Source organism: Myotis yumanensis, unplaced genomic scaffold (assembly GCF_028538775.1).
Source record: "Myotis yumanensis isolate MYYU_CA2020_CCGP unplaced genomic scaffold, mMyoYum1.0.hap1 SCAF_11, whole genome shotgun sequence".
Classification (NCBI taxonomy): domain Eukaryota; kingdom Metazoa; phylum Chordata; class Mammalia; order Chiroptera; family Vespertilionidae; genus Myotis; species Myotis yumanensis.
Genome location: NW_027223762.1, coordinates 56,820,204 through 56,890,621, shown reverse-complemented (window position 1 = coordinate 56,890,621; position 70,418 = coordinate 56,820,204). Strand labels below are relative to the sequence as shown.

Here is a 70,418-nt window from a genome sequence, read left to right as displayed (position 1 = left end):
GTGCTCAAGCAGGAGGCACATTCGCGTGCAGCCTCAGGTCCACACGGGGCACTCAGACCTGGTCCCAAAGCTTCACCGCGGCCCGGCCTCCTGACATCCCAGAGCCGGCACAATCCCCCCACAAATCCAGAGAGCAGCCGAGCCCCCAGAGGTCCGACCGAAGCCACCGGAGCGGGGAGCTGGGCTGGGTTTTGATTTCTTTTTTAACTTAATCCAGCCGCCCCCACAGCCAGCCCTTCCTGGTATGACAACTAACTTTTTTCTTTTGTCTGAACTTCAGTGCTGACAGAGTGGGCCACATGGAGATCCTGTGCAATGGCCACCAGCTCCTGGAGTGTGCCCAGCTGTGCACCTGCTCAGGGGAGGGGGAAGCTGCTGACAGCGAGTGGGGAAGGTGCGGCTCCTGGGCCCTGGTTCCCCGCTGCCTCCTGTGCCCAGGCCTGAACTGGCCGGTGAGCTGGCTCCACCTTTGTGCCCTCATTTCAGGGCCTCGGCTCCAAGGTGGCCAGTGGCAGTGGCCCCCGGGGTTCCGGCATAACAAGGCCCCGAGTGAAAGGTTCCTGCTCCCTTCCCATTAGGACCTTCGCAGGGTGCGTACAGACAATTGGGTGCTTTGTTCTTGAAAAATTTGGTGTCCAGGCATTACCCTGTTCCATCTTCACTGGCCTAGACCTTTGTTATTTCTTTGGCTTTAGATAATGATCAGCATCGGGGAGTAACGATTAGCTGGGGCTCCTTTTAAGGAGAAAAGCCTTTCAGAGTAACCTATTAGTTAATAATCGTATCTCACCACTAAAACCAGTTACATTTTGCTTAAAAAGCCGAAAGAAAACTGAACCAGAAGTTCAGCCTCTTACAATGGTGGGTTTTAAAGCAAGTGGACATTTGGCCTTGAGTTCTCTGCTGTACTTTCTACCAGCCCTTAAAGGAAACTGAAGTTTTAGACAGAGTAGCCCATTTTTCTCACCGGAGTGTTGCTCCCTGAACTCCTGGGCACAGCTGGCGGCTCCGTCAGCACCCAGCACGCCCGGAACAGCAGCTCTGGGCGGCACAGGGAGAAGAAACAAATGCACGTGGACGTGTGGTCAGCTCACACTAGACATCCACAGGAGGACGCTTTTCCGTCTGTGTTCAGTCTGTGTTCAGAGAACCACAGCCCAGCTGTGGGTTGCAGATCAAAAAAGACCCTATTCAGTGTGGTGAAAATAATACTTAGCAAAATGTTGAATCAGGTCCTACTTCCTGCCCAGAACCCAAATAATGGAGCCACGTGATGAGACAGTCTCTACAGGACCTGGAGGGAGGCTGCTTAGCCCAGCAGCAGCCGGGCCTCTGCTCCACCTCCCACAGGGCACGCGGGATTGCCTGTAAGAGTAACAGCGTCAAAAACCAAAAACTCGTTCAGGAAGGCAGAAGACAAATACAGATCATGTCCCAGCAATCCTGATATCCCCGGGATGTTTGATCACTTTATGCCCGTAGCTGTTACTCTTTTGCTCAAACATTGCCTCGATGTCCTGTGTCCTGACCTGTTGATTTTTCCTGAGTGCTGTTTCTGTTGCAGCAGCAGGTGACGGGTGCCTCAGCCCCTGGGTAGCCCCCGCCCCCCATGCCTCTAAGACTATGTTCCCGTTCATGGGACACCCAGGTTCTCAGTGCAGCCCAAGGCCTGTTGGCACGTTGGCTGATAAGAGGCCACAGGAGCGGACCCAGCACTAGTCACCTGGCCGGCCTCAGAGAAAGGAACCCGCCCTCTCCTTCCTGAATAGGAGCTCCTCAGGGACCCGGCTGCACCCAGGAAGCCTTGGGAGCCTGTTGATGGCAAGTGACCTTGGCTTTTCGGCTGTATCTGCTCAAATCTAAAACCACCACGAAGGCTGGTTTCAGTGTCGGTGCAGTCAGTCATGTGGTGGCATCTTTGGGTGGGTGGGGGGCTCCAAGTCACGCCAGTAGGTCTGAGTAGACACAGCCGCTGGCACAGTGGCGTATCCTTAGGAACCGTGGCTGGGAGTAAGAGCACACAGGCCCCAGAGCCAGGACGCTACTTGGCTGCCTCAAATTTAGAAGATGGGTTACATTCATTTACTATTTTGAACTAAGTGCAGAACACAAATGCAGTCACTGCTTTGTGGCAAAAAGGCTTGGGGTGGAAGAAACAGGCTGGCGCGGGGGGGGGGGGGCGGGTGAGTTTAAGGGAGAGTTCAGAGCTGGGAAGACGGTGCTGGGACGTGAGCCTTCTCCGCAAATCCTCAGCTCATGAATGCACACCCCATACCTGTACCCATGAGGCTTCGTGTCGGTACCTGTGCCCGTCGCTTCCTGCAAAGGCTGCGGTGGCTGTTTTCACACCGCAGGAAATGTTTCTTTTTAATGGACACTCAGATTTCCCAGCCTTCTATTCCCCTTTTCTCAAACCACCTGGAGTGAGGCAGCCTAACAGATGGTCAGGTGCGGGAATCAAAGGCACAGGATGTTGAAAATACTCCCTGGGAAGTATCGGGAAGGGAGGTCAGGTTTCTCAGTCCCTTCCCCTCATCCACTACCCACAGACTTTTGCTTTCCTTTGTAAGGAACTGGAGAAAGATCTCCGGCTCCCACTCCCTTCTCATCCGCCCCAGTTGGCCCGTCTGACTTGGCTAAAAGCAAGTGGGGCGGTTGTGCGGTTGGCTGTGTCCTCCAGGCTGAGAGGGAGAGGCTGGTGCGAGTGTAAGCGCAGGCGCCATCCCATCGGGGTGGGGACAGACATCTCCTCTTGGTGGCCCTTGGTCAGGAGGCCAGGAGTTTTCCTGAAATGACATCACAGTGGAGTGGCCACACAGGGAACACAACTGAGACAAATATTTAAATCTTCTATTGAAAGCCCCCCCACCCCCAAACTGGGGTATTTTCAGTTCTGTGGGACCCCTGGCTCATCGCCAGGAGACAGCAGGACCAACTAGATTCAGTGATGGCGAACCTTTTGAGCTCGGCATGTCAGCATTTTGGAAAACCCTAACTTAACTCTGGTGCCGTGTCACATATAGAAATTTTTTGATATTTGCAACCATAGTAAAACAAAGGCTTATATTTTTGATATTTATTTTATATATTTAAATGCCATTTAACAAAGAAAAATCAACAAAAAAAATGAGTTCGTGTGTCATCTCTGACACGCGTGTCATAGGTTCGCCATCACTTACTAGAACATGCATGTATATTCTCTCCCCTGTGCTGGAGACGCTCTGAGAGAGACGGGGTAGGGTCAGAACAGACAGATCTCTGCCCTTAGGAGTGGGGCTCTGTCTTCCTTCCCCTCCCCTTCTTCCCCGGCCCATGCTGCTCTCAATGGCACAAAATACACTGTTGGACCTAAAATTGCAGGCCATGCAAGTGAGGCTAAGAAAACACAAGTGCGACTTGGTTTCTTCAGTTTGGCCAGTAAAAGAGACCCCAGATCACCACCCCTGCGGTCTGGTTTCCGAGCAGCAGCCACCTGGCTGGCCCGCAGGCTGGCCACACAGTGCAGCTTTGTGAGTCTGGGGAGTGCGCCAGAGTCACTGCTTCCTTCCGTCCAGCGTAACCACCTCAGGGGAGGCCCCTGCTCTCCTGAGCCCCAGCCTCTGAGTTCCTAGGGCAGCGGCTCTGTCCTGAGGCCTGTTGTCCACCAGAGTCCTCCAGGGTGCGCAGTGAGACTGCGCCGGTGGGATTTGTTCCTAAGAGGAGCCGGTTACACAAAAAAACTTCAGGTGATGGAATGCTCCTGGACCTAAGTGGACAGGGCTGACCCCCACCACAAGGTGGGTTTTATCATGATTCCATGATTCCAATGAACTACTGAACTTGAAACAGAAATGATCCCTAGTCCACCCATTTAGATAGAAATTAATATTCTAGCTAGAAATACTTTTTATAAAACAAAATGTGTTTGTAGTTGCTGTTCTTTTTTCTGGTGCTAGTCGCCCTTTTCCTTTGGAGAGAAGTACAGATTCCCCTGCTTGAAGGAAGCAATCCTGAGATTCCGAGTCCCCCAGGGGTAGCGTCTGCAGAGCTGTGCGCCGTGCCACACCCAGGACCTCCACGCGGATCCAGTGTGGACACTGCTGCGGCGTCGCCACGGGCTCCTCATGGGGCTCTTGTACAACCACACTTTCCCTTCCCCTCTCCCCTTTACCCGTTAGCAGTCACTTACCTGTTCTCCATTGCGATAATGCTGTCATTCAGGAATGTTGTATGCTGATAAAGGGGCTTGCATAACATGCATCCTTTAGGGACTGGCTTTTCCTACTCAGCCTCGTTTTCTGGAGATTTACCCAAGATGCTGCATGTGTGAACGGTCTGTTTCTTTTTCATTGCTGAGTAGTATTCCATGGTGTACATGTTCCACAGTCTGTGTAACCCGTTCACTCATTGAGAGACATCTGGTTTTCTTCAGTTTCTTATTAGGAATAAAGCTATTATGAAGATGGGTTTTAATTGATATGCAGATAGGTTTTAATTTCTCTGGAGTAAATGCCCAGTAATACCATTGCTGGGTTTATGGTGGGTGCATGTTGATCTTTTTTAAAAAATTGGCAAACTATTTTTCCAAGTGGTGTGTAATTTTCACTTCACCAGCACTGTGGAGTGGTCTTCACATCCTCACCCGCATTTGGTGGTGTCACTGTTTTTCTATTTTAGCCACTCTGACTGGTAGGTAGTCATATTTCATTATGGCTTTAATTTGCCTTTCCCCAATGGCCAATGATGTTGAATATTATTTTCTATGTGTTTATGTACCATCTGTATGTCCTCTTTGGTAAAATGTCTGCTCACGTCTTTCTGTCCATGTTTTAATTGGATTGTTTGTTGTTGTCGTTGTTTTTAAAACATTGAATTTTTGGAGTTCTGTATATATTCTAGATACTAGTGCTGTGTCAGATACATAGTTTGCAAATATTTCCCCCCCAGGCTGTAGTTTGTCCTTTAATCCTCTTAACATAGTCTTTTTGCAGAGTAAAAGTTCTGAATTTTGATGACGTCCAGCTCATCAATTCAATTTCCTTGAATATGTGGAGGATATTTTATATCAAAATTGGAAGCATTTCAACAGTCCTGAGTGCTGTCATTTTTCCTTTTCTGACTTCTGGAATTCCAACTGCATGTATGTGAGGCTGCTGGGCCTAATGGTCTCTTCATATTTTTTTTCTTTTTTCTCTCTGCTCCACTTAGAATAATCTCTATTGCTCTGTTTTCTAGCTTCGTGATCTTTATTCTACAATGTTCTACCTGCTATTAAATCCATCAGTGAGTTTTTATCTCAATTCCATTTTTTAGTTCTAGAATTTTTCTTGTCTTTTTTAGAGGTTACATTTATCTCATAAAATATCCCAAGATATTGTGCTTTCTCTAGATTTGGGGTGACAGCATGTAACTTTTATAGTACTCAAGACATTGTGTATAACATTTTTCTCTTTTCTTTTCTTTTTCCCCTCTCTTTTGTCTTGGGGTTAGGGAGAGGGGCTGAATGTTAAGATTCCCCCTCAAGTCAAAGTCAGCAGGGGCTGTTTTATTTTATATAATTTAATATATTGTATTGATTTTTTACAGAGAAGAAGGGAGAGGGAGAGAGAGTTAGAAACATCGATGAGAGAAAAACATCGATCAGCTGCCTCTTGCACACTTTCCCTACTGGGTATGTGCCTGCAACCAAGGTACATGCCCTTGACCTGAATTGAACCTGGGACCCTTGAGTTGCAGGCCGACACCCTAGCCACTGTGCCAAACCGGTTTAGGGCAGGAGCTGTTTTAATTAGACTGAGTTCATGGAGTTAGACTGGTTGCACTCCCACTCCCATTCTGCATTTTTGGTCCTCTCAACACTTTTCTGTTTGTTTTTTTTTTCTTTTATTGATTTTTAGAGAGGAAAGGAGAGGGAGGGAGAGAAACATCGATGTGAGATCAAACATTGATCAGCTCCTCCTGCACACCCCCCACCGGGGATCAAACACACAACTCGGGCATGTGCCCTAACTGGGAATCCAACCAGCAACCCATAGGTGCTGGGACGACACAATCAACTGAGCTGCCCTGGCCAGGGCTCCTCTCAGCACTGGAGCTGGGAGGATGTTGGACTAGAGTCTCAGAAATCTTTGACTTAGCTTTGGGTTCAACTTCTGGTTGTCACCAAGGGAGCAAAGTTCTCCTGAATCTTTCTACATCCCAACTAGAAGTAGAAGCTCTCCCAAACTGCTTTGGAAATTAAAAGTTCCAGGACCCACTGGCACAGAATTTCTCCATAATAATATTGTACTCCTATTGTGTATTTAGTTCAGGTTGTTCCTAAAGCTTCTGCTTCTTGAAAATAAATTTTGACTAAAAATTACCCCTTGTTGGTTATGTTCTAATTTTTTCGAGTCTATAGCGAGAAGGCTGAACTATGGGTTGATGAAAATGCCCTATTCTTTTATATGAAAGGGTGTGAAGCTAATAGTGAAGCTTTGTTACAACCACCTAATTTCATATTCTTTCTCGTTTCATGTAAATGTCTTTGTCTTTAGAAAATGCTACCAAGGGCGGCCTTGTGGTTACTTTAATTCCATTGCCAATACCTTCATATGGTTTCCTGTATTCTAAAGGGAAGGCTATGTGCTCTCGTCTTCTTTTTAAACTTTTCCTCTTATGAATCAGTAGCAGTTGAATAAATGTCAGAAGTTCTTATTAAGTGGTTAGCGTGGATGCCTGTGTCAGCATTCTTGTCTTAGGCGATGGCGATTAAGCATACTTTGTAATGGAAAATGCCAGGCTTTTAAAGAAATTATTGTCATTACTAACCGAAGAGCACACAGTAATACTAATATTTATAAATACATTTTAGAGAGAAGGAAGGTTTCATGTCTTGGAAGTCACATCAGCAGGGTTCAAGTTCCCACTCCTCTACTGAAGTGGGCATTTTTAGTAATACTTAGCAGATGACAGAATTGTGGGCTTTTTCTTTGAAAACCACTACAATGGGAAGAACTTTTTTTTTTTTTTTAATTCTCAACCAAGGATGTTTTTTTCCATTGATTTCTACAAAGAGTGGAAGGGATGGAAGCGGGCGAGGGGTTAGAGAGAGACACAGCGATTGGTTGACTCTCATACACACCCCTGCTGGAGCTAGGGAAGTTGCAACCGAGGTACACGCCCTTGACTGGGGATTGAACCCAGAACCCTTCAGTCCACAGGCTGACACTCTAGTCACTGAACCAAACTGGCCAAGAAGAACATTTTGGAGGTAAATTTGTTTCTCTTCAAATAAACTCTCTAGTTGGGCTACATAAAGGTGTTTTCTTAAAAAACATGTGTTTTTATTGATTTCAGAGAGAGGAAGGGAGAGGGAGAGATAGAATCATTGATCGGGGGCCTCCTGCACGCCCCCTAAAGAGGATTGAGCCCACAATCTGAGCATGTACCATGACCAGGAATCAAACCGTGACCTCCTGGTTCATAGGTTGTGCTCAACCACTGAGCCACACCGGCCGGGCCATGAAGGTGGTTTTGTTGTTGTTTGGTAACGAAGGAAATGTCTTCATTCTAACATTTCAGATTATGGTAAATATTTCTATCAGCTGATAAACAGAGCAATTAAGAGAACATATCAAACTGGAGTCTTGGTTAACAGAACCATGGATTTCATTGCGGGTTAATGAAACCTGACTGTAGGAGCCATCCCAATGGATGTGTTCTTGGGACCAGCAAGCTACGGACTGGCCCTGCCTTGAGGAGCTGGCCGGTGTCAGTAAAACCAGGAGCAGAGCTCCCTCTCCAGTGGTGATGGGTAAAGGAGAGAGTAGACTGACAGCACAGAGTGTTCACTGTACCTCATGGGAGTGCTTCCCGTGTCTTCTTAATGTCGACCACTAGCCAGGCATTTGCGCTCAGGTGGCACACTAGCTGTTACAGGCCTACCACTCACCCATGTGAAAGAGTGTGTGTGGTCAGTTCGTCAGGAGAGGCGACGGGTGTGATGGAGAGAAGACAAGGCGGCCTCCATGCGCTCGGGGAGTTTGGAAGTTCAGGCTTCAGGAGAAGAGGTAGCAGCTGCAGGTAACTACTTGATCCTGGTGGTTGTCCTTGATTACAGTTTGACAGTCAGCACGCTGCTCTTTGGAAGGGAGGGACATTGTTTGGTGACTTGGGTGTAGCCTGGAGGAGCAGGCCATGCAGGAGCGTTCACCTACCTCCTGAGGGGGTTCTGCAGGCCTTCCCTCCCCGGGAGAGCCTTCCCTCCCCGGGAGAGCCTGCTGCCTCTGGAACACCCTCCAGGCTGATCGTCCCTTGCAGGGGTAGTTTCTGGAGATGATGCCTCAGCCTTCTCGGGAGGAGCATCCAGACCACCAGGCCAGCTTTTCCGCATCCTGGCAGCTAGCTCTGAAGCTAGTGTCCTTGGCACCTTCCTCCAAGGGTGACATCCTAGCAGTCCCCTGGCCCCGTTACTGCCCTGGTCCCCTGGGAGAATGTGTGCTGTGCAGACCCATGTTCTCCACAGCAGGCGCGCACGGACAGCCACTCTGGCGTAGGGAGAGCACCAGGGTCCAGGTTTGCTCGTGTCAGAGCCGCTTCCTCAGTGCGACACCCACACCCTCCAGGGATGGGAACTGTGAGTGAGGCATAAAGGAGGTGGAGGCGGGGGAGGTGAAGGCAGGGTAGGTGGAGGCACGGTAGGTCGGCTGGGCTGTGGGAGCAGGAAGCTCTGGATTAAAGCCCCAGTTGGTCCAGTTATGAGGTATGTAACTTGGAGCAAAGTCCTAAATTCTTTCAGCTTTGGCTTCATCTGTAAAATGGGGTGAACCTGACAGAGCTGTGGTGAGGACTGAGTGAGGCAGTTAACATGAAGACCTCCTCTGTCACGTGGCACACAGTACGTGTGCAGCCAATGGCAGTGCCAGGCAGCAGGGAGCAGAGCACAGGAAGCCTGGGTGACATCTGCAAAGGGCTGTGTGTGACTGCATGACACTGGATCAAGACGCTGGAGGTGCAGGGTGGCCAGTCCAGGCAGCCCAGTGCTGCCTCTCTACCTGGTTGCCTTTCCACGCCCAGCCACCTGGGATGGGTGTGGAGCGCGGACCGACACTGTGGGAGAGATGGATCCTCGGCCAAGGCTGGGGCCCAATCTATGAAATGTCCACTGGGGACTAGGGCTGGCCAGCACGTGCATGGAGGAACGTGGGGGGAAATAGGCAGGAAAGAGGAGGCCAGAGGCGCCTGGCAGTTCTGCTACCTGCCACAGCAGCAGTGGTGGCCACGCATGACAGCCACAAGGAGCATGACACCTCATCTCACCAGATGCTTTCATCTTATTCCCCATCACAACCTTTTAGATTAAAAATGATTTGTTGGTTGTATTGAGGTCCCCCTTCTTTTGAAGTTTCTGTTCAATATCTTATTAATCCAAATCAAGTCATTTGGAAAGGAGTGGGCAGAAAAGTGCACGACTCGCCCACCCACACCAAACTAGCCCTTAGAAAGTAAAGGTTGGCTGCAGAAACTCCTTCTGAAAATTAGGTGTAATGGAGATCGCATGGGAAGTTTATTTGTGGTTTGGTTTGGTAAAGCTGCTATTTCCGTGCCTGACCAGCTACGGTGACTGGTACTAAGCAGGGCACACTCGCTGAGCACCTTTAAGACACACCGATTCTGTCATTTCACACACGAGGAAACGGGCCGGAAAGTCCTGGCCACAGTCCCAGGAGTAGGACATGGAAGTGCCTAGTCTACACCCTGGCTGCCCTGAGAGCTTCAGTGAGTTTATATGGCAGCTTCCATATAAACATTTTCCTCTCGTCTCCCACAGGATGTGCTAACCTGTTATAGTAGCTCTACTACTAGAGGTACTGGATCTGAGAGCACCTGTGTGGTAGGAGGCAGTAAGAAATGTAAGAATAGCCCGGCTGGTGTGGCTCAGTGGTTGAGCATCAACCTATGAACCAGGAGGTCATGGTTCCATTCCAGGTCAAGGCACATGCCTGGGTTGTGAGCTTGATCCCCAGTGTGGGTCAGAATTGATTTTTCTCTTTCTCTCCCTCTCCCTTCCTCTCTGAAATCAATAATAAAAATATTTTTTTAATAGAAATGTAAGGACAGGCATTATTCTTTTATTTTAACCAGTCCTGACCTCCTGAAAGCTGTGCGCCAAAATCTCTCTTTAAAAGCAACATTGTACAGTGGGTCCAGCACCCTGTGGTCAGGCAGGTGGTCCTTTCCCCAAGGACAGCATAGATATGGGAGGCCATCCTGGCACCATGGGTGAAGGTGATGGCTGTGTCCTCCTGGCAGCCAAAGCCAAGGGGTCTCAGGTACAGGGGCAGCCACTCTGCCATTGCTGCTCCTTGGAGGACAGGGCAGGAGCCGGAGAGGTGACAAGCAGTCCTCACACCAAGAATGAGGAAGGCATGACAGTAATGTGAGAATTAGTGCCTTTAAAGCAGCCATCATAGAAGCGCTTCAGTGAGCAAATATGAACACACTTGGGACAAAAATAGAAAGTCTCAGCAAAGACATCGAAACTATAAAAAAGCCAAATGGAAATCTTCAAAAAAAATAAAATATATATATATATATATATATATATATATATACACACACACACACACACACACACACAAACACATACACACACACATACATACATATACACACACACACTATATATATACATACATTTATATTAATATAAAATAGTCATATATAGATATATAGATAAGAACTAGGAGTTCAAGAAAAACAAAGGTGATAGGAAAGCAAATGGAATTAATGTCTAGCTAGTATCTACTCTGGGACAAGGTCAGTAGTGCTAAATGTTTTATTGTTATGATTATCATATAACAAACATGTCATTACATATTTATTGTTTAATTTAATTCTTACAAAATCCTATGAGAGAGAGAATACCTCCTTCCTACAGATGAAGGAAGTGGGCTCAGCAAAGTCCACGACCTGTCCATATTCTCTAGGGAACACTGACGATTTTAGGATGGCTTTAGGAAGGCAGTAAATCTAACCAGACACCGAGAGCTTGAGAGAGACCTCATTCAGTTAGGGTGAGTCAAGTGAGAAAGAATGGCAAATGTGGTGACGCAGTGAGACACGAAGAGTGTCGCCTGACGGCAAGATGTATGTCCTTGGTCCCGATGGAAAGTGCAGCTGTGTGTGAGTGGTGGACGAGGAACCAGTGACAGACACTCAGTCAATCAAGCGCTATGGAAGGACCAAGTTCAAGACAATGATTTTGCTTTGACACTAGAAGTAAATGGAAGAGATTGTGGGCTTTGGGGAAGAATGAGCAGATCGAAACAAGACTGGAGGAAGGTAATCTGGTGAGGAAAGATTCTAAAGAGCCTGGCGAAGATCTGAGTAAGCGGCTACGGAGGAGCGTGGAGGGGTGTCTCACACCAGGTTCTGCTATAAAAACAGAGCAGAGAAACCAGGGGTGCCTTTTCCATGGATGATAAACACACTCAACAAAGGTAGATCAACCTTTCTCTTGATGACATGTTAACCTGAGGGACGTAGGCTGGTAGTCCTCTTCTTTAATACTTTCAACCACCTCCTGGAGAAGGTGGTAATCTCGCACACAATCAATAAGTTTGTTTCAGGCACATAAAAGGGGTCAGATCATCAAATGAGAAATATTGGTACTTATTCCCAGCTTGTCATATTCAGGCTGCCACCACATCACAAGTGGAGTCTTCCAACTCAGTTGAGGGCATATGTGCTGATGTACCTTCTCTAAGGAGGGCACTCTTCAAAGCCGTTTCAATGACAAGTACCTTTGCACCAGAGCATATCCAACTGGATAGAAGTGGGAAGCCACACATCCATGTATGTGCTGGATTCCACATCCTGTCACACTCAGCCCCCCAGTTTCTGTGTTAATGGACAGATTCACATCAGAACTTAGTGCTTATGAGTTTCTTGGAAACCTTCAAAGCCTTGATGATGGTCTTTTAGGGAACATGAGTTGACAACCCTTTGTTTTGCTTCCTTAGGCAGCTGACAGAGTGGCCTTCACATAATTACTTCACTCCACCCTCCCAACCATCTCTGAGGCCAGACTTCTTACCCACATTCTACAGATGAACCCCTTTTGGCCACCCTTGCTAAAGAAATCTCTGGGAGTAGGGAACCGCTGCAGCTCCAGTGAAGTAAGGGGACAGAGAGAGGTGAGTCCTCTCCATCACACCAGCTGACTCTGGTTGGGCCTGAGCAGGCCCCGTCCGTTCCTCTCCACTAATGGCGCAGGAGGACCCAAGTGTTTGTAAGACTTAATCCCTGGTGGCAAATTATTTTCTGCCTTCTTTCCCATCCTTGACATTTTGTTTTTACTCAGAGCTTTTGTTGGAGGTTAAAGCCTCTCACAGAGATGGTTGTAAGGCAAGCCCTGGGGATTAGGGAAGTGGGGTGAGGGGTGGCCTTCAGGGGGTCTTCCAGTCCACCATTGAAATTCTCTCCCAGGCATCCACCATCCAGACACTCACTGGCTTTATAAACTACTTCTCTCAGGACTGAAATGCTCTCCCACAGTCAAGCCTGTCAGTCAGCTACACTCCACTATCAACCACTAGTTGTGTAATCATACAATTGTCCTCACATAATTAAGTGGCAGAAGTGCAGCTGATGCTGGTCCTACTGAATGAATGCCAATTTGTCCACTGAGTGCCAATTTGAATTTTAAGGAAGGTATCGGGTTCAGTGACTGATTGCTGTGTAGATACCGCCCTAAAGCTCAGTGGCATAAAGCGACAGTTGTTCATTTCTTGGAGTTCTGTGGATAGGCAACGGGGCGGTTCTAGTCTTAGGTCAGATCACTCTGTTGTTACCGAACAAGGGTCCACTGCCGATGCACATACAGCATAACACCAGCTTTGGAGAGAAAAAGGGAGCTTTATTTGGGAGCTGAGACAGGAGACAAGGCTCAGATGTCGCTCCTGTTCCAGGACTCAGGGTGGGGGTTCAAGAGGTAGCAGTTGAGGGTTTACAAGTGTTACCTGTGAGTGGTGTTCACAAGTGTTGCTTGTGAGTGGTGTATCCAAGGTTGAAACGTTGGTTCCAGATCTTGTTAGAAACAGAGCAGGACCAGGTTCCGCAGTTAACACTATGGCTGTGGTCATGTTAGTTCAATAGAACTAAGGGGTCCAAGATGATGACTTCCTGCACATACTGGCAGTAGGCGTGGCGGTTGGCGAGGCCCTTCGGTCCTCCTCCACATGGCCTTTCAATCTTCCCAAAGGCTGACCGGGCTCCTGCCCAGTCAGTGGCCTCAGGGTTCTAGGAGAGCAAGGTGACTGTTGCAAGACTGCTGAAGGCCCAACCACAGGAATTCACACCACGTCACTTTCTCTGCATTGGTCAAGGCAAGTCCCAGGCAGCTGGTGCAAGGGATGGAGAGACTATCTCAGTGCCTAGGCAAGAAAGAGGTGGTTGAGGGACATTTCAAGTTGGGGTAAGGGACTTTACATGAACAGAGGTGGGGTCACGGAAAGAGGAAGGAAAACCTTGTAGTCAGAGTCTTAAGAACAGCTGGGTGTTGCTGCAAGTGCACTGGGCACCTCACCTTAAGCACCATGGGAAAATAGGGTTTGCTTAGGAGGCTGCAAAGCTCAGTCCTTGCCCATCCGGGGCCATCCTACTCTCCCGAGCAGAACAAGGAAAATGCAGGGAGAGCCAAAAGGAGAAGGAAAAGAAATAACCTACTGCAACTTGGTGTGGGTGGGAAGCCAAAACGATGTTCTAAATCTCCTCCCGAAAATCCACACAGGAACATACCCACACGCTGCCCTGTGTGGGCCGAGTGTTTCCGCTCTCTTCAAAGCAGATATTCTCGAATTCCACTCACTGGGAAGTTCCAGTGGCTCTTAGGTTTTCTCTCTGTTTTTAGAACAATACTGCCTCCGCTTTGGGTCTGTCCTTTTAAAAATGTTCTGCAAGAACTTACAACTTGTTCATGTCCTTTTACTTTGAAAAGCCATCTCTTCACTGATGCTTCTTCAAAAGCTATTCACCATAGTTTTCTGTATAGAGATGGTGGGCTTGGGGTGCTCTGCCCAGCGTAACTGGGTCACATACTGGCAGGATGGGGGGGGGGCCTACAACATGCACCATTTTTATACTTACATGGAAGCGTATGTTTGGTAAGAAAACTAAACTTTCATAGTACAGTGGGGCCTTGACTTACGAGTGTCCCGACTAACGAGTTTTTTGAGATATGAGCCGTCTCTCGGCAGATTTTTTGCTTTGAGTTGTGAGCTAAAATTCGGGTTATGAGCCAGTTTCAGATACCCCACCGCTAGTTGGCGCAGCAAACGTCACAGTGAACGCCACAACATCAGCCCAGCATCACGTGTCTCACTTGTTCACAATTGATTTGACATACGAGTAATTTGAGTTACGAGCTCCGTCATGGAACGAATTAAACTTGTAAGTCAAGGCTCCACTGTACTTTGGTTAGTCCTAAAGGGCTCCATGGTAATAAAATATGCTGTACCTGTATAATCATCCACGCTACATTACCTACCTAAGTTTATTTCTTATTAAGATATTTGTAAAAAGTCCCACAGGGAGCACCAGGAAGCCTCCAGGGCCCTGCATGGTTCCTAATGCAGGCGAGGACCCCAGTGCATACTCCGTAAGTGAAAGGATGATGATGATCCTCCTCTCAGGCAGAGGTGGGAGAATACCTGGGATCACTGTGAAAGGCATTATAATAGGAACAATGCCTGATCCTTCCATCTAGACCAGCGGTTCTCAACCTGTGGGTCGCGACCCCTGAAAATACATCCTGCCTATCAGATATTTACATTACGATTCATAACAGTAGCAAAATTACAGTTATGAAGTAGCAATGAAAATAATTTTATGGTTGGGTGTCACCACAACATGAGGAACTGTATTAAAGGGTTGCGGCATTAGGAAGGTTGAGAACCATTGCTCTAGACCCTAAAGAGTCTGAGCAGTCAACCTCTGGTCTTTCCCATCACACAGCTTCCTCTTCAGTGTCATTGGAGGGGTGACTCCCTGAACTGGTGCGAGTGAGGCAACCCTCTTCTGCACCAGCCATCAATTCCTTCTTTTTAAATTTAGTCTATTTTATTATTGAATTTTCCCCGTTGTTAAGTATATGGGAAAAAAATTGGTTGAGTTTTCTAATGCAAACCCAAAGGAAAAATGACCTTGAATATTGGTATCACAATATGTAGGAGGTACAGGGACTACCCATCTCATGGTTTTGAACTTTGTGGTTAAAGACTTTGAGAGCTGACAGATTACTCAGGGATTTGTCAAGAGTATTAATTACAAACTTTGAAATCTTGGTCAGCGAAAGTTCATCACGGTGCCTCTCGCAAATATGATCAAAGTCTTTTCAGTACTGATTTGATGGTGCTTAACCACAGTGCATAAAGAATGAAGGTTTTCATTAGAAATTACTGATGTAATAGAGCACATTTGAAAGGAGGAGGTACTGTATTGTGGGACTATGAAAATTCATGCTCGTCCCCCATGCCACCCTCACCCCAGTTTTGGACCGCCCACTCCCCTTCTCTGAACACTTGGAATTGCGTTTGGGACTGCTGCCAAGGAACTGTGGTCCAACAGCCTCAGTGTCGCTCCAGGGATGACCACTCCCAGGAGGGCAAAGGTGTGGCTGGTTAGGTGATGTGTTTAAAACCATAAAAGTAAACCATGAAAACCTGGGGTGAACTGTAATTTGGTGAAAGAAATTCACAGCTGACTGAAAACGGGAAAAAGAGAGAATAGTGTGTAGCTGGTTAATGGAAAGGGAAGCCATTGTTTACTGTTAGAAAAGCAATCTATTATTTTTGGTAGCTTTGGGGGGCGGGGAGGAAGGGGGTGCGATAAAAATGCACTGGCATCTAAACCCTGGAAAATGAAACAAAATACACCCACTGCAGCGTCTCCAAAATCACTGGACTGCATCTCCCCCTCCCTTCCGCTGGGATGTCTTATCCTGCATTCCAGTGGTTGTAGAAGATGCGGGAAGGTGGGGAGGCCTTGGAGGATTCCTTGGCGCTAACTGCAGGAGGTGGATTTCCAGCAGCTGCCAGGGGAAGACGCACAGTTGCCAATGCCCCCCCCCCCCCCCCCCGCCGGCAGTCAACCACTGCTTGGCATTTTAGGAGCTGTGGCCTGCTGCCACCCTAGGGGTGGGAGTGGACATAGGGGGAGACACGGGAGGTGGAGGTGGGGGTCGGGGAGGGACGTGCTGCTGGGGAGAACCCAGCTGGCCTCTGAAGTTCAATGGCTCTTAAGTTCTACCAGTTCACTTGCCTGTGAACGCCAGAGGGTGGCACTCCAGGCACTATGGAGGGGACCCGAGGGAGGAGGAGGCTGCAGGAGTGGGCAGAGGGGGGAGGGGGAGTAAATTCTCAGTCTCTGGTCTGGAGCTCCCAGCTGATTTGGAGCCCACCCCCACCCTTTTAAGGAATAAGTGGGCTTCTGCCAGACTAGGTGTCACCGAGTTAAGAATTCCTAAGATGAAAAAGGCTTTGAGGGTTATTCAAAATCGAAGGTATTTACCCTCCTGGTCCCAGGAAATCCGGCTGCTGGGGGTGGGCGTCCAGCCACTGTGAGTGAGCCGGCATCTGACCTGATCCTTTGTGTCCTGTTTTGCAGTTGCTGGACTTGTGTGACCCCGTGAAGGATGATGCCCTGAGGGTGATCTCTGCCTTTACCATTCCGCACACCTATCTGCATCGCAATCGCTGGAATCGCCAACCCCCGGGCCACCTGGGCCTTCTACCCTGCGCTGCAGCAGCCCCAGGCCCAGGAAAGGGCGCGCTCTAGGGGGCCCACACCCAGAGCCAGTTTGTAGCGGATGCAGGGGCAGGATGGTGGTTCGCTTGCATTTGCCACCCACACTGCTTCTCTGACTCTCTGAGCTGGAGCAGAGGCCGGGCCACGGAGCCCAGTCCCGGCAAGGCTGGCGAGACTCACCGGGCTGTCTGAAAGGGGGTGCACGCAGTGCTGTGCCCTCTCCCTGTTACCCGACCACCCATGCCACCTCTCCAGCTTCGGGGGAACCCCCACGGCTGGTGCAACCCAAGGTCTCCCGCTGGCAGCGGTGCCTAAGATTCCCAGTGATTTTGATAAACTGTGGTGCTGAGTAGGAAAAAAGTCAAAGCGTGGAAATCAAACACCCGAGGGCAGAAGTTCAGCTCAGCGAGCAAAGCCGCTCCAGTGAGTCAGAGCCTCCCGGGCTCCGCGAGGAAATGTGCGGCTGACGGGAGCTTGCGCTGGGGGGCTCCGAGCAGCGGCTCAGCGGTCCTCCCAGGCCCGCGGCACCCGGCGGCAGGACAGCGCACGGAAAACGTTTTCACCAAAGGCAACTGTACTATGTTCTCTAGAAGCGCAGATACCACGTTTAATAAAGAAATGAAGCGACGCGAAGGCTATCTTGCGGCTTGCGAAGGGTGGGGTGGCCGAGCGGGCAATGCACCGCAGTAAGTAGGTTTCGGAATTTGGAGAGACCACCCTGGCAACTCCCATGTGCCTGGCGAGGGCCTGATTCCCCGGGTCTCAGGTCCCCGCGGCCCTTTCTGTTCCAGTCATCCTCCGTCCTCCCCCTCCACGAGTCGTGGAGCAGGCACCGCTCCGCCCGTATCTGCAAGGGCGCCATCCGTGCCGAACACCCTTCTCTGGCTGCCCCTCCTCTGGCCGGTTTCGGTTTCAGGAGGACCACTGGATGCTGCGGGAAGGGCAGCGGGAAGAGCTCCAGGCCACCGGCGGGCGCGCCTGGGGCCCTCGCCCAAACTCCCCAAGCACAGCCTGGGTGAACTAAACAGCCGCCTTCTGGCCGACCTCCAGGCTGTGCGCCAGATAAAAGCACCTAATAGGTTGCTTTCCTCCTCCCTTTGTTTTTTAAAGTGTTCATCGGGTTGCTAGAGCTGCACCGTGCGTTTTGTGTTTGTTTGTTTTTATTTTCCCGGCCCCTACCTGCCTTGTCCAGGCCCGGAGCACCAAGGAGCGGGGCGGGTTGGGGTTCCTGGCGGGCGTAGTCGGTGCTATGACTGGTTCCCCGAGCCACGCCAAGCGGTTCCCGCGCAAAGCTCGCCCGCGGCTGCTACCTGCAATCCTGAGCGGACGCTCCAAATCGCGGTCAGGATATACCTCCGGCCTCTGCGTCCACCTGGCCACGTCCACGCCTGTCCTTACCCTTCTGCAGGGAAACCTACCCCACTCCCCTGCATCTTCTGGGCACTCACTCGCCTAGGGCTCGCCGGAGGATGCACTGAGACTTTCATCTGGGGCTGTGCTGACACGGTGCCCTTCTGTATCTGCTCACAAACAAAAACTGACCCAAGAGGCCAGAGAGCGAGACAATACCGAGGACCCTCCCTTTACCATCCGGGGGTGCTGGTTGCAGCGGCCCCTAAATTGAGTTTCTTTAATCCGTCTAGCCTGGGCTCCCCCGTGGCGAGAGCTATTTCTTCTCTGGACCGACCTTACACCAAATCGCGAGTCTCAAAGCCTGGGGAGCTCAGGGAGGGGCGCGCAGGACGTGCTCCGGGAGGACAGATGGGGGTGCGGACCCCAAGAAACACGGGAGGCGCGCGGGAAGGAGAGGGGTGGGACCTCGGATTCCAAGAAGGAAGGAGAGAAGGCGCTCAGGCAGAAAGGCTGGAGGTACTGCGCTCCCCATGCAGGCTGGAACCCCGCGGCCGCCTACACCGACCGGCCTCAGCAAGCCGAGGGACAGTTCTCTGAGCCCAAAAGTCCTTGAGGATCCCAACTGGACGGAGGCACCACCCTCTCTCTCACCTGGAGACCGCAGCTCTTTTTGGTCCTTTTTATTATTTTTCTTAAAAGGATTTTTTTAAAGTTACTTTTTCATTTCCTTATTTTACCTGCTCGGTGCACGCTCGCTTCCCGTCTCGCAACTGCGCTGCAGAAAGAGGCTTTGGGGATCGCTCGGCGCTCTGTTCTGGTTTCTGCCCACTAATGGCTCCACCACTTAGCCGAGGTCTGGCCCGGGAGAAAGGCTGGGTAGCCCAGCAGGTGGCATGAACAGGGCGCCCCAGAGGAAGATGAGCAGCCGGTATATCGGGTCCGGCCCGAGGACCTGACTCTTGGGACTGGGGATTGAGTAGAGGCGCCCTTGTCCACCATGGCCCCGCGCGTTCTAGGGTCCAACCCGTCCTCGCGCCCGCCCCAGAGCGGCTAAGAGAAACTCCAGCAGCGAGTCCAGGGCTCTGGGCCGCCTCTTGAGACTCCGCGGGCGGCAGCCAGCGGTCCGGCGGGCTCGCTGTGCCAGGAGCGCCCCCTCTGTTCCACGCGCACAGCGCGGCCGCCACCGGGCGGGAGAGAGTCGAAGAAGCACTTGGGGTGGGGGAAGGGTGGACTCACGGCGGCCCGCAGCCTGAGTCACTCGGCAAACACTCTCCCGGCTGGGGCTGCGCGGGCGGCGCGCGCAGCGGGAACCGGCCAGCGGCCCCGCCTTTACCTGCCTCGGCTAGCGCCCCCGGGTACGCCGCGCCAAGGGACGGCGACCGCAGCGCCAGGGGGTGGGACGGGACAGGGCGAGCGGGGCGGGCCTTGGCGGGGGCGGGGCCCACAGTGATTGGGCGCGGGTGCAAGGCCGCGAGAGGGGAGCTGGGCTGCACAAACGCGCAGGTTTCACTTCGCTCCGCGCCGCCTCCAGGTCTTGAGCTCCTCTGGCCGCTCCTATCCGTATCGCCGCTACCGCCGCCGCCGGGTCCTCTCAGACGTCTGGCGCGCCCTGCCCACTGAGGCCAGCATTGCCTGGGGCTGTTCGGTTCACCCCGTCCCCGCCGCCACAACCTCAGCGCCTTCCCCTGGCCCGCGCGCCCCCAATGTCTGACTCTGACTCTCGGACTGAGAAACGCAAGGTAAATACCTCCGGATTCCCGGGCGGGGGCGGGACGCGTGGTTGACGGGCGCCGGAGCCACACGTTCCACCTCCTACCCGCTTCCCGCGCACGTGTTGGCCGAGACACACGCCCAGTCCCGCCTGTAGCCGGGCGGGAAGTGGCGATCCGAACGGGTCGGGTCCTCTCCCAAGGCAGGTCCACTTTGAGGAGATGACGTCCTCCAAAGTCTGCTAGTGCTTAGTGGAACTATGGACCTGACCGTGATGCGGCGCGCGGGGTGGTGCAGCGTCTTGGGCCGCTGGAGAAGCAGCGCGCGTTCCCCGCGCCGTCCCGGGAACCGAGGCCGCTGCGCCGTGTGACCTGAGCGCCCGGCAGGGAAGTCGCGGGCCGAGCGGTAGGAGCTGGTCCTTGGTGCGCGGCTCGATGCCGGGGATTTGCAGAGCTGTGCTGGGGACTAATTGACGAGATTCGGCTTTTCTTGTGCACATCAGGCCGAGGGTTCGGGGCAGCCGCTGCGTTCACGCTCTCGGACGCACTCGGGTCCCTGTCCCGTCTGCGATCGCTCTGCAGACCTGCCAGGCTCCCGAGCCAAGGACAGCGAAAGACCAAGGCCTCCTCCTCCACCACCACCGGGGCCACACGGTGGACGAGCGCGGGCAGCAAACCTGCTCCGTCCGTGGGGCCGGTCGGGTAGTCTTAGCGACTCGGGCGTGCCCGAGCGCAGCCCGACTCCTCGCGGTGCTGCTAGAGGTGCCCTGCCCTCGGGCTGGCCATTAGGATTTGGTGCTTGACCACGGCGCACCGGGTGGAAGAGGGAGGAAGTTGGAAAGGATGAGTGCAGCGGAGGGGGAGGGGGCGGACCTGAGCGGGGGCGGGGGGAGGCGGCGGCCAGCGGCGAGGACCGGAGTCAGAGGACTGCCTGCGGCTCTTGCTTTGTCTCCTAGGACCTAGGTGGCCGGCTCCTCTGGACGGCGGGAGCCGCTGAGGCGCGCGCGGCGTTGGAACGGGCAGAGAGGGTAGGCCGGGTAGCCGGTCCGCAGGGGTCCAGAGTCCTGGGAGCCATCGTCCCCGCCGCGGCCCGCGCCGCGCGCGGAGGCGAATTTGTCAACAATCGCTTGGCCGCTGGCGGCCTAGCCGGTGGCACCGCCCCTACCGGGGCTGGCGATTGGCTGGGGCCCGGAGCGTGCGCGCGCGGGCCAATGGGGGCGCGGGCACCGGCGCCAGCGGCGCGGGGAGGCGGCAGAGCCGGCGGCGGCGGGCGCAGTGCGCGAGGGGAGGAGCGGCCGAGGGGAGGATGTTCCCGGCGGCGGCGGCCGGGGCGGTGCGGGACAGAGGCACGGCGCGTGGAACCCTGGGCGGCCCAGCGGATCGCGGCAGTGGGCACGCGGCCAGCTGCGGGCTCTGCGCCGCCCCGCGGCCTCTGAGCGCGGGTCCCTGGCTTTGTCTGGTGCGCCGCCTTCGCGGTGACGGTCTGGGGGCTCCGGGTCGGCGAAGGGTGCGTGCACGACGCCGCGGGGCCCGGGCCCGGACGCGACGCTCGGCAGGGAAGGGTCGGACGTGAGTTTGAGCTTGCTCGTGGGGAGAGGGAGGATCTAAGGGTGAAGGAGCCCCGCGCCCCGGGTCGCCTAGCGTGCGGGGTTACTGTTAACTTGTCGGGGCGCCCGGGGCCAGCTTCGGGGACCCCCTGTTTGGAGGTGCTCACCTAACAGTGCGGGTGGACTTGCAGAAAGTTTTGCCCGGTGGGTGCGTTGCGCTGCCCCCGCGGGAAGGACCTCGGGCGGGCGGGCGGGAGCGGAGCGGGCCGAGCGGCTCAGAGTTACAAACTCTATTGTGACGCACTTACTACGACGGACGGCCCTTGCCAAAGCTCCCCAGACTTGCTGCCCTCAGCACTTTCGGCAGAACAATGGGGCCGGAGCGGGGAGCTCGGCCAGCCGGCTGCAGTTGCTGCCTCTGCGCGCACTCCTGTGCCCCAAGCGCAGGGTCCAGTCCTGGGAACCAAGGAATCAAGAGTCCCCGGGAGGTTCTGGCTTAGTCCAGAGGGCTCTGAGCAGAGCCCTGTGAATAGGCTTCAGACCCGCTGCCTCCCCCAAAGCTTGAATCTGTGTTCCAGCACCAGCCCGCATAGACGTTGTCAGTGTGTTTTGTTTGGTGGCAGGAAGTTGAGTGCCCCCAACACAAATAATAATGCCTTTGTTATTTTACGTGTGTTTTTATTCTTATCTGGAAGATGGGCAGAGAGATATACTTACTATTGAAGTATTTCTTAATTTCTAAGGAGTACATGAAAATTAGCTAACTTAGTTATTTTGTTGTGATGATTTTGCTTAAGGTAATCTCAGTTTTTATTTTACTTGCAGAAAAAAAGACCAAATGGCCAAGCAACCTTCTGATGTAAGTTCTGAGTGTGACAGAGAAGGTGGACAATTACAGCCCACGGAGAGGCCTCCTCAGCTCAGGCCCGGGGCCCCCAGCTCCGTACAGATAGAGCCACAAGGTAATCCTGAAGGCGAAGGGGACCGCTGCCCCCACGGCAGCCCTCAGGGCCCGCTGGCCCCACCGGCCAGCCCTGGGCCTTTTGCTACCAGATCCCCGCTTTTCATCTTTGTGAGAAGATCCTCCCTGCTGTCTCGATCCTCCAGTGGGTATTTCTCTTTTGACACAGACAGGAGCCCAGCACCCATGAGTTGTGACAAATCAACACAAACCCCGAGTCCTCCTTGCCAGGCCTTCAACCATTATCTCAATGCAATGGGTAAGCAGTTCTGGGGAAGGGCAGTGGACTTGTGGCTGTTTGACTATCTACTGAGAGGCTGAGTGTGGCGTTTACAGCCCATTTTAGAATCACTGGTTTATTCCATATCTTGATAGGAGTGGAGGAGGTGTCAGGACATCATACCAACGTTTAAAAAAATACCACCAAGTTTGGTGGCAGCAAGAGATTGAGGTCCAAGCATCAGCTTATTGGGCGGCAAAGCTGGAGTCCTTTGCTGCTGTCACCGTGTGACATGGCAAGTTCTCGTCACTAAGATTTACTTGGAAAGGACTGAAGTCAGTTACAGCAGGGAGCGTAACATAGCCAGAAGTGTGAAGAGATAGAACAAACTGACCTATAGTCAGTGCCAGCACAGAACCATGAACGTGGTGTTTTCTGTTCACATTCTTCTTTGGGTTTATTTTGTTGGTTCAGTTTTAACGTGGTCCTGATGAGATTCAATTATGGGTTTTTACTTCCGGGATGAAAGGCAGTTTTAGGGTCTGAACCAGGACTGGCAGTCAGTGCTGAGAAACACCTGGCAGTACCAGCGGCGAGGAAGCTGACCTGGTGGGATTAGGGTAAACTGGAGAGGCCCCCCTCCCCCAACTTGTGGCCCTGGGGGGTCTCAGTTGGTAGGCTTTCTGGTAAGATAATGCAAGAACGCAGATTTGATGTCAGATGTCCTGATGTTTAGACATTGGCAGCTATAAGCTTGATTAGACCCTTCACCCTTGGCCTGTGACTTTGAGTCCAGGCAGCAAGGGCATGGTGAGGGTGTGGGTGCAAATCACTGTCCCCTACTGATGGGAAAGGCTCATTTCTTCATCAGGGTCCACCTGGTTCTTCTTTACCTCTGCTCCAGATTAGTTCTTCCTGCTTTGACCAGATACGAGCAGGTTGGCAGCGTTACCGATTAAGAAATTGAGTATTGATTCTATTGAAACATAAGTGACACAAAGTCACCGGAGGAGATTCTTAACTGCTAGAGGACAGTGACAAACCTGGATTTGCAAATTCTGTAGGTGTTGGTCTTCATAACCTTCAGGGAGGTGAGAACTGTGCAGGTCTGTCCCCATGTCACAGAGAAGAAGACGCTCTAGGCTTAGAGGGTTGGTCACTTGTCAGAGGATGTGCACGCTGGGGGCGTGGCAGGCACAAACGACAAAAAACAGCCGCAGCTACATTTGCCTGCATGTCTCGTGCTAATGCTGAGTGATACAGTCGGCCCTCTGTATCCACGGGTTTCATATGCAGGGAGGAGTCACCAACTGTAGATGGAAAGTATTTGGGGGGCTGAGTCGAGAGAAAAACTTAGCAGGTTCCAAAAAGCAAAACTCGAATTTGCCGTGTGTGCCGAACGTGGCTCCGGATCTGTGTGCATGAAGCGATGCACAGGCACACCTCGCTGTCACCTGCACTCGAATACTGGAGCGTCCGTGGGTTTTGGTGTCCACAGGAGTCCTGGGACCAACCCCCAGGGCACCACGCGACCACGGTGCCTTTTTAGGACCCCTACTCAGGAGAAGGAGCCAGACATTTGATTACTGCTGTTCCTTTCGTTATTGCTGTTGGTACGGCTCCTGAACTCATTTCAACCTTAGAAGTTCTTGGTGCTTGCAAATGTGTTTCTGCCCATGAAAATAATCCTGAGTACATGAACCCACAGCTTTCTTGCTCACTAAGTGAATACACGGGGCTCAGTGGAGTGTGTGTTTAACAACCTATACGGTAAGGAGCCTCCAGAAGCTGTTACAGTGTTTCACTGCAGACCAAACCAGTCTCTGCAGGTGGTGGCTTAATGCGCAGGAATAGTTTCTTCTCCCTGTTAACCAGGTATGGGCCAGTTAGTGTACTTTTTAGTGTTAAGGGTGACATGATGGCTTTTTTGGTGACATATTCTTTAGCAAGCTAATTATAAGGTATTCGCACCGTTACTTGAGGTGACAGATGGAGGGCCTTAGAGATCACAATCTCAGTTATTAAGCAAAGTTGTGGTTATACCTGGAAATACAGTGATGGATCCTGAGGTGTAATTTCATAGTAACGACACTTCAGTAGATTGGTGTGGTAACAGAATACATGGGATTAAATGATGAGTTATAAAGATTTTGTCTGAAGTTAACATACCAAAGTAAGTTTTCAGGATTAGTTTTTGGAGATTACTTGAGGAGGGGCTGAGCGGGGGTGGGGGGCTCTGGGGGCTGGTGGGAGAAGAGGACAGTTAGATAGGAGGGTCCGTTCCATGGAATCACATCTTTGTGGTCCAGAACGTTTTCCTGGATGTTGGTGAAATAGTTCGGTTCCTGAAGGCCACTGACATTTGCTGAGTTGGTAGACTTGGTTCTTTTCTTTAGGGCCATATTCACTGTTCCTTACTCAACCACATCCATTAAGATTGTCAATGAAGCTTTTGATAATGTATTGCAAAATGCGTTTTTCACAAAGACGTCTTTGTGGTCGTTTTCCACCAGCGGGGCACGAATGTGAGGTTATGGGAGGGTTCTCCTTAGCCAGGGGCACCCATGTCCGTAGATGGTTTTTGCTCAGAGACACGGGGTGGAGAACAGTGTATATTAGTGTTGTTCCTGCATCTTGTTCTACTGAGAAAGTGCCTTCTGTGTGGGACCACAGCAGCTAGAAACACCTTCATGTTTTCCTCCACATCTCGGAGTCATTTTCTGACGCTACGTTCAAAGAATATCTGTGGGAGATCACTTTTCACTTGACCAAGTTTTAGTCTCCTTTCACCCCGGGAGGATGAAGTGCCAGATGCTCTCTCAGGGAAGAATGATGATTTTAATCAAAGCCGCTGACGGCTGCTGGTGGCTGAGTGCCTTTCCTGTTGTGCACACTTTCACCAGATGTGCCTCACACGCATCGTGCACTAAATGCTGTACAGAGTCACGCTTTGAAGGTGTAGTCAGTACTGTTGAAAGTACGAGTTGAGAAAGGTGAGGATAAGGGTGAAAGCTAGTGATTCACTCCCACGAGTCACTTGGGTAAATGACTTCACATGCACACTCCTCCCCGGCACATTGGAGCTGTGTTCTCTGTGTCCTTCATGGTTCTGCCCACGCCCCTCTCTCAGTGTGTGAGCTCTGAGGAGGGGAGGCATGATGTTCTGCAGATCCTGAGGGCCTGGCAGGGGGAGACAGAGGCTCAGGAGACGTTCAGAGGCCTTCAGGCTTTGCCTATGGCCGCCAAAGAGCTGCCGGAGAACAGTCATCTGTCCAAGGAAAAGACCCTCCAGGTACTAGCAGTGACAGGGAAGGTCTAGCTCAGCACAAGCTTGGCAGGGAGCCCAGGTGGGCATTGAACCTTCAGGCGGGACTAGTCCACGTCAGATGTACTGTCAGTGTCAGTTCACATGGGAATTTCAGGCTTATACATGAACGAGAGGATGAAATAACGGCCCAGTCATTTTCATACTACTATATGTTGAGATATTTTGGAAACAATGGGTAAAACGTAAAAAAAAAAAAATGTCTTGGGGTAAAAAAACTCATTAAATTTATCATCTTAACCTTTTCTAAGTGTACAGTTCAGTAGTGTTAAAAGTAAATTCACAATGTTGCACAGCCAATTCCCCAAACTTACTCATCTTGTAAACTGAAAGGATGCCCATTAAACAGGAACTCCCCACTTCCCACTCCCCTCAGTTCTTGGCAGCCTGCATTTTATCGGTGTCTGATTTTGACTATTCCAGGTTCTCTATTAAATGGGACCCTACAGAATTTGTCCTTTTGTAGCTGGTTTATTTTACTCGGCATAATGCCCTCAAGGTTACCCATTTTGTAGCTGTGTCAGAATTTCCTTCCTTTCTGAGGCTGGATGGTGTGTGGAGACCACATTTTCTTGAGCCGTCCATCCGTTGCTGGGCATTTGGGTTGCTTCCCTCTCTTGACTGTCAGGAATAATGCCATTAAGAGCAAAGGTGTGCAAATGTCTCTTCGAGATCCTGCACTCATTTCTCTTGGGCATGTTCCCAGTGGGATTGCTGGGTCATAGGGTAGTTCTGGTTTCAGTTTTCTGAGGAATGTGGCTGCACCATCTTACATTCCCGCCAGCGGTGCACAGGGTTCCAGTTCCTCCACATCCTCACCAGCATTGGTTATTTTGGTTTTTTTTGACATAGCCATCCCGAGGGATGTGAGGTGGTATCTCATTATGGCTTTGATTTGTGTTTCCCTAAGGATTAGTGATGTTGAGTATCTTTTCATGTGTTTGTTGGCCATTCAATAAAATGTACTTTTGATGTTAATCTTACGTGTTTCTTTTTACTTTTTAAGCATGGCTACTAGCAGAATGTCAAATGCGACCCGGGGCTGGCTTTGTGTGCCAGCTGGACGGGCGGGCCCTGCAGACGGAGGAGCCGGCCTCTGCCGTGGTGCCTTAGCAGCCGGACCTGATTCTTCCCACTCACATCACATCATTTCCATGAAACTTCCTCCTCTGGTGGCTTTTGTTGACTTAGGAGAGTGAAAGTAATTAACCTCATTTTATAAACATCTGGAGTATTCATAAGCATAGGAGTATGCATTTCATCTTACCTCTTTAAACCCATGGTACATGCAGGCTTTGAAAAGGTGGAAGGTGGGATGGTTTGGTTCCTCGGGCCCCTCAGGGCCACCCTGGAGCCTGGGATAGTCGGCTTTGTGAAGACTCAGATCCTGCCTTCACTCGTGTAGACCCTTGGTAGGTCCCGAAGGGGATAGAAAGTGACGAAAGTTTTCTTTACTGGTTCCAAATAAAATTTAGTGATTGATAACTGTCTAGACAGTTATATCTTTTTTAAAAACACCCTTTATTTTGAGATAATTACAGATTCACACGCACTTGTAAAATATAATGCAGCGCACCTGTGTAACTTTGACCCAGTTTCCCATCGTGACAATGCCTTGCGTAGCATGCAGTGTCCACAGCCCGTGAATGGCATTGGTAGAGTACAGCTACCTTGTTCCGATTTTACCAATTCCACGTGGCAGTGGGTGTGTATTAACTTCAGTGTGATTTGTCACACGCATGGGTCTGTGTCGTCACCGCCACGATCAAGATCCTGAGTCGCTTCATCCCAAGCCTACTCTTGGGCTTTTATGGCCACGGCCTCCTCCCTCCCGGTCCCTGACCGCTGACAAACACTGATCTGTTTTACTTACCTACCCTGTCATTTCACGTGTGCGATAGCGATAGCATCACACTCTACGGGAGCTTTTGGGTTTGGCTATTGTTACTCGGCGACATTCCTGTGATCCACCCGAGAGCTGTGTGCTAGGGTGGCTTGGTGGTCATAGCTGAGGAGTATCCCACAGTGTGGGTGCACCAGTGCCCCTGTGGGTCTGTCAGAGACCTGTAGCTTGTCTTTCACCCTCTTCATGGAGCGAAGGTTCTACTTTCGATGCAGTCCAGTTCATCGGTTTTTCTTTTCACGGCTCATGTTTCTGGTGTGCAGTCTTCATCAAGCCCCAGGTCCCAAAGATTTTCGCCCCTCTTTTTTTCTAAAGGTTTTGTAGTTTTGCGAATGACATTTAGATCTGTGATTCACATTGAATTAATTTGTGTGTAAGGTGTGAGGTTTAGATCAGTGCTTGTTCTTTCCAGCACCGTCTTGACAAGGTTATCCGCTGCCCGTCTAACTGCTTTTGTACCTTTGTCAGAATCAGTGGGCACGTTTGTGTGGGTCTGTTTCAGGATTCTGTTTTGTGGTCCTCCGCCAACACCACACCACCATTATTGCTGTGGTTATATGCTAGGCCATGGTAGTAGAGTGACGCCTCACTTTTTATTCAGTATTTTCCAAAATTGGTTAGCCTATGCCCTATGCCTTCTCGTGTAAATTCTTGAATAAGCTTATTTGTGCCTTTAAAACCACTGCTGGGCTTATGATAGGAATGATGTTAAAACTACAGATCAGTTTAGGGGCAAATGTCCATCTTCAGTATGTTACATCTTCCAATCCATACACAGACAGGTTTCTCTAAGTATTTAGGTCTGTAGGTTTTCTAATTTTCAGCATGCAAGTCTTACACATGTTTTGTTAGATTTCATTTACTTTGGAGCAACCATTCGTGGTATTGTATTTTTAATTTTTGTTTCCACATGTTCACTTTTAGTATATAGGAATGTAATTCATTTTTGTGTGTTGATCTTGTGTCCTGCAGCCTTGCTGAACTCATTAATTCTAAAGGGTTTTTTTGTAAATTTCTTGGGCATCCTATCTTGACAGTCATGTAATCTGCAAATAAAGACAATTTTATTTCTTCCTTTCTGATCTGTGTGCATTTTATTTCTATTTGCACTGCCGGGACTCGTAGTGCTGCGTTGAGTAAGAGTGGTGAGAGCGGACATCCTTGCCTTTTTCTCAGTCACAGAAGGAAAACTTCTAGTCTTTAACCATTAAGTACCCGGTTAACTATAGGAATCTTATAGATGCTTTTTAAAAAGATGAAGTTTCTCTTTATTTCTTGATTACTGAGTTTTTTTTCATGGGTGCTAGATTTTATTCTTGCATGAGTTGATATGGTCATATGAGTTTATTTAATGTGAGTCTTTGTTCAGGTCTATTATTACATTGCTTCTCGGCATTTATTACCTTGCATACCTGGGACAAACTCTACTTGGTCAAGGTAATTTTTTCATACATTGTGTGTGTGTGTGTGTGTGTGTACGTGTGTTACTGCAGTTGAGTTGTCTCCGACTCCTGGTGACTCCACGAATGAGCGATGTCCTCAGTGTCCTAGACTCGGCAGCCCCGCCCAGCAGCTGTAGACTCAGCCTGTGGCTTTGTTAATGGAGTCTGTCCTTCTCATATTGGCCTTCCCCTTCTCCTGCTGCCTTCTGTTTTTCCCAGCATTATTGTCTTTTCCAAAGAGCCTGCCTTCTCTTGATGTGCCTGAAGCAGGACAGCTTCAGCTTTGTCATACGTGCCTCCAATGACGTTTCAGGCTTAATTTGCTCCAGGACCCACTTGTCCCTCTTTTTGGTGGTCCAGGGTAACCATAGAGCTCCCCTCCAACACCGTGTTTCAGATGAATTCCTTGTTTTCTGTCAGTCTTCTTCCCTGTCCAGCTTTTGCGTCTGTACCTATTGATTGGGGATACGAGGGCGTGGATGGTCTCAGCCTGGACTCTAATGACGCATCTCTGCCCTTGAAGATCTTTCTTAATTCTCCCATCGCTGCCCTTCCTGGTCTCGGCCTTCTCTTGATTTCCTGGCTGCAATTTCTATTTAAATGGATGACTGACACAAGGTGAGCAAAGTCTGTAACAATTTCCGTCTTCTTGTCTAGGCTGAAGGTGTGTGTTGCTTCTGTAGTCTTGGTTGTCATCTTCTCGGTGCTCACATGCAGTCCTGCTTTGACTCTCACTTTCATTAAAAGTTGTTTTAAGTTATTGATTATTTTTCCACCAATTCCCACTCTTCCTCTGCCTCCAGCCCCTTTCTTCCTTGCCGACTTTCTGTCTAGTAGTTCTGTCAGTTGTGAGCGCAGTGTTGAAATCACCAACTATAAGGGTGAATTTGTCTTTTTCCTTTAAAGTCCATCAGATTTTGCTTCATGTGTTTTGAGACACTGGCTGGTGCTGAGAATCGTCCTGTCTTCCTGTTTAATTGATCCTTTTATCATTGCTGTTAAAGCCCACTTTACCTGATACTGATGTAGTCACTCCTGCGTTTTGTAAAAACAAAATAAAGTACAACTGTGTTAATGTTTACATGTTTTAGCTTTCTCCGTCTTTTCACTTGCAACCTCCATGAGTTGTGTTTGAAGTAAGTTTTTTGTAGGCAGCATATTTTAACATAACTTTGTCTTATTTACTCTGCCAGTTTTGTCTTTCAAACACGGTATTTAGACCATTTACATTTAAGGTCATTGTTGATGTGTTAGGGCTTAACTCTGCCATTGTGTTATCTTCCTGTTGCTTTTGTTTCTGTGTTTCTCTGTTTCCTCTGTCTCTCTTTTTAAACCTTACTGTGGGTCTGAACATTTTTTAAGAGTCCATCTTGATTTGTTTATAGTGTTTTTAAATATATGGCACTCTCTAGTTTTTTAGTGGTTTTTCTAGATATTACAATATACAGATGTAACTTACTGTAATCCACTGGTGTCAGTGGTATCAACATTTTTTAACGTCAGCTGCAGTGTAGACACCTTACTTTCCTCCAGGTCCCCTCACCTGCCCCGCTTTTCAGATACAATTGTCTTAACTACTTCCTCCATGTACATTTAGGAAGCTCACAAGAAGTAGACTAGTTTGTTACTAGTCCCATTTTTCCCCATTCCATTTTTTTTTTTTCTGGAGTTCTAAGCCTGTTATCATTTCTGTTTAGAGGACTTCCTTTGCTCATTTTCTTTTTTTTAAATCCTCACCCGAGGATATTTTTTCATTGACTTTTAGAGAGAGTGGAAGGGAGGTGGAGAGACAGAGAAAGAGACACATCGCTCAGTTGCTTTCCGCATACCCCACCCCATGGTGGCACCAGCACTAGCACTGCACTGGGCAGGGCACGACTGAAAAATCCACTGCGCCCCTGCCATCCTGAAACCACAGGTGCGGGCTTGGGCTGGAGTCAGGCAGGTGTGGCCAGGCCCCTTCCCCGTCCTTCGGCTGGAAGAACAGGCTGCTCCTGGGGCTTTGTCTCTCCATGCCCGTTGGGGCCCCAGGTGAGGCCTCCGCTGTGCTGCAGGGCCCTGGGTGTGGGGGCAATGAAACAGGACTGCAGCCCTGGGTGCCCAGGCAGCCCTCCGTGCTCTTTCCCCGTCGGTGTTTGCTTGTTGTGTTGTGTCCAGGGCTTTTAGTACTAAAGGGAGGTCTTGGGGGCCCGAATGGAACTAGAAATCTCTCTCTTCTTGTAACTGAGTGGCAGTGATGGGCTGTGGCTACAAAGTACTACTCAGAATTTTAGAAATCGCCTCTTTCACCCTCTTTTTACTTTGTAGAATTATACACTCAGCATCGGAAAGAGATGTTGCCGTAACCCTAGCCAGTCTTTGCAAATAATAACTGCAGTGTCTGTCGTGGTGACCCCCACGCGTGGCCCTGGAGCTGTGCCCATGGGCTCTGCACCATGCTGCTCGCAAACATAGGTTCTCAAAACGTCGCGGTAGCTAAAGTCCGATGCCACCTGCTACAGGGCACCTTCTTATTAAAGAGAATAGTAAGCCCCATGGCGCTCCATGTTTGGACTGTATGGCAGGAAAAAGAGATTACTCATCCCTGGATGTGTTTTATATGTTGGGGGATGGGGGTTAGATTGGAGATAGGCGTGCACTGTGATTGCCTGCTCCTGACTGCCTTGCAAACCACGGAAGTGGAGCTCTTGCCAGGGCCAGTCTCCTCGCGGCCCTGGTGTCTGCTCACCCTGCCTGTGCAGGGAGGGGACTCCCCGTGGACCACCCCCCTCCCTGACCCTGAGTCACCCCCACACCAGTCTCCATTCCTTCTTTGCTAAGGTCAGCCTCGGTTTCTAATAGTCATTACGTGACAGTTTCCAGCTTCTCTCACCTCTGGTCACTGTCCTTAGTCGTTTGCTTGCTCCGTGGCTGGGACCTGTGCTGGGTGTGTGGCTAAGACTGCTTTCCTTCTCTGCAGAGGTCTTGTTGACACAAACCTAACCTCTGTCTTAAAGACCGGCACTTGGTCCTGTGCTGTGCTGGGTGCAGGCTGTAGGCACAGAGCTGTCCACTGGCTCTCAGGTCCTGCTCTGCAGACACTGCAGTGCACCTGACCTTCCTTTGCCGAAACTGCAGAAAAGGGCTCATCACAGCATCGCTTATACCAGCCAAACAGCTGTGGACAGCCTTACTGGTCTGGGAACATCCCTAAATCGCTCCTCCTCTGACGGACAGTGGGGCCATGTTAACGGTGTTTATGAGCACAGTGACAGGCGGAAATGCTCCTGGCATAATGTTAAGTTGAAAAGCTTACACGTTTGTTGATGATATCCTTGGTCTTAGTCCTCTGGTGCTGTAACAGAAATACCGCACTGGGGGCTTACACAGCATTTCTCTCAGGGTTCTGGAAGCTTGGAGTCTGAGGTTGGGTGCCCGTGTGGCTGGGTCCTGGTGGCGGACACCTTCTCCTTGTGTTCTCACAGGAAGGGGCGGTTCTTCACCCTCTTATCAGGCACTAATCCCAGTGTGGGGGCCACACCCTCGTGACTTAATCACCTTGGGTCTTAGATTTCTACATCGGAGTTAGAGGAGGACACAGGCCTTTAGTCCATAACACAGTTTCAAAGTTTTCAAGCATAACAAAAAGCTTAGGAGGAAACAATATCAAAGTATTAATAGTGAATGGTTTTGCATTCAAGTTACAGGTGTTTTTTTCTTTGTGTACCTTTTTGTATTTGCAAAATCATCATTAGTATTTATAGTGGAACAAATATAACAAATGTATATTTTTAAATGTGGCTCTCCATTAATCTTTACTCTGGGCATGCCCAGCAGTGTCAGCGTGGCGCCTATGTCTTATTTGTGTGGTTCACTGACTGCCACGGCCTTCACGTTGGCAAAGATTTCATCCCAATGAGGTCGAGCTCTCGACCCATCCCCAGAATTGCTGTGGATGGATGTTAGTCCCCTGATCTACTCTTTGGGACCTGCCTTTTATCGTAGCAAAATGAGTATTTCATTGTGAAACACCTCCATTTGATGGGGTCCCAGGTGGATTCTGCCCCCCTGGGACCTCGGCTGCCTTCCCTGCGGGGTCTGGATGGGATCCTGGCTGTCCCTCTGACCGCCAAGCCACGTGGGCAGACCTGCGAGTGTCTGAGCTTCCGTGTCCTCGTCTATCAGTGAGGACGGAGAGTTTACCTCCGAGGTCACGGGGAGCTTTCGCGTACACTGATGGGAAGAAGGCATCTGGGAGACCTCGGTCACACATTTCTCCTTGCTCCTCGTGACCCAGGAGGGTCAGTACCTTGGCAGTGATGACATGCTCTCCTTCCCACAGCAAGGAGCGCAGGAAGCTCACAGGGAAGGCAGTTCGTCTGGAAATGCTACCATAATTCTCACCCCCATGTCCCAAAACAAACGAGCAAGAAGGAAGTCTTTTCTAGAAACTGGCCTGGTAGGGGTGTAAGGGGGTCCCAGCGACCCCTAACCTGCCAGGGAATCACATGTCACCCTGAGCAGAACCCTGCTTCAGTGGGAAATTTGGGGCCATGGAGCAACACCTGGAAATGCGAGCCCTGGGACACATGGAGCACCTGTGGAACGCCTCCCACGTTACGTGGCAGAAACTCCACTCTAGAGTCGAGGTGTGTATTTGGAGAAAGTCTGGAGACAAGACACAGGCTCAACTACTTTTCCTTGCAATCAAAAGAGTGCAGCTGTCTTCACCATTGAGGCAGATGGTTGCTTGTTGATTGCACGTTAGAAACACTCTTTGCTTGAATACAATCAGGAGTTTAAAACAGCTTTTCTCTGAGAGAGTTCCACTCCTGTGGCCATCATTCATTTAAATTGTGGCTTTTGCTTCTGAGTGAGTTCATTGGAACCCTTCGGGACTTGTCCTCACCGGCTGTGGGGTGCCGGACTGATAGCAGCTGTCAGTGCTGATGACATATCCCTGGTGGACAAGTTCAGCCCCATTTGGACTAATGTTGAAAAGGTTACAAGGGTTTTAAGTGTTTGCTTAGCATGAGTTGGTGTCCCCTGGGTCCTGTGGGAGCCCAGGTTCTCTCTGTGTCCTCTGTTCTCTACCTTGGACTGGATGCATGGTTTGACTGTGGTGGGAGGGCCAGCTCTGAGCAGGGGCTGGTGTGAGGGTCAGCGGACCGGGGTGAGGGTCAGCACATCTCCCTCTCACCTCTGCACTCACAGCAGGCACAGGCCAGTCGACTACATGGGTTGTAGCTACAGACCTGAGCGTGGGGACTTTGTGTCAGTGTCTGAGTGAGAAAACGGAATCTGGTTTGTGTTGGAGTGGGCTTCACCCTGGCCTCGGGCGCCCTGCGCAGTCCAGGACGCTCCATCTTGGGCTTTGCTGCCCTTCCCCAGGAAGTGAGAATTCTAAAAAGTAAAACGAGCCATCTCAATCCAAGAGGGTGTGTGTGAAAACAGATCGTTTCTACACCCTTGTCAACTAAGTTCCCTGGACCTTCCCCCCGCCAAAAAAATATGTCACATTTCTGGACCAGAACATGCTTCCCATTCCAGTTCCTAAAACAATTTATAGACTTAATGAGTAATCCGAGATACTTGAAGACTCTTGCTTACGCGGGTGGGACCTATTTTTCTCCCAGGAACGTGCGTGTGCAGAGGTGTTTAGTGCAGCCAAGCTCGACAGCCTCAATTTTTTTGAGTTATTTCTCTCCGGAATGAGAGTGTGGCAGAAAAAAACCAAAACGTTCCTTGTTTGTTTTCCAGTCCCTTGAGAAATCTCTTCACACAAAGTTTGAATTCTGGACATACAGTATATGTTAGGATATGCATTATGTTAAAATAATGTTTTAACATAGACCTCAGTTTTACTTTCACCTGAGCTAGTCAAACAACTGGCCAACTTCAGAGAATGGTGTGTGGTATAGCAGGAGCACAAAGGTGTGTAGATGTCATGAGCGTTCAGGCAATATTTGATGCAGTGTCCGCGTGCCCATAGTTGCCTTTCTGGATTTTACCATGTGTTCAGCTAGGGCAGTGGTTCTCAACCTTCTGGCCCTTTAAATACAGTTCCTCATGTTGTGACCCAACCATAAAATTATTTTCGTTGCTACTTCATAACTGTAATGTTGCTACTGTTATGAATCGTCATGTAAATATCTGATATGCAGGATGGTCTTAGGCGACCCCTGTGAAAGGGTCGTTTGACCGCCAAAGGGGTCGCGACCCACAGGTTGAGAAGGGCTTAGAAGTGTGTTCTCTGTAAGGAAAGCCTGGCACACGGTCCACGAGCTGTTTTCTCTCCAGTCCTTTTCCTGATGGCATAGTGTGATTGTGGCAGTGGAAAGTTACAGCAGGCGACCCGGTCAAGTCTCGGTCCCTCCAGTGACCCGTTACAGCCCCGGTGCAAGTCCCTCCACCCGGCTGGAGACCAGTGTCCTGCTCTGATAGAGGAGCGGGTGGGCACCGGAGGGGGGTGGGTGTGGGTACTGGTGGGGGCTGGGGGCTTGCACTGAATGAGAACAGCCCTGTATCATCTGTATCGCACCGTGGCTTCGCGGTCCACGTCATCCAGTATGAGTGGGGCCCGCAGCCCTGTGTTCCCTGGAGGGGCCTCGGGGAGGAGGAGGAATGTGTGGACCTGAACAGATCGAAGACCCTTGAAGCCAGCCGCCTGGAGAGGCTCCTGCACATCTCAGGCTCCTGCTGGGCTATTGGGGCCGTAGCCCTACCTTTCCTGTGCGGGGTCCCTAGCACAGCTGCCGACAAGGCTTCTGTGGTTTGCAGACGGGGCCTAGGACCCTCGCTGGGGATTGCCCTTGCGCAGAGGTTAGCGGTGGCCTGACTGGTTAGGGCAGGCTGATCAGTGGGTGGAGCAACGGCTCACGCAGCCTTTGTGACCAAGCCTTCAAGCCTCCACTGCATGCTTAGTCGCTTTGCTGGCTGCAGCCTTCGTCTCCCTCCCTTGGATGCAGTGCTTGGCCTTCTTTTCAGGGCCGTTTCTGCAAAAGGCTGTGGGCTTGTGTCCGCCTGTGTCTCTTAGAGGCGGCCTCCACGTGTTCAGCATAAATGCGTTCGGTCAGGACGCACGAGTTTTGCCAGTTTTCTAGGGAGGAGTCAGCCAGCCCAGCTGTGACAGACATATGCTTTGAGGACAAATATTTAAACCATTAAATGTTCAAACATGACAGTTACATCTCTGCGATTATGTAAAATAGCGTCTGGAGTTGAGGTGTGAAATTTGTTTTTCTTTCATGCAGTTGGCTTTTATGAATTTGTCTTAAGTGGGAAGACTTCCTTGAGCCTCGTCCTGCTGGTGAGTTACCGCTAACTCTGTGTCCGTTCCCACAGGCCGCGGCCTCGCTGTGCGTTAACTGCCTGAGCAAACCTGCTGGATGTCTGCAGGTTTTCATTTAGAAGCTGTTTAAGATGTAGCTTTTTAGATTTCTGTTTCTGTCCCAGGCCTGGGCCTCCGCTTGCATTGAAATGAAGCACCGTAATGTGTAAGATCCTTAATGCGAATGGAGAAGAGGTTTTTGTCACCTGTTTCCTGCTACCGGTGCTAAAGTTCATAGAGGAAGCCACACGGGCTCTGTAGTCAGGAATTTTTATGTTTGTAGTTTAAATTTACATTTCCTCCCACAGATCTGATTTTTGGCCAGGAATAATGTCTAGTTACCAACAGCTAGCAACTTCAGATTTGTTAGCACTTTATTTCTCAGCAAATTAATGAACGGAGTTGCATATTTTACTTTTTATTTTTATTTATTTATTTATTTAAAGTATATTTTATTGCTTTTTCACAGAGAGGAAGGGAGAGGGATAGAGAGTTAGAAACATCGATGCCAGGAAAACATCGATTAGCTGCCTCCTGCACACCCACTACTGGGGATGTGCCCGCAACCAAGGTACATACCCTTGGCCAGAATCGAACCTGGGACCCTTCAGTCCGCAGGCCGATGCTCTATCCACTGAGCCAAACTGGTTAGGGCGCATATTTTACTTTTTAAAGCTCTCTAATTCGTATTTGTCTTTATAGTGTTGATGGAGTAAGTGGTGAAATAAGTTACCCATAGAGGACATTTTCTGTACTGTCCGGAGAAGGGGTTTGGCATTTTTGTCTGTCTTACAGCTCAGGGTTGGCTTTTATTTGATAGTACTGAGTGTGGGGGTTCGTTTTATTTGTTTTTCAAAATAAGATGGCACAGTCGGGTCCCCTGTAGGGCTCTGACAGGCATCTAAGACGACAGACCTTGAGCTGCAGCTGGCCTGTCAGTGGGGCTGAGTCTGGTGGGAAAGCAAGGAAGAGCTGTGTCCTATGTCCAGCCTGGCCAGACCCAGTGCAGACCCCGAAATACCACTCAGAGCGGTGGGTTTCTGGAGCAGGCTGAGGGGACCAGGGTGGTGATGGGGTCTTCCCACGGCTCCTGGCAAAAGGCACAGGGAGCAGCATGGAGTGGCAGCTTCACGGATTAACAAGCAGGGTTAAGGACTAAGGGGTCACAGACTCTGTAGCCCCAGGGAACAGAGTCTGGGTTGGAGGTCAGAGTTCGAAGGGAACATTTTTGTTCCCTGCAAGTAAGAACTGGGTAGCACCTGATGCCTTCAGCAAGGACTGTGGGGCCTTAGGGAAAGTGCCCTACTCGCAAAGTGGGCGTCCAGGCCTCCGCCTGGCGTGACGCTGGGCTTCTGCTCGGACCAGGAGTTAGCCGCTCTGTCTTTGGACATAAAGCCTCAGGTTCTAGGATTGCTCTGGCGTATCTCTGGCTCCTAGCAGATGTAAACGTGTGTGGGAATCCTGCAGGCGGAGTGGAGGACTAGGTGGTCCGATGCTGAATAGTAAAGGAGTGGAGCCTGGAAGGGTGGCCCAGCTGGCTGGAGCATCGTCCCTTACTGGTGGCTGGGGATTCGGTCCCCTGTCAGGTACATATGGGAGGCAACTGATGGATCTCTCTCTCTCTCTCTCTCTCTCTCTCTCTCTCTGAAAATCAATAGAAATGTCTTCGGGTGAGGGTTAGAAAAAACAAATAGTAAATGAGTACAAAGGCTGAGCATGTTGCCCAAAATGCCTTTAGAGCTTAAGTTCACTGTAAGAGAGCTGGTGGTGGAAGGGGAAAGACACCCTGGCCACTAGTTCCCAGCTGCACAGCCTTGGTTTACTGGCAATTTCCAAGTGTTCAGAGCAGGGTGTTTGACTCTCTAACTCAGCCACATAGAAGCAGCGGCCATGCACGTCGCAGGGGTAAGGAGAGAAACCCTGGCTTCGACTTGTACTGTCCTCGTCGTGGTATCCGTCCTAGCAGCTGTTCGTGATGCACTGTCTCGAGGTCATGCCGCTGCCCACGCTGACACTGGGTACCAGGGAAATAGGATTAGGAACTTTGTGGCACTGATGCCAAGTACTGTCACATTATTTCATTTCCAAACCCTTCTGTTCTCATTCATGCGAGAAGTAGTCCCAGCAGGAGGGGTGTGTGTGTAAAATTGGATTCTGGCTCCTTGAGGTCTGAGAACCGGCAGAGTTGGGGGCGATCCTGCAGCGTTTACTGCAGTAAAACTTCCTGGATGACAGTGGCCCTCCGTCCCCTGGGGCTCCCCCCGAATCCTGGAGCAGGCAACACGGCTGATCACGCAGGTGGGTTTCCCAAGGAAACCTTGGCAGGCTGGTCGCTTGTAAGCTGTGGGTAACTGAACTGGCCGATATTTCTGAAGATACTCAGGTATGTAGACTATTGGGTTAAACACACATCCCAGGATTTTTATTCTGCACAGGAACGTGGCCACCTGCAGAGGCGGTGCTTCCACTCAGCATTTCAGAGTGATTCTCTTGGAATCAGTGGAGTGCTGGTTTGAGAGCCTACAGAGAAATGGTCCATTTATTTATGGCTTTTGGCTAAATCAGACTCTGCTCAGGGAATAAAAGGGGGATGGCCCCACGATGTCCCTGCTAAGTGCACAAATGTGCCCGCGTCTGTTCTGTGGTGTGTTTAAAAGCAGAAATCATTCCTTCAAAGCCATACATTCCCTGTCTCTTCCGGGACAGGCGTCCTTTCTCAGTTCTGAGCTGAGAATTGCTTCTCGGCCTCATCTGTGTGTATTACTTTAAAACCTCATCTCGATTCTGCCCGGTACGTGTAGGTGACTGAAGACCGTGTAAAGTGAGTATTTCCGTGAGTCTTAATATAGTTTCTGGTTCCGCACTTGACACTCAGCAGTGACATGATGGGAACTCGAGCGGCCGCCCCCCCTCGGAAGTGAGAGCTGGGCCAGTCCTGTCCCTCAGACGAGACTGCCGTGGTGGGAATGCAGGTGTGGCATGACACACACACACACACACACCCCCCCCCCCATACCTCACTAGGTGGCTTTCCACAGCACCCCTCAGAGGAAGGGGACAGCTGGGCGTGGAGCGATGCTGCCTCAGTGCCTTTGAGCACCTGCCTCGGTAACAGAGGGTGACGGGGTTGGGTGACGGATGTCGTGCGCGCTGTGAAGCGACGGTCTGGTTTTTATTTCTCACCCTGGCAGGCGGTGCTGCAGAGAAGCCTTCCCGAGAGCCCCAGCCTAATTTCACTATCAGCCACTTAACCACAATATTAATGTTTTCAGTGGCTGAGCTTTTAAGATTTGAAATTACCGTATGGGTTGGAAAATAGTTTTGTCACTGAGCCAGAACAGTCTGTTAGTGAAGTAGCACACATCCTTTGGTGACTTGAAGTTCTTTGGCATTGAAAAATGCCTGTCTTTTCACCTGCCCCCTCAGTGTAGAAAAATGGATTAATTCTGTACATCATGGTATTTTTTTTCCCCCCTATAGGAGATGATGTGACCAGTAGATGCTGGATTTCAAGAAATTATTTCTAAGAATTTTGGTGTCAGAAAATTTCACTGACATCACGATACATTTGCCGTGCCTGACACAGTAGCATTGATTGATAAGGGGCTTTTGGTTAGAAAATGAGACTTCCTCACAGGTGGGCCTGGCTCAGGTGTCTTCAGGGTGAGAGCTGGCCTTGGGTGGCCTTCAGCCCTGAGCCGTTTACATTAAAGCAATTTATATTTCATTGTCTTTTTTTTTTTTTTTTTTAAGTTTTAGTGCCATGTTTATGGGGTGAAATTCTTTCTTAAATGCAAAAACTACATTTCCTATGGGTAAAAATACACCATCAGAATTTCCCCTTTGAAGAGTATTTGCGTTGGTGTAAAATTGCCTCAGAAGTTAAAATTTGACCTTCCTATGTAGCAATAAGAGCTTTTGTTTCGAATAAAGACCCGTTTTCATCAGGTGTTGGCATTTATAGTGGGTAGGCATCTTGCAAATAGAAAAATAGAATTATTTTTGCCTGATACTTGTCTTTCCTATAGAGTAGGAATGGGAAGGTAGGTTCTCATTTTGATAGATGGACTATATTATTAGAATGGGGGTAGTTGGGTTAAGTATCCAGATAGGATTAGGGGACTGAGGGTGGAGCAGTGTGCTTTTGAGTATTCCCTGTCCTTGAACCCCACCAGTTCCAGGTGCACCTTCTGGAGACCACAGCTGATCCCTTCACCACATGCTCCCTGACACTGGGACAGAATTGAGTAAACTTAATTCTGGTTTTGACCAGCACCACTGTGGTGCTGACAGGCTGACTTCTTAGGGTTGTTCTCTTGTGACATGAGACCAACTATGACAGCCACTGAGATTAAAATAGTGATGAAGTTAAGAAAAGCTTACCTTCTTGATGAGTAAATTTAATGGTATTCTGGGGAGTCAGGCATGCATTTTGAGGTCAGTAGACCTGTCATGTTGTGGATTTGCCCCTTTTTACTTATGAGACACGGACATACACATGAAAGTAATATCCCTAGGCCTTCAGTTTCCTATAAAATAATACTTATTTTAAGTAGAGTAAAATACTGACCATGTTCGTACTTTCTGCTGTATCTTCTTCCTAGACACAATTTTGTCCAGCAAACCAATTGTCATCCTATTAGGGAGACCTCTGATCACCCTAAATTAAATTAGCAGCACCCCACCCAAAGGACTCCCCCACCCCCTTTTTGCCTGGTTTGATTTATGTTTATAGCACTATTGCCACCAGACCTATTATATATCCATTTCCATAAGGGTAAGGATTTTGTCTGCTTTGTTCCCGGCTGTATCCCCAGAGTCTAGGGTGATTTGTGGCACAAATAAGTGATTAGTTGTATTTGTTGAATGAGTAAATCAATAAAAAGAAATTGTTCAGATAAAATACTTAACACGGTATCTACACATGGTAGGGATTCAATAATTGTTAGCTGTTACTGTATCAGTATAAGAATTTGGAAACGTGCTCAATTTTATGTGTTCTTTGTCTAAGAAACTTTTTGGCAATGCTTCTCTGTGTTTGTATATGAAACACAAGTATTTCTAAACTATTCTTTTTTAAAAAAAAATTCTCACCCAAAAATATGTGTTTTTTCTAATTGCTTTTGAGAGAGAGAGAGAGAGAGAAATATCAATCAGTTGCCTCCCATATGCTCCCCAACTGGGGATTGAACCCAAGACCTAGGTATGTGCCCTGACTGGGAATTGAACCCACCACCTTTTTCCTTTTGGTCTATGGCATGACACTCCAACCAACTGAGCCATCCGGCCAGGGGTAAGATATTTTTGAAAGGTATTTCCCATTTTCATATGTCATTTGATTCATGTGTAGAAAGACACTTTACGGATTACAGTTGGTGGTCATGGGACCAAACCACTTAATGCACAAACAGAACTAACTGACTGAAGTTTTCACAACTTTGCTAGCACCACTGAGACAAGGATGGAAACTTCATTCTTGGGTTATAGATGCTTTGTCATCTCTCAGACCTCGCAGGGAAGAATGGAAGAGCTGCAAGTAACTTTTCCTCTAAAACAGCGGTTCTCAACCTGTGGGTCACGACCCCTTTGGGGGTTGAAGGACCCTTTCACAGGGGTTACCTGAGACCATCGGAAAACACATGTATAATTACATATTGTTTTTGTGATTAATCACTATGCTTTAATTATGTTCAATTTGTAACAAGGAAATTGGGGGTTACCACAACATGAGGAACTGTATTAAAGGGTCGCGGCATTAGGAAGGTTGAGAACCACTGCTCTAAAGGGACTTAGCTTCTCAGTAGTCATTTTATTATAAAGCATTTATTCTTAATTTATATAATCTAGTTAATGTGGGTCTTGCCATTCCTGCCTTTCTTTTAACCTAATTTCCTTTAAATATTGGCTCAAATGCCACCCTGTAGATGAGGCAAATTCAGCGCACCCCTGCCCCCAACCCCCAGCACTCCTGCTCTGCCTTAACCCTGTTCTGTTTACATAAACCATAGCACTTGCCACCTTAAAGCTGTTCCGTAATTTATGTATTTATGCTTATTGTCTATATCTCTCCAGTTGAAATGTAAGCTTCTTGAGGGTAGGAATTTTTATCTATTTTGTTTACCTATACATCCCTAGGGCCTATAACATAGTCTGTGACCTCATAGAAAAAATTTTTAAGGAAGGAAAGAACTTCTCCTATGCCCCCTACCCCGCTTCCTGCCCTGCCCCAAGCCTTCACCACCCTATCATCGTTTGTGTCCATAGATAATGCATGTATGCATGTGTTGTTTGGTTAATCTCTTCCCCTCCCCTTTCTGTCTGAGATTTCGTTAGTCTGTTCCATGTTTCCATGCCTCTGGTTCTATTTTATTCATCAGTTTATTTTGCTCACTAGATTCCTTGTTTGTTTATTTTTATTTTTAGACTCAATTATTGATATGTATTTATTGCCATTTTACTGTTCATATTTTTTACCCTTTTTCTTCTTCTTAAAGAATACCTTTCAACGTTTCATGTAATACTGATTTGGCGGTGATGAACTCCTTTAGTTTTTTCTTTGTGAACTCTATCTGACCTTCAATTCTAAATGATAGCTTTGCTGGGTAGAGTTAACTTGGTCATAGGTCCTTGCTATTGAGCACTTTGAATATTTCTTGCCACTCCCTTCTGGCCTGCAAAGTTTCTGTTGAGAAATCAGTTGACAGTCCTGTGGGTACTCCCTCATAGGTAACTAACTGCTTTTCTCTTGCTGCTTTTAAGATTCTCTCTTTGTCTTTAACCCTTGGCATTTTAATTATGATGTGTCTTGGTGTGGTCCTCTTTGGATTCCTCTTATTTGGGGTTCTCTTCGCTTCCTGGACTTGTAAGTCTATTTCTTTCATCAGGTAGGGGAAGTTTTCTGTCATTTTTTTCTTCAAGTAGGTTTTCAGTATCTTGCTCCCTCCCTCTTTCTGGCACCCCCATGAAGCAAATGTTGGTACACTTGAAGTTGTCCCAGAGGCTCCTTACACTATCTTTGGGTTTTTGGATTCTTCCTTTGTTTTGCTCTTCTGATTTGGTGTTTTTTGCTTCCTCATATTTCAAATCACTGATTTGATTCTCAGCATCCTCTGCTCTCCTCTTGATTACTTATAAATTATTCTTTATTTAAGTTAGTGTATGCTTAATTTCTGACTGGTCCTTTTTTATGTCTTTGATGTTCTCACTAATTTCCCTGAAATTTTCACTAAGGTCCTTGAAATTCTCACTTAGTCCCCTGAAGCTCTCATTAAGATGTTTGAGCATCCTTATAACTATTGTTTTGAATTCTGTATCTACAGTGGAGCCTTGACTTACGAGTTTAATTCGTTTGGAGACCGAGCTTGTTAAGGAGCTCGTTAACTCAAATTACTCTGTCAACTCAATGCAAAAAATCAGCAGAGAGACAGCTGGTATCTCAAAAAACTCGTTAGTCGGGACACTCGTAAGTCAAGACCCCACTGTAGTAGTTTGCTTGCTTCCATTTCATTTAGTTCTTTTTCTGGAGATTTCTGTTCTTTCACTTGTGACATGTTTGTTTGTCTCCACATCTGGCTGCATCCCTGTGTTTATTTTTATGTATTAGGTGGAGCTGCAATGTCTCCTGGAATTGGTGGAGTGGCTTTGTGTAGTAGGTGTCCTGTAGGGCCCAGTGGCTCAGCCTCCACAGTCACGTGAGCTGGCACTGTAGACTGTCTTGTAGTTGAGCCTTGATTGCTGTTGGCATCTCTGGGAGAAATTGACCCCCAGGCCAATTGGCAGTGAAGACCAGTTGCGACTACAGTGGAAGAGCTGCTATGCAGGAGACACCCTTATGGGGCAGGACTTGCTTCTAGGGGCTTTGATGCTCACTGAGTCTGCACCTTGAGTGCGTCATTTGTAGAGTTGTAACCTGGCATGGTCTGAAGCTGTTCACTGGGTGCACAGGCTCTGCGGTCCCCCTGTGGTCAGCCTCTGCCTGTGCCCTGCCTGGGGCTACCTGTCAGGAGCTACAGAGCAATCTGTAGATGGCTGCTACTTGTGTTGGGCTTGGAAGTGCCCAGGAGAGGCCAAGCTGCAAAACAAGGTAGGCTCCTGCCATTGCTAGGCCTGGAGCCTCTTATTGGGAGGTATAGGACACTGAGTCCAGCTACTATTTGTTTGAGGGATTTTAGGACAGGCAGAAGCCTGAGCCAGAACAGGCCATTCATATGGAGAAGCCGCTGCAAACAGCTTGGGTGGGGCTGCAGATTGGATGGGGCAGGGTCTCAGGGAATCACCAGGGCAGAGCAAACAGTGCCAGCCAGTCTGATGGAAACTCAGATATGGTGGCTGTCATTCAGCTCTGTGGCGGGGGAGGTCCCAGTGCAGGAATAATGACACCTGTGAGCACCCATGTCTGGGAGAAAGCCGCTCCCAAGTTCTTGCCTAGTGTCAGACAATCCAGTTCCTCCCCTTATGTCCCTGGATCCCCCCTAAGCCGCTGCATTGGAGCTCAGAGGAAGTGAATCTGAGTAAGTCTGTGTGCCAGCCCTTTAAGAGGAACTGCCTGGTCTCCAGCAGCCTCTGTGTGCGTCAGCGACAATCCCTGCTGGTTTTTATAGCCTGAAGTTACGGGGACTTTTCTTCCTGGCTCTGGAACCCTGGGCTGGGGGTCTGGTGTGGGGCTGGGACGCCTCGCTCAGCCTAGATATCCCTTCTAAAAAAACGGCACTCGTGGTTGTCGGACCAGCCCGTTCTCTGCCTTCACCCCTCCTATCCCCTCCTATCGGTCTTGATGTGCTTTCTTCTTTACTTCTCTAGCTGTAGGACTTGAGCCAGATTCCAGGCAGTTCTGAATGACGGTTCTGTATTTTAGTTGTAATTTTGATGTAGTTGTGGGAGGCGGCGAGTACAGGCATTTACCTACACCGCCATCTTGGTTCTCCAGACAGAACTTTCAAACCACACACATTCAGCAGGCTTCCGCAGCCGCTGAGGGAAAGTAACCGGTGGAATGGTTTTGTTTTATATCGAGCAAACAACATTTAGTTAAAATGTAGCATTTCATCTAAAGAATGCTAGCTTTGTGGGGGCAGGGCTCGGCCTCTGTGGTAGCTGTGCCCAGAACACCTGCTAGGACGAGGTCTGGCACGTGGGCAATCATAGCTGCCGGTAAGGTAGTGTCTGTCTTGATTTATTAGCATCCGGTAACTTGCAGCAGTTTTACCAGCCCACCGTCTTTGTAAAAAACAATCTGTATTGCACAGATTTTCTGTGGATGGTTGGCATTTTCTTAATTCTGACTCTAGGGTTGGAAGCAGGTTCCTCTTAAAGCTGTGTGCAGTGAGCAATGAGTGGGCTCTGGAGCCCAGGAGAGGTGGGTGCTGTGGCTCTCAGTGGCCGAGGGGTGTCCCGCGGGCCGGCCTGCTCCCCTGCACGTGTGGGCAGGTGCATCTCCCTGCAGGGCCGTCTGCAGGATCTCATGACGCTCTCTGCAGGCTCTGGAGCGGATAAGTAGTCATTCCAAGAAAGGATGCTTTCCTTCCCTCAAGGGTGGGTCCTCTTTCTAAAAGTTTCGAAAGTCAGGAAAGAACGCTTGATTGCTGATAGCAGAAAAAGAACAGCCGTGGTTCGGTACTGTAACGGGGTCAGTCCTTACAGAGCGCTGAACCCAGGAAAAGTGAGTCAGCTCTTACATCACCACCTGGCATCGTTCTATACCCTGAAATTGTGTGTCCTGTCAGTTTAGTCATTTAAACTTTATGGACTTTTACATAGAAACCATGGAAATATTTGCGTGACAAGGGTTCCGCCAAAGTGATTTTTATGTGGTTAGATGGGAGTTCAGGGACAGGCCTAGCTTATCCTAAAAGTTCCCCGTCGTCCGCTCCTGCATTCTCCGCGGTGCCTTCCTTTCAAAGCCGTTTCCCTCTGGCCTAATTCCGAGTGCAGGTCGTCCGGAGAGGTTCTGTGTGAGCTCTTGCCTGTTCACCCTCTCCACACTTCCCGCCCCACACAGGGGCCCTGCCCGTCTCAGATGCTGCATTTGTAGGGTCACCGTGGCATTCACTTGGGTGGGGGCTGGGGGACAGTTAGAATGGGGCAGCGGTTTGGAGAAGACTTGGTTAAAACTCTTCAAGAAGTTCATTTTTTTGTTTTGTTTTCTATTGATTTGAGAGAGAGAGAGGAAGCAGGAGGGAGAGAGAGAAATATCCATTGGTTGCCTTCTGTAAGTTGTGCCCTGACCGGCAGTAAGAATCCAAAACGTTTCTGGTGTACAGGATGGCGCTCCAACCAACTGAGCCACCCGAGTTCACTTTTTGTTTGTTTGTTTGTTTTGTTAATTCTCACCCAAGAATATTTTTTCCATTGATTTTTTTTTTTTTTTTTTTTTTGTAAAGAGAGAGAGTGGAAGGGAGGGAGGGGGAAAGAGGAACATGACTATGAGAGAGGCACATTGGTTGGTTGTCTCCTGCACATGCCCTTACCGTGGCTGGGGATCCAACCTGCAACCCAGGTGCGTGCCTTTGACAGGGAATCGAAACCAAACCCTTCAGTGTGGGCTGGTGCTCCAACCATTGAGCCACACCGTCCAGGGCAGGAGTTCACTTTTAAGTACTTTTCAGAAGCTATGACTCAACGTCAGTTTTATTTATAACAGTAAATAAAATACAAAGTACAAAACAATTTTTTTTGCAAAAAATACAAGAGGAATATATTTATGTCATCATGAGATCTGATTACCATAGGATTTTTAAGTATCTTGTGGTGTTTGAAATGGAACGTGCGTGTGTAATGGCGAGTACAGTTCAACATGTGACATGTTTCAGCCCATAAGGCTCCTCGCTTCCAGTGCCTGTTTCTGCACTGCCCTCGGTGTGGGGAAGGCCTTCCTGGGGGCGAGTGGAGACATCTTCCCATGCGTGGTGGATGTTCTGAGGACTTGCCTTTTTGTTTCCTTTCATGTTGGCTGTCACGTGGCTTTAATGGCTCCATTAGCAAGCAGGTGTGGACATTGGTGACCGTGTAATGAAAGCCTCCCGCTTTTTTCTTCATCAGAGATGCCTTTGCTTTTATACCCAGAACTTTTTCTGCCCCCACGTGGGGTTGCAGACTCGCACCCATTGGCTGCGTGAATAGGCAGAACACACAGTTGCACTTTGACTTGGCCCTGTGGTGGCCCTGGCGAGTCGGTCGGCCCCACGCTGCACCCGCCCTCGTAGGACGCAGTCAGGCAGGCTGCCTGGTGTCCTTTCTCCGGTGTCGCTCATTGTCTCCTAACAGAACCACCATTTCATCTCATACTCCTCTATGATGTTGGAAATTATCCCTAGGAGTTTTACCTGGTATTAAGATCAAAGTCGTTGTTTTACTGACAACCTCAATTTTTATGTCCTCAAGTGTTTCCAGTGATTTTTATTCATTTGTGTGTGTGTGTGTGTGTGTGTGTGTGTGCGCGTGCGCGCCTTCTTAAAGTGGCAGTATATGATTGATGGGCCAGGAAATTCTTGAATTTTGCAGCGCTGAAACTCCAACTTGGAGAAAGGATGTCATTCTTACATCCCTTACTCTTCAAGCAGAGTTAGGTGGCGGGTGAGCCACGATCCGTTACTGTAGGTCTGGAAGTCAGGGAGCTTCCAGGAATAGGAGTGCGCGTGTGCGAAGGGCTTGCTGCCTGCACACCTGTCTACCTGACCATGGAAACGATCTAATTCTTGTTTTTGTTCCGTTGCAGTCTCCATGCGGCAGTCTCAGGCCCTACCTGCAGACATGCGTCCGGAGATATGGATCGCTCAGGAGCTGCGGAGGATCGGGGACGAGTTCAACAACTCCTACCGCAACCCTCGGAGGGTAATGAGGGTTTCTTACTTACTCACCCCTCTTCTCCCACGCTCCCTCCCCACCACATACAATAGAGTGGCCAGTCATCATCCCACGCTTGTTCTAGAAGTGATGGGCGCGGCCTGCGTGTGGCCTGCCGTTCCTCCTTCCCGTGTCCCGTCGGTGTTATGGCTGAACTCAAGTGCTGGTGGCTCAGCAGAACCCAGTACGAGGTGGCAAAGGGGGTTCGTGAGCACAAGCCTTAAACCATCGTAGATGCTTTGAAATAGTCCCACATAAATGTTATCATAGTTTCAGCCCACATCGGAGTGTCTATACTCCCGTTAGTCAGTTTGGGTCAAAGTTAAAGAAACATGTAACTTTCCTTCCTCACTCAGCCAAGGAAATGAGGCCCTGTGGTTTGCTGGTGATGGGTCGGAGCGTGTGACCTCGTCCTTTTGGCCCCATTGGCTGTCCTTGGACTGTCATTTACTGAAACGTATTAGAAGTAGGAGGCCATTCATTAATGTCCTGTAAAAATTACACCTCTGCTGCAAAAATTTTACACCCCGAGTTGATTGCCATTTAAATTTTTGGGGTGTGCAGTTGATTTTATTTTTTTTTAAATTAAGCCTTATGTCTTGTTCGGTAGACGCAGTGTACTTCCTGCTTGCCTGGTATTGGTAGACGTTACCATTGGGCAACTTTTCCCCATGAAGACATCTGAGAGTGTGTGACTTCAACTCTGAGAGTTCAATGGGGCCCTTAGGAGCACGTTTGACTACGCCAGTGGTTCTCAACCTTCCTAATGCCGCCACCCTTTAATACAGTTCCTCATGTTGTGGTGACCCCCAATTTCATTGTTACAAATTGAACATAATTAAAGCGTAGTGATTCATCACAAAAACAATATGTAATTATATATGTGTTTTCCGATGGTCTTAGGCGACCCCTGTGAAAGGGTCGTTCGACTCCCAAAGGGGTCGCGACCCACAGGTTGAGAACCAGTGGACTACATCCTGTGAGGGGCTCACCAGCCAGCGTGTGATTTCATGGAATTCTGGCTGGTTTACATTTTTTTCAAACAACCATGTACGGAGATATTTCTCTTGATTTATTTAAAAGGAAAACACATCTTACTTTGTAGGAAATAAGTATTAATGTCATTCCTACTGTGTCACTTTCTTTCTGAACACTATCGTTGCATGTGAAGATATTTTTAAATCTCGTTTCTTCTGGAGGGAGGTGGTACTTAGGACACCTCCGTGTTTCTATCCTGCACTGAATGTTGGTGCGGTTGCTAAGCAAATAGATGTTACCTGTTAATAGCTTTCCATCATTCCTGCCCATATATGTACTTTAAGCTTTTTTAAGCACATCAAGACAGTTTCCCATTTAATGGGGGGGGGGGGGGGGGGGGGGGGCTTTCATTTCTTTGGTGTAGAATCTCCATAAAGGGGTCAGGGACTTTCAGAAAACTCACATTGGATCCCTTCAGACCTTCCTGTGGGAGAGAGGGTGGTGTGTGGTGATTGGTGGGAAATGTGTGACAGTGTGATTCTGTCATTAAATGGGAAATGTCACTTAGGAATTTCTTAGGATACTGTCTTTAAGCCGGCAAAATGTCTGGCGTTCTAACCTAACCTGACATGGACCAGTTCACGGAACTTAAGTTCCTTCTCAGCCTAGATCTTGAAATGGTAATTGTTTTTGCAGAGTTGATTGTTTTATAATGTGCAGTAAAGTTACTGTTCCCCACTTCCTCTGCCGAGGTTTCTCTGAAGGGCTTTCGGGGGTGCTGTGTGTGGCTGGGCAGGACTCCTCAGCGAGGGCCCTGTGGGTGGGCCCTCGGTTGGTCCCCATGCCGAGGTGGGGGTCCCTGCAAGAGGGCGGGCTGCCTAGTTCCAAAACCTGATTGACTCTGGATTGTGCCCATAATCAGCAGGAAGGTCACTGGGGAGCCTGGCAGCCCCTCGGGGTGAGTCTGGCAGTGAACCAACCCCAGTAGCTGGCCTGCCGCCTACACTGGCTCCAGGTGGGTTGGTAGATGTCTTTGGGACCAGATCTGTCCCAGAGATGAGGCCCTTGGGCCCTGGTGCCTTCCGTGTCCAGAAGCTCCGGACACATAGATACATCAACACAGTCCTGCCCGGTGAGTGTGCCAGAGCCTTTGGCCGCAGAGCCAGGTGTGTGGAAGGATGTTTTGTACATTTCTCTAACCTAAAATGGAAAACCAGTTTCCACTGAGCTCTCCCCCGAGCCTGCCCAGACGGATCTGGCTGATGCCCCTCTACGGGGGCCTTAGGTGGTCAGTGATGAGACAAGGGCTAAGGATGACGTGGGGTTGGAACACAGCCATCCCTTCACCTAGGCTGTCGAAGGGGTGACCAGTTCTAGTCACGGGCAGATGAGACACAGGCTATTAGGTCGCCTTCATCACCTCGTCTCTCCATTGCAGGTGAGGTGACAACATCTACCACGTCAGTAGCGTTCGATCATTCCCGTCCTTCCTCCCCCTCCTCCCACTTATTCCAGTTTAATGTTTAAGATGGTTGTGTCTCCTGTTGCAGATATGTAACCATCTGCTCTCAATGTATTTGGTAAGATAAGTGTCAATCTCATTGCATTCTTTTGCTATAAGTCGGCTGGGATACTGGGGGGAGGAGGAGGGACATGCAGACCATAGGTTATAACCTGATGTTTCTAAAAAGGAGGCTAATATATCCTCCAGGTTTTATAAGTGGCCAGTTCAAACACCGGACTCTGAAACTCAGGGTAGTGACACAGTGACCCCGAGAGCCACAGGTGCCTGCCTTGATGGTGTTACATTAAACACTTCATTGTCTGCAGTCACACTGACGGTTTATCCTTGAATATCGGGGCCAGAAATTTAGGGGAAACGGGGGGCCTTTGGGAAAGTGATGCCTTGAATGTTCACGCTCGCTGCACACGGAAGCCTTTGCCCCTCGGTGAGCGTGCATTTCAGATTCTTGGTGCCTGTATTTGCTTTAACACCGTGACAGTACCTTTTCTGAAGTGTTGGTCTTTGATTGCCACGAGCCTTGCGAAGCCTGACAGGATATTCTCCCGTTTTTCCAGTTAGAGCAATAGAGGAAGTTGTCGCGTAGTTGTCGTGTGTTCAGGCCGCGTCAGGGCAATGGGGCAGCGTATGACATGGAGCTGTGGAGTCTGAATCCTGGAAGCAGGAGTGAGAGAGGCACAGGTGAGCAAGTCCACTGCATGTTCCCTTCCCCTGTGACTCCGCGTGATGCCCCAAGTGACCTCCAGGGCCGGCGACACCCCTCCTCCCCATCTGAGGGCAGCTTCCCCGCGCCACGTCGGCCTGGTTTTGTGACTTGTTCCGAAATCATTTCAGACTTACACAGGAGTCGCAAGAGTGGCACGAAGAGCCCTCTCTGTCTGCTACCTCTGCTCTCCACTGTTACCCTTCCCACACTCGCTCTAACGCGTCCCTCCTAATACCTGTGTACATGTTATTTTCTGAAGGATTTGGGGATACGTTGCAGACATGGTGTCCCTTTACTGTTAAATACTTCTGTGTGTATTTCCTAAGACGAAGGGTATTTTCTTCTGTAACCTCAGTGTAGTCATCAGAATCAGAAGCTAACCGCGTTGCGGTAATGTTGTGTAGTCGGTGGACCTTATCCCCACGTGACCCACTGTCCCAGCCGTGGGCCATGTGTCCTCAGTGCTCAGCGTCAGGAGGCACGTGCCCCGTGCGCCCCGTGCCTCGGACTCTTGTTGAAGGTGGTGCTCCCAGCTGTCGTCAGCACTTTCCTGTGTTGATGGGAGGGACACGTGCACAGGGGGACAGCTCTTCTCTCTCCCCGGGCCCCGGGCGTGTGTTCCTTCATCAACAAGTTCATGGGTCCCAGTGTATTTTTATTTACTTTATTTAATTTCGTTGATTAGAAAAAAATCATCGATATGTTTTCCCACTTATTTGTGTATTCATTGGTTGATTCTTGCATGTGCCCTGGCCAGGGATCGAACCCGCAACCTCGGCGTAGCGGGAAGACTTCCTGACAACTGAGCTACCAGCCGAGGCCGTGGGCCCCTCTTTAATCCAGGGGGTTATGATGTGTTACACTCAGTACTTATTTTGATGCTCCAATTGTCACAGGTTCGGCCAGTGGCAGCCGCCTGGTGTCCTCTCGCCACGTCATTGAACATAAAGTGTCAGGTAGTGGAGGCCCATGGACAGACAACGTGCTGTGGGACTGTAGATGGATGCGTGGCCAAATGACCTGCACCCACACAGTGTCCTGACTCTTACAGCTCCAGGACTCTGCAGGGGGACAGGTGAGCGCGGGGGCTGGCAGTCGTCGTCCCGGACAGACCTCTCCGAGAGGCGAGGGCTCTGTGTGGGGCTCTGTGACGAGGGCGCGTAGCTTGCCGGGAGTGAGCGGTGCAGTGTGGTGGCCTGTGCTTCCGGCAGCCTGCTCCCTGACTCCGCCGCTTCCTCACGGGTGGCACTGGTGCCCTGGGTTCCTGAGTAGCCTCTGCTAGTTTCTTCACCCTGAGAAACTTCGGGAGGGCGGTCCAGGGCCCGGCCTTCCCTGCTGGAGAGGCGTCAGCAAGTGTGGGCGTGGTCACCCCAGGGTGCAGGGTGGCGTGTGCTTGCCCATGTGGATGGGCCAGGCTTGCGGTCTGAGGCTGTTGAGCATGTGCTGGACCCTGCAGACCTGAAATCACATGCTCTTGGGGTAATGAGGCCCATCCTGTAGCCAGCGTGCCCCCAGCCCCCAGTACCAGGGCCTGTCCAGGCTGAGCCGGTCTGTGCTTGGTCCCTGCTGTTGAGCAGTGTCGGGATGTCCTGGTGGTGGACTGCAGGGGACAGCCACACACAGAGCTGTGGCAGACTCTCTGGATGGGCCGGGAGGTGGGTGAAAACCCTTTCATTGCTTGATCATAAGGAACAGTGTGTCTTTTGTTCACAAGGTCTACTTCCTACTTGTGTCCCAGGCGTGTGCGGGCATGAAACAAAGGGACAACCTGCAGGCGGAAGCGCAGCATGAACCAAAGCAAAGAAAAAAGGGGCTCACGCTGTTTTTATAAATGATCTTCTTTACAGATCACATGCAAGGGAGAGGTCTGCACTGAGCCTGCTTGGTACGAGCATAACCTGAACAGACCCCAGGGCTGCGTGTTCTCAGGCGGCATTCTTCTGAGGCCGGCATTAATTGAATGTTGGCGTTTCATAAAATAAACTGCTTTTCATTACTGCCTGAGCTGAGAATAATGAGAAAAATGTGTGTCAGATATTAAACACACGATACAACATACAGCTCCTATAGAATTATATTCCTAAAACTTATGTGATTCTATGAACCAATAAGAGAAAAAAGTAAACTCGCTCGTAGGGTGATGAATTGTCTCACCCTTTGCTCACATGGATTCATAGAGTGACCGCGGTCAGAGCCAGAGCAGTGATGAGTCGGGTAAACCGATTGGCACCTGCTGTTTGTGAGTTTCAGGTTTAGCGAGTGTTTTCCTTGGAGTTGGATGCAGTTGTGTGTTTGGTTTTAAGCATCTTGCACCCCTGCCTTATGCTGTTTCCACACCCCAAAAACAGTGACCAGAGGGCGAAGACCGAGACCCCGCCACAGGCACGCCAACCTGTGGCAGCAGAGCCACCCCTCCTGTGGCTCCCGCTCTGTGTGTCTTTCCGAGACCTGCAGATGGCCTAGATTAGCGGTCGCCAACTCTTTGGACCCCGCAGACCACCGGTTGGCGACCGCTGGCCTAGATGATGGCGACCGTGGGTTGCATGTTTTGTGTGAGAGGTTCCATGACTTGTTGAGGATCAAGTGTGGTCTTGTAGAAAACACAGCTCACGACCAAGGAGGGGCCTCGGGGTCAGACCTTGCAGCACGTCCATGCGTTCACCCATGGGGGCCACTGTTGGGCAGTCCCTTAGGCATGTCGTGGAGGTTGAGCTAGGGCATTTAGGTCTGGAGCTAGAAAGCGCTGTCGCCCTGTCCCAGCATTCTGTCTGCTGCCACTCTGAACTATAACGGCAACGTTTCTCGGTTCTCTGGAGTTCAGAGAGAGATGCCGGTAACTGTTCGCCTGTCTGGGTCTCAGGCTCTGCCTGTCAGACACGTGCCTCGGCCCTGCGGCGGTGCCGTCTGGGTGAGCGCAGTGAAATGAGGTCGAGCACTGGTGCGTGCTAACCGGCTTGGCCGCATCACGCTGGTGACACTTCTGACTGCTCCCTCGGTCTGCCACGTGGGGCACCTGCACACTGCCTCGCCTGCCTTTGCGGGGAACGTGGCCATGAACACGTAACCAGAGCAGATGCAGGTGCCCGGAGGGGGATTCAGAGTGTCTCCCAGGGGTTTTCATCTCCGGAGGAGGAAATGAAGATGTCCCCGAGGTGAGCCTCGGCCCCTGCAGGCGCCCTGCCTCTCCGTCACCCTCGCTAGACCTCCAGCTGAGCCACGCAGAGGTTAGAGCTGTGGTTAGTGTGCAACGTCTCATTAGCATGTTTCTGAGGCTGGGCCTTTCGGAACACTGGCGCCCTCTGGTTGGCCCCCCTCCTGTGACCCTCACAGGTGATGGGAGCACTTCGTTCCAGCCAGCCTGGCCCGGGGCAAGGCCAGTGACTTTGTACTGCAGGTAGACATGCGTGTTGTTGGAGGAAAACCCAGGACATGGCAGGCCCGACTAAGGTGAACTGGAGGAGTGATTCATGGTCCTACAAAAGGCCTTGACTGTGACAGAGTCTTTGAAATAGTGCATCAAAAATAGGAAAGTGGGCCCTAGCCGGTTTGGCTCACTGGATAGAACGGTGGCCTAGGGACTAAGGGGGTCCCAGGTTCGATTCCGGTCAAGGGCATGTACCTTGGTTGTGGGCACATCCCCAGTAGGGGGTGTGCAGGAGGAAGCTGGTCGATGCTTCTCTCTCATCGATGTTTCTGACTCTCTATCCCTCTCCCTCCTTCTCTGTAAAAAATCAATAAAATATATATTTGGAAAAAAACGGCATTCATGCAAATGCCGTTTTGCTGTGACGTTTGACATCGCATCACTGCCCAGTCAGGTCAGCCGGAGCCTCGGGAGTCGGGAGGTGCTCGGGCAAGCTCCCCCCCGCCCCCGGGCTTCCAGTAAGAGCACTGCCTCTGGCATCGGGGCTCCTGGTATTCTACCCACAGCTGTGCGATGCCCCTGTTGCCTGGGTACAAGTGGAAAGTGAACCTGGTCTTTGGATTGCTTTGCAGCAGCATTGGCCCGCCAGCTGAGAACGGCAGTGGATGGTGGAGCCACATAAAATCTAAGCTGAGCTGCTCTGTGACTGGTCCTTGGTCTCACGGTGGGCAGGGGTCCTGTCCTGCAGCCTCTCTCATTTGCTTGCCATTTAAAATACTGTTTCGACGGATTGGTTATGAATGGGCAGAGGGATGGTGGTCTTCCCTGGGTACCGCTGGCCGCTCTCTATCCCCACCCCCCCACCTTGTCACCTCTGGTTACAGCGACCCTCGGCACCATCCCACAGATGCCGGGCCAGCCCTGGGGATGCCAGTGCCATCCTGGGGGACCCTGCATCCTCCCTTGCCTGACCCGGGGCAGTTCCCTCTCTGTCAGAGTCCTCTCTGGTCTCACAGCCCAGAATTCACTCTCCCGTAAAGTTCAGGACCTCTTGGGCATTCCGTGTTGAAATCTTGAAAGAAAGTTGTTGAGCGAGTTAAAAAATGGCTTGGCGCGATGCTGAGCGTGGGTGTGTGGCACTCACGCGGTCGTTGGCCCTGCCGTTGTGGCGCGGATTGGTGGGCTGGTGCCCGCAGTGCGCTCCAGGTGCAGCTGCGTCATGGCTTCCTGATTCTCACATGGAGCTCGGTCTCTCCCCAACACTGGCTCAGGGTTGTTGTGAAGACTGAAGGGAGGCGTGTGGCACGCTGTTTAGTTCAGGGATGGCAGTGGGTGAGTCTCCTTGTCTCCAAGCTGGGGGCCTGGGGTGTCGGGCGGCTTTTCCGGGCTGGCTCCTCCCTCTCTGCAGGAGAGGAAGGCTGCCCTGCCGGGTAGGTGGGCAGTGGTCAGCCTCCTCCAGGTCCCAGGCGGGCTGGGACGAGGCCCCTCGTGTCCACCCGCCTGCTTCTCTGGTTTGGGATGAGAGCCTGTTTTGCTGTGATTGTTTTGGCATTAAAGTGTAATTAAATTCCCTAGTGTAACCTGGGACATGTTACTCAGGCTGGAAGTTGTAAACGGTCCTCGGGGGTGGGTGACGCTGTGTCGGCATCCTCTGTGCTCTAGGCTGCTGCACACGGGGGTCTCGGGGCTGTGCAGCACCCCAGCTCTGCCCTGCACGTGGGCCGGGCATCTTCCTCCCGCTGGCTGCTCCCAGCCCTCGGGAGTCCTCAGGGAGCCTGCTCTACCTGCTGCCCAGGTGAGCCAGTGTCTCCAGGGCCACCTGGGCCTCGCCTGTCCCCAGGAAGCTTAGAGCCCATGAATCCTCCATCCTCCTGTTTTATTTCTCAGGGACTGTCATTGGAGCGGACACCCTGGAGTCTGGCATTGGTTTCTGTCGTGGTTTATTGTGAGAAACCAGATGCTCATGCGATTTGACTGGACTGTTTGCTCCCTCCCCGGTGCAGGGCCGTTGGACCTCCTGCCGTTACTCACGCTGGTCTCCTGGAATGTCCTCCTTTCCTTCCTGAGACCCTTCCTCCTTCGGGACTCGCGTGGGGGTGGGCCTGGGCCTTCCTGCCCGGCCCTCCTTCCTTCTCTGCCCTCACGTGTGGCCCTTGTCGTAGGATCCTGTTCAGCTGTTTGGCTCTGTCCCTCACCAGGGTGAGCTCCGTAGGTGCTCACGTTGCATCTCTTTTGACGGAAGGAGCCTCCGTGTCTTGGCTCTGTTCTGCTGCCCACTGGGAAGCCGGCCTGTATTTCTCTGGAATGTTAGATCAGGGGTCCTCAAACTACGGCCCTCGGGCCACATGCAAATACAAATATTGTATTTGTTCCCGTTGTGCTTTTTTACTTCAAAATAAGATATGTGCAGTGTGCATACGAATTTGTTCATAGTTGTTTTTTAAACTATAGTCCGGCCCTCCAACGGTCTGAAGGACAGTGAACTGGCCCCCTGTTTAAAAAGTTTGAGGACCCCTGTATTAGGTGGTTTTCTGTCCTCGAGGTGGGGACCTGTACACTTCCTCCTGGTCCCAGAGGTGGGCCAGCGGCCGTCCTCACAGAGGGCAGCACCACAGGGGCCCTCAGATGGGCTGTATGTGGCTGTGCTGCACTTGGTGCTGGTGCCGTGGGACTGCCCATCAGGCGCAGGGAGTGTAGGCAGGGGCCTCAAAGTTGGAGCCCAGGGTCCCGCCTTCCCTCCCTCTCGCACAGGCCTGGGCTGCTGGAGCCCCCACCCTGCAGGGAAGAGGGCAGATGGTCAGGAGTGGGTTCCTGGAGCGAGACACAAAATTGACGTTGATGGAGTCCCTGCAGACACATGGGCTGGCCATAAAGTTAGTTTCTTCAAATACAGTTCCTGATCTAGACCATGGAGATGAATTCCCCTACAGGGATGGGCCATGCGCTCAGGTACCTGTGAGCGTGTGTGAGTAACAAGAAACTGTGATACACAAATAGTTTGTATCTAAAGTATTTTTATGATTTAGAATAAAACCATGTTACACGACTCTAACCTAACGGGTGCTGTGTTTCACGTAGAGTGTGAAGGACCAGGAGTGAGAGGCTGTGGGAGTCAACTCAGGCTGTTGTGCTAAAGGGGACCACACATGGGGCTTAAACAATGGAAATGTGTTTCTTCACAGTCCTGGAGGCCAGCAGTCTGCGGGCTCGTGCTGGCTGGGCCACAGGGTCTGCATGACGCTGATGGCCGGGCCCTGGCTGGACGTCCTCACCCAGCTGTGGCTCTCGGGCCACCCGTGCAGGTGTTGGAGGGCAGTGAGCCTGCGGAAGCAGGGTGCCCGTCCGGCTGCTTTGGAGGTCGGGGCTGGACCCTTGGAGCCGGCAGCAGCTCCCGTGGCTGTGCCAGCTGTCGGGGGTTTTCTGGGCTGGCACAGCCCTTGGAATCAGTGGTAATAGCTTCCTCTGTTGAATATTGTCCAAAAGCAATTGTTCGCTGGCTTAAAAGCGTGTGCCGTGTTGTCACGCGTGCTGTCTGAGAGGGCAGGCGGTCTGGCTCCCTGCTGAGATGTTGTAGTAACTTCTCATCTGTGGGGGGGGGGGGGGGGGGGGAGCAGGTGTTCCGTTCCTTTTGCCACAAATCCCCGCACCAACCCCTCCCAGCACATCTTTGAATCCCCTTCGTGTCCTTCCCATCTGAGATCAAAGCAGAGCTCTAAACGTGGGCAGACCTCTCGTGGTGTGACTTTTCCTTCTCCATGTCCCCTGCTGTACTGGCAAGGGGGGTGGGGGGGGGGGTCTCAGACACTGCGGCTCTGGAATATGAAATTGGTTAAGTCTGTCCCCGTGCGACCGGCCCCCTGGTTGGTGTCATTTTCACCCCATTCTCTGGTTCTGCTGAGGCTGCGTTGGCACCTGGCTGCCATGAGATTTCCCATCTCGAAGTGCTTGCTGAACCCGGCACTGCACACCCTTTCTTCATTTTAGTAAGTCGTGGTTTTATTTTGAATAAGCCTCTTTCAACCTACTAATATTAGTCTGAACTAAAACCTCCCCCAAATTCTTCTCACACAGAAGAAGCCAAGTGATTTTGAAAGTTAAATCAAAACAAAGCCACCTGGTGTGTGACAGATAAAATCGGACTGTGGTTTGGGAGCCTGCGGGACTCGCCGGACGACCGGCTTCCTCGTCTGCTCTGGAAGGAGTTGGGAAGTGCCTCGCTCGGCCTTACCGCCGTCCTGCTCGGGCCACAGGTGCTCGGGGGCTTGTGGCAACAGTCGCGAAGGGGACTGCCCGGCAGCTGCTGTCGGAACGGCGTGGGGTCTGAGACCGGGCCCTCTTGGCGGACACCAGCTCCGGGGGTCCCGGGCGCAGCGGCTCTCCGGCCCCGGGCGGTGCTCCCTCCCAGCAGCCAGTGCGGGTATCACCTGTGACAGGAACATGTGGTCTTCAGAGGGGCTCCCGGAGATGCCAGGATTCGCTCTGCTTTTCCAAACAGTCTTTTGGTTGCTTTATTTTTCTTCGAAAAAGACCCTTCGGTGTGCCTGCTCTTTGTGGAGGTGCACCTCCTGCAGGGGGTGGGGAGGCCTCCCTTCGCCGGCCCCAGGGAAAAGGGCTGCTGGGACGGGGCTGGTTCAGATCCGTGAAACTGAGAAAGTAAGCAGCTTTCCTTTTGTTGTTCCAGGACTTTCTGAATGTTTACCAGGAAGCAGAAGGCCACCCCCAGATGGTGGTCTTACGACTGTTGCGTTACATCCTCCGTCTGCTGTGGAGGATGCTGTGACGACGGGTTCCCGTGGAGCCGAGATGTGTGCAGACATTTCACTTGTTCAAGCGGACAAGCCCAGCGTCACGGCCCCCGGGCGCCATTGCTTTGCGGCCAGTGGCGGTCCCAGAGCGGCCGGTGTGGCCTGACCCCTGGAGCTGCGTGCGGACTTGACCTTATCGGTTCCTCGCCATGTGGCAGAGGCTCTAGTGTAGTGTTTGTTATGAATGTAAATGAGAGCGTATTTTCCTTTTAAAAATGTTACTAATCATGGTTCTTTGGAGCAGGATTTTAGGCAAGAATGGTGTCAGAACAGGTTTTTTTAAAAAGGAAGTGGAAATTTTTAACCAACTCATAAATGAATTTTTACTAAAAATTTAAGAACCTATTATGGAAACTCTCATGTGGAAACTGAGCCAGCTGGTTTCTAAAGCTGCCTTAGTTTATTTTTACAGGCTACTGTACAGGACTTTGGAACATGAGAGGTGTGTATGATATGGCCCCTCCCTCCCTGCCGTTGCCTCTCTCGCCTTCTTTTAATCATGATTACCAAAAAATTCTTAGGAGATGCAACTGATACAAGGGGTAAAGGGTCTTTTGTCAGCCTGTGTTGGTATGCCACTGCCACTGTGTAAATATTGACTTACCTCCTTAAATGTAATTGCGTCCGTGGCAAAAGTGCAGCTTGTCTGTGTGGCTCGTCTTCTCCTGTGATGCTCCTCTCTCTGTCCTGGGTGCTCATGCACACATTTGGTCCAGTGCGTCTTCACGATTCAAGTGTAACTGGGTCAGAATGTGACTTGGAATCTGCCTGTGTTGCCCACAGCTCAGCCAGTCTTTGGGGAGGGAGCTCACCGGGAAGTGCTCGGTACTGGTTTCCACGTGGGTTGGTGGGCTGGCGTTGAAGTACAAGTGTCCTGAAGAGAGATAGTGGTGACAGCGCAGACACAGTATCGGGGCCGTTGGCACTGTTGACTTTTCCGGTTGCAGGCTTTCCCTCAGCACAGGGGGCACTCAGCATGAGGCCCCAGGGGGCTGGCAGGCCCACCTGCAGCTGAATTTGGCTGCAGGAGTCCAAGCTGCAGTCCTCGTGGGAATTGGCACAGGCTGTGTGGTGGGCAGGGCTTCGGATGGCTGTTTCCTGGGCATCCTGGCTTTCCATCCACTTCCGAGTTGATCTGGCCTCTGATGCCCACCACTGGGTTCCCGCTCTTCAATACCCACTTTGAAATAAACAGGCTTCATTCGCTCTGAGCAGCGCCATGGAAACTCATGAGGCACACGTCCGCAGCGGTCCCTTCTGACAGCTGGGCTTCGTCGGGCCGCCTCTGTGCATCCACTGCTTCCTCCACCCCCACCTGGGAGGACTGCAGTGAGGGCACCCACGGGTGACCAGTCATTTCAAAGGCTGTTAAACAACGGGGAGACCCGAGAGGGACCGGTTAGAGAGCAGGGAAGGACGGTGCCGATCATTCTGTGAACCCACAACTCCCGACAGTTTTTGAAACCTCAGATCATGAAACAGTTTTTTAAGAGAAATAACATGATTTTTCAAATGAGTCAGCAGTGCCAACAACTATTGCATTTCCTTTTGGCCCACCAAGGGCCAGCGTTTTCACATTGTTAAATTGCAAGGAGAAATTCATGTGTCTCTTCATAGTTTTATATAAATATATATGTATACATATATGTATATACGTGTGTGTATATATATTTTGCATATACGCTTTCTTTAGGTAGAAATATTCGATCTCAGATATTTTTCCTTTTTTAAAATTTCTTTTTCCCCCAAATCCTTTCTTGGGGTCTTGAATATTTTTAAAACTGTTGAGGCTGAGCTTGTGTTCTTGGTAGGTCTGGAACCCCCTTGCTGGGGCACCAAGGCCACACCGCTGGAGGTGGTGGTAACGCTGCGGCCGTGGGCCTGCTGGACACACACACACCAAAGATGTTTCTGGTTCTGGGCCCATCCGCCCCCAGGATCTCCGTACTCATGTGCCGGTCCCTCTGACTGGAGCACTTTACCCTGTTTCTGGGAGCGCAGGATGCAGCCCGGGCCGCGGGCTCCCTCGCTGCGTGCGCTCCTTTACCTCTGGCTTGGCAGCTGGCCGTGGCCACGCGTGTGAGGAAGTGATTCTTGGACGTGTAGAAGTATTAAGAACAGGATGTTGCACCAGGACATGAGAGGTGACTGGGTGTCTCTGTACTGTATGTATCTGTGTATCAAAATGCTTCCTGCAGAAAGTATACCTGCGATGGTATGCCTTTTACTTTTTCTTTTCTGTTTTGTTTCTTTGTAGAAAAAATAACGAGCTCCCTTTCTGAAAATTTATGAGATGCGGGTTTTGTGCCTTGACCACCTCTTCTCATGCAAGATTAGTAGGACGCGTCCTGTGACGATCACAGAAATCAATAAATGCCCCCCAGTCGCTCCCCAGCGATTCTTGCAGTTACCCGTAGTCCGGCCTAAAAATGAGTTTATGAAGAATTTGTTTTTAGTTGTGGAGAAACCAGGTAAAAATTCCTTCTGGTTTAAAAAAAAAATGTACTCAGTCGAACCTTCTCCTGTTTCCCCTTCTTAATATTGTACATACTTTGACTATTTATTAGATTAGATATTTTACTTACCAACTGAGCCAAATGTCTGTGTGCAATTGTCTCCTTTACCTTTCTTGTAAAATTTTGTACAGCATAAATGAGCAAAAAAAAAAAAAAAAAAAAAAAATCACTGTTTTTTACTAAACTTTTTCAGAATTAAGGATTGTAAATATTGTAGATTCTTTTTCTGTGTAATGTGTCCTACTGGTTCATAGTGCTGTAACTTGTAGACATAATGTATATTTATTTTCTGCTTATTTAATGTCTTAAGTTCTATAAAGTGTTGACCTCTGACACTCCCTTCCCTCCTCCTCCCCCCCCCCCCCCCCCCCCCCAACCATCCCATTATTTGCTTTAACTCTGAGGTGGCGACTGGTCAGCTCCCTGCCGGACACATGGTCTTCCTAGGGTGGCTCTCCAGCTTTGGTTCCTGGTATATGGTCAAATGGGTTTACATGCTTGGTCTTTGCTGTCCTTTGATAAAGCTCATGTTTAGACACCAATGAAAGACCATAAATCGGGCACGTTTCAAAATTCTTCGGGAAATACCCAGTGACTTTCTATTGGTTCCAAAACAGCTAGCTTCTCATGGAAGCAAATTCTATTAGCTTCCAGGATTTGTCTTCCAAAAAAAAAAAAAAGTGTTATCGGTAGTTGGGACAGATAGATGCATTGAAAATGTATACCCGACAACTCAGTATTCAGAGGGCAGGGGGTGGGTGGGAGAGGTTCCTGCTTCCAGACCAACCAGAGGACCTACCTGCTCGTGCCACTCACCCCCTGTTGGCAACCGGTGAGCTGCCCGCCTCCCCCTGCTGCATGGCCTCCGGTGCTTCGAGGTGTGGACTGAATTGTCCTCAGGAGCTAATTGTACAGGCTCCTGGCCCGGAACTTTGGTCCCTCATTGGGTTGGCCTGCTTCCTTAGGTTCATGTCCTGCTTCAGGAGAGGTTGGGGGCCCCATCAGGATGGGTATTAAGATGTGGGAGCTTAAGAGAGACTTTCCTCCTGGTTTGGTGTAGATGGTCTGTCATCCCTGCTGATTTAGCCTGGTGCCTGTGTGTGTTCACTTTGCACATGCGTGTGTGCAGGGATGTGTTCACACATGAGGCTAAACCAGCTGGGGTAGCTTCTACTCCAAACAGTGCGGCATGCAAGAGCATTTTCAAGCTCCCAGCGAAGTAACTTGACTACTTGTATTGGGCAGTTCCAGACTTCTGAAGCTCTCCGAGGCCTATGTCCAGGTCCCATGACCACTCGTCACTGTGTTGGAACTCATCAGGTACTCCTGTACAAGAGCACTGATCTGTGTGGATACTGATTCATCACTAATGTGTTCCTAGGACCCAGCATATTGTAGCATTCGTATTGCAATTTCCCTGGCTCACTTTGGTTTGCACTGATGAATTTTGACAGGGTAATTGCCACTTTATTGTGCAATACTGCTGTAAATAACTGCAGATTTTTTTTTAAGAAACTCAATCTTTTTATGTTCTTACTGAATTTTATATAAATAAAACTTTTCAACTGGTTTTGGTAAACTGTTTGATTCGTTTCACAAGACGGTGGTGGAACAGCTGGAGTTACATGTGAATGTGTACACGCCCACACCCACCCTTTGCCAGCCACAGAGTGTATCACCTGCCTGTGGGTTTTGCGAGTTCTTGGTTGGAGACGATCCTGCATATTATATTTGAAAGCAAGCCACTCTAGAGGTTTGAAGTGGCTGGCGAGACAATGCAGTGTCTACTCACGTGTTCAGGTATGACTCAGCACCTGGTAGAGGGGGTATTGGGAGCCAGCTCCGAACCATGTTAATGAGCGATGATGGCAGAGACCCTGCCATCTCACCCCTGCTCAAAGCTGGAAGAAAACCCAAAAGCTGGAATCCGGGAGAAAGGGCTTGTCTGCAGCACCTGCCCAGGCCCCAGAGAACGGCCAAAGAGGGCCCCGTGAACTGACCTTGCCGCTTATAAAGGGCCCATTGAGTGTCCGGTCTGCGCTGGGCATTGCGGGTAAGCTAGTTGGTGGATGCAGAAATTAAAGGCTGATTTGGGGATATAACCTACAAAATCCTATAATTGCATAACTTGCCACTTGTACTCTGAAGTAAGTGCTGGGAAGGTTAGAGACAGTGGCTGAGCTTTAATGCACGAATCTGGCCTTGTAATTAGATATGCATGTGCGTATGTGTGCATTTATCATCTCAAGTCAAGTTGTTCTGGCTCCTCTCCAGGGCAGGAGAGTGAATTTTTCCAGACTTTTCTCTGCAGGCCGTGTGTGTGTGTACACACGCCCGTGTGCACACGCATGTGTATTGTACAGAGGTTTCTATTTTCAACTGGGTTTCTCATTTTTCCTATTGAGAGTCAGCTCTATATATTCTGGGTAAAACCTCACGTTGGAAGTATGTCCCCTGAAGTCGGTTGCTTACCTTTTTTCTCCAACATGATGATGATTTGCAAACATACAGAAAAGTTGGAGGAATTTTAGCGCCACGCACCATTGACTAGCCTCCCAGCCACATTTCATTACACCTGCCGTATCACATATCCACCTACCCATCAATCCACGTACATGGTGATGTATTTCAAAGTAAATTGTAGTCATTAGCATCCTTCCTCTAAATACATATAGTTTAGAGTTGGTTTTTCTTTTTTTTAGATGAAATTTACATACAATAAAGCATCTGAATCTTAAGTGTGCACTTGCTCAGTTTTCACCAAGGGCACAGCTATCACCCAGCCCCGATTCTCGGTACTCCCAGGGCTCCCCCCTGCTCCTTACCCCGCACAGCCCCAGAGGCGGCCTCTATTATGATATTTTCCCGCCATAGATTTGCTTCCATGGGTCACTTGAATTGGGATCATGTATGTGGTCTGTGTCTGGTATCTTTCTTGTTCAGCATCATGTTTTTGAGAACCCCATTACAATGATCAATATTTTCCTTTTTATTGCTGAATAGTATTCTCTGCACTGTCATGAATGAGCACTGAGCTGTGCCACTTTGGGGCTACGATGAACACGGTTGCCCTGTGGAGTCTCATACGTGTCTTTTGACACGTGAACATGTTTTATTTCGCTGCGTGTCTTCTAACTGCTGTCGTGCACTTGATGTGGCTATAGCCGTTTTAGAAGTCAGTTTTATCAATCTTAGATTTCCATATTTAAGAACCCTTCCCTATGTCAAAGTTTTAAATATTTTCTTACGTTTTATTCATATAACCACACAGTTTTTAATCTTTAACCCACCTGGCATTTTTTTACTGCTGCACAGTGTGACTCTAACTTCGTTTTCTTTGCACCATCTTTCTGTTTGATCTGCTATTCTAATTACTATAGTTTTATGATATGTTTTTAATTTCTCACCCTTACTTTTCAAGATTGTCACTGCCATTCTACTTTTTGTCTTTCATGTGAATTTTTGAATAGGTTTTGTTTCTTAAAGATTGCTTAGGGGTCTTGTATGGGATGACAATGACTGTATATTAATTTACAAGAGTATCACCTTGGTAACAAGACTAGAGGCCCTATGCATGAAATTCGTGCAAGAGTAGGCCTTCGCAGCTCCAGCTGTCTCGGTCCTCACAGCCCCAGCTTCATCCGGAAGGTTGTCCGGAAGGACGTCTGGATGGTTATTCCACTGTTGGGCCAGTCGGTCGATTTGCATGTTATGCTTTTATTATAGAGTTTTCCAAGGTGGGTAGTGTTTTTACCCACCCATTAGGCTTGTTTTCCTATGCTTTTAGTGCACTGGGCTTTTCTTCCCATAGATCCTGCACATTTCTTGTGAGCTTTTCCTAGGGAGGGGTGGGATTACCCAGCTTCCAGCCCACCCAATGCCCCCCCTTATAACCATCACCTGCTACCTTTGACCTTTTCCTGCCCCTGGTGCAGCTGAGAGCAGGACCAGGGCCTACACTTGGTCAGTCCAATGCTCTTCCCAGCTCTTGGGGTCTAAGCAAGCTGGACAAGGAAGGCTGCGGGGTGTGCTTGCCATTCCCTGGCCGTGGTGCCTGCTGTCCGGCCACCAGCAGGCCAGTCCCTGGCTCCCCAGCCTCCTGTTTGTTCCCTGGACTCAGTGCCACCCCTCCAGTTTGTGCTCATCCTCTTTGTCCTAAGTTAGCCAGAGTGGGCTTCTGTGGCTGGCAGCTGAATCATTCCTACCCATCAGCAAGGACTGAAAAAAAGGCTGAAAGTTCTCTGTAAACAGTAGCCATTCAGGTGTGAAGTGACCGGCTGATGGTTACAATTGCCATTGATGAAGAAGGGGCTCTGAGATGGAAAGTGGCAGGGCACTTTCAGCGATGGTCTCCAATCTTCCTGTGGGTAACTTCTACCTCGGGTCTCCTGAAACCTCTTCCTAAGGCAACCCCTAAGTCCCAGGGAGCTTATCACCAAGGAGAAGATACAGGTACCAGAATGACAAAGGCCTGGTTTCTAGGCCTGTTGCTGCTGATTTACATCTGTTACTGAAAGGGGCTTGGAAAGGCAAAATTAGAGGAGAGTCGTGACCTGCCTCTGCGAGCACCTTCGCGGGCCTGGCCCCTCCCAGGGCAGGACGCCCTGCTGCCCACCCAGGCCTCGGGTTTCAGGCCAGCCGAGCTCCCAAGCAGACTCCCCCAAGCAGACTCCCGTCACCCACCCAGCCAGGCGCTGGCCTCCTGTGGCTTGCAGGTCAATGCTCTCACCCCTGCCACGGGGGTTTTAATCACTGCCTCTGAAATCGTGTGTCTCTGGCCTCCGGACTGTAAGGATCAGCACCATGCCCGGCACCTCGCAGGCCCTCACACATGACCCCATGTCTGCAATTTATTCTCATGATCTTGGGTGCCTGGGAGGACAAAGCAGACGTGGCATGATGTTAGCATCGGGGAGTTTGGGTGGAGGCTGCAAGGAAGTTGTTATACTGTTTTTGTAAGTCTGAAATGATGTCAAATTTTAAAAATTAAGTGGGACCCTCTGGTTTTGCCTAGATGTTGGTGGGGAGCAGAGGTGTGGGGACAGTCAGGAGTGCTCACAGGGGCCTGTGGCCTGGGCAGAGGGAGAGAGAACCGGGAAGCCGGACTGTGCCAGAGTGACTGTGGGTGGCACTTCCTGAGAAGATCAGGGAGGGGCCGGAGCGGGGAGAGGGCTGGGGCAGAGGGAGAGTTCCAGGGCTCTGTTGTATGGAGCTGCCTGCTCACCTTGGGGCTTATCCAGAAACTGTTATCAATTCATTTTAAAGAGAAAACGCTGGGTTTTTGGAAAGAGATCCTAGCCAGTTGGACTGTAAACCCTTGGCTGAGTGAAGAAAGCCTGCAGCGTAAATCTTCAGGCCTTGGCTGTAATGAACCACCTGCTTGTGAAACACAGTGTGAGGACACGGTGAGAGATGGAGCGTGGGGGACACGGCATGGGGAGGGGGTCCCCAACTCCGGGGGACGTTAAATTCCTCCAGGGCTTTTATAAAATGCTCACCTATGGGCCCCCAAACTCCGCGGGCTCCAGTGTTGTAGTTTTTAAAGCTCCTGAGTCACTACAGTGTGTGGCCGGGCTTCGGAGCCACGAGCCAGCTTACCTGGGACGCCCACGATGACCGGAAACGGGCCGGTGGCAGCATGACTGGTCAAGTGCCACAAGGACAGTGCCCTGAGGACAGCGCTCGATAAAGTGCCTTCTGTTTGTTTTGTTGTAGTTTTGAAATGTTCAGTTCTCATGTCTGTTTCCCTCTCCTGCCCTAGCGCAGGCATCCACTCCTCCTGCCAAATTCGGGTGAGTGGGAGGACAGAGTGGGCTGGAGGGCCCAGGGCCAGGGCCACGGCCACGGCCGGGTGTAGGGGAGGCAGCCCCAGGCCGTGAGCCCAGGAGGAGCCCCTCGATCCATCAGTCGTCAGGTAGGACGGAGCCTCCTCCTGACAAGCCCAGGGAGCCCAGTGAGGCCAGAGAAGGGGAAGGGGCCCCAGCTGGGCCCACGGGGCAGTGGGACGGGTAATGAATGAAGGTGTGGGTCACGGGGTGCTTGACGCTGGCCTCCCATAGCAAGCTGATCTGTGAGGGGGTCTCGGGAGCAGGAATGGAACGTGATCCCCTGATGAGCAGGCAGGCAGCTATGAGACAGGCCTCTGGGTGTGCGTTTAGGTCTGAGCACTCGCGGGAACATGGGGTGGGGCGTTGGGGGGGTCACCATCACGTGGTCCCCAGCTGGAAGGGAGCCCTTCCAAGGGAGAGTCAGCTCCTGTGCTCGCTCAGTGCTAAGCAAGGATGCTGCCGGCCCCCCAGCCCTGCCTCTGTGACAGCCCCATGGCACGGCCCCGCCCAGGGGAGGGTGTCCTGCGCCCACCCAGTCTGGGGGGTCAGGCCAGCGGGTCCCCAGGGAGGCTCCCGCTTCAGGCACCATCACTGAGCCCAGGCCGGCCATCTGCTGGCTTGCATCTGAAGTTGTGTGTCTGGCCTCTGGACGGTACGGATCCAGCAGCGTCCCGGGTCGGCAGGGCCCAGCATCGCGTCCGGCACCTAGGAGGCCCTCACACGGGACCCCGGGGTGGGTGCGTGCCCTTAAATGTCTGAATTGGATCCTGTGGGAAAGCATTCTTCAGGCCTCCGTCTGTGCGTGGCTGCTAGGCCGCGATTTGCACTTTTTCCCGCTTAAAAAGTGGTGAGAACACTGGGCCTCTTCCAATTACCGACGTCTTCCTTACGAGGCGGGCCCAGTCTGGCAACGGTTCTCCTTTTTAGGTCCCTCTGTTGCTTCACAGCGGCCCCTTCCACACCCCACCTGCTCGGCCCCGGGGCCGGGAGGCCTCCTCTGAACCCCTTCCTTGGACAGCTGCTGCCCGAGCTGGTGCTGGCCAGGTTCTGAGAAAGAAACCCCTGAGGACTAGCGGCTGGAGGCCCTCGATGCTGCAGCCTCTTGCAGCTTGGGGACACGTGTGCTTTGGACCATTGAACTGCTGTCTAACCTTGGTGCTAGGATAAACCCGAAGTCTTCCTCAGTCATGAGACAGGGACACTTTGGGGAAATCAGCCCAACAATATGGCGTTTCCTGGAACACCCACCTCACTCCCCAATCCCAGCCTTGCTGCCTGTCCTCTTTCTAAGTGCTCTTCCCCAGGGTCCACGGGGCTGGCTTCCTCACCCCTGCAGCTGTCTGCTCAGAAGTCACCCTCGCGGTGTGGCCCTCCCCTCCTGTCCACACGGCCCCCCTTCATGGTCTTCCCGCACACCCTCTCGGAGCCCAGTCCAGGGTGGGACTCAGAGCAGCTGTGGGACGACAGGGAGGATTCGGGTCCTACCTTCAGGGCCTCGGGGCTTGGAGAGGCCTGGGCACTGTGCTCCATGAGAATAGGGGCTGTTTGGCCTGTTCCTTCATCCCCAGCATCAGCACATAGTAGGTGCTCAAGAAACATCTGTGGAGTGACATAGTTCTTGAGTCACCTGGACAGTTATGAGAGGACTGGACAGTGGCAAGGCAGAGGCTGGCCCACCCCTCCAGAGCCCGGTGGCACCCTTTGTGGGGCCTGGCCCAAAGGACGGTGCCCAGGCAGGAGTTTCTCTAACCCCCAGAAGAAATCAGGCTTAAAAGACTTGCCCCCCAGATGGGCAGGACAACCCTGGGCACCGAGTCTCTTACCTGCCAGGGTCTGCAAAGAGGCCTCTGGGAGTGTTCTCAGAACACCAAAGGGAACTGGCTCCCCGCCACCTTCATGGCAGAAAAGTTTAGACAGACAGACAGGTTGAGATGTGAGAGGATGTCTGCCACCACCCCTGCCCCCACCCCATGGCTGAAACCCCATGTACAGGCCGGTTCTGTATGGACTGTATGGACGGGGGAGGCGGGAGCGCCCACAGGCTGTGTCTAACACTGGAGCGGAACAGCGGGAAAGGGCCTGTGTGTTAACTGGCACATCCGCAGGCTGCAGACCCCTTTCTGAGGTGTCCAGACCGGGAAGCAGAAATGACAGAGGGACTTTGGCCCCCATGGATGTGTAAATAGCGCCACACTGACTTAGCAGTCACCCCCAGGCAGGGACGAGGCGCTTCCATTGTTATAAACCTGGGCTGAGTGGCCGTCTTTCCCTGAGGAGGAAGGGGAGAGCGCTCACAAGATGGAGCACTGCATTTTTTTAGAT

General features: G+C 50.5%; 1 protein-coding gene across 6 annotated transcripts; it reads left to right on the top strand.

Moving 5' to 3' along the window:
- Positions 1-19,648: 19,648 nt before the first annotated feature.
- Positions 19,649-63,838, top strand: BCL2L11 (BCL2 like 11). 6 transcript variants are annotated; one of them, XM_070429697.1, is made up of 5 exons: positions 21,126-21,398; positions 22,202-22,338; positions 22,507-22,596; positions 48,250-48,365; positions 59,629-63,838. In XM_070429697.1, exons 1-5 carry the CDS (start codon positions 21,136-21,138, stop codon positions 59,725-59,727), a joined length of 705 nt encoding a protein of 234 aa, XP_070285798.1. In that variant the 5' UTR covers positions 21,126-21,135; the 3' UTR covers positions 59,728-63,838. The 6 variants fall into 6 exon arrangements, with proteins under 6 accessions (XP_070285800.1, XP_070285798.1, XP_070285799.1 ...); XM_070429699.1 differs by lacking the exon at positions 21,126-21,398 and adding an exon at positions 19,649-19,859 and having other exon boundaries at positions 22,202-22,596; XM_070429698.1 differs by lacking the exon at positions 22,507-22,596.
- Positions 63,839-70,418: the final 6,580 nt, after the last annotated feature.

Coding starts and splice junctions, on each gene's coding strand:
- BCL2L11 (XM_070429693.1), top strand. CDS start 21,136: ATGTTCCCGGCGGCGGCGGCCGGGGCGGTGCGGGACAGAGGCACGGCG. Junction 21,399..22,201: donor TCGGCAGGGAAGGGTCGGAC/GTGAGTTTGAGC, acceptor TTTTACTTGCAG/AAAAAAAGACCAAATGGCCA. Junction 48,366..59,628: donor CCTACCGCAACCCTCGGAGG/GTAATGAGGGTT, acceptor TTGTTGTTCCAG/GACTTTCTGAATGTTTACCA.